Source organism: Pseudorca crassidens, chromosome 4, assembly GCF_039906515.1.
Source record: "Pseudorca crassidens isolate mPseCra1 chromosome 4, mPseCra1.hap1, whole genome shotgun sequence".
Lineage (NCBI taxonomy): Eukaryota > Metazoa > Chordata > Mammalia > Artiodactyla > Delphinidae > Pseudorca > Pseudorca crassidens.
In genome coordinates this window covers 106,410,975-106,477,086 of record NC_090299.1, presented here as the reverse complement: position 1 = coordinate 106,477,086, position 66,112 = coordinate 106,410,975, and the positions used below count along the sequence as shown (strand labels likewise).

General features: G+C 37.2%; 2 protein-coding genes across 2 annotated transcripts; both read right to left on the bottom strand.

Annotated features, from left to right (window-relative positions):
• Positions 1 to 5,520: 5,520 nt before the first annotated feature.
• Positions 5,521 to 26,690, bottom strand: AFM (afamin). Its single transcript, XM_067736251.1, has 15 exons — positions 26,584 to 26,690; positions 24,381 to 24,429; positions 23,939 to 24,071; positions 21,898 to 22,109; positions 20,964 to 21,096; positions 20,265 to 20,362; positions 19,351 to 19,480; positions 16,808 to 17,022; positions 13,609 to 13,741; positions 11,388 to 11,485; positions 10,230 to 10,362; positions 9,269 to 9,492; positions 8,326 to 8,458; positions 6,429 to 6,490; positions 5,521 to 5,735 (listed from the first exon to the last, which is right to left on the bottom strand). Exons 1-14 carry the CDS (start codon positions 26,666 to 26,668, stop codon positions 6,455 to 6,457), a joined length of 1,812 nt encoding a protein of 603 aa, XP_067592352.1. The 5' UTR covers positions 26,669 to 26,690; the 3' UTR covers positions 5,521 to 5,735; positions 6,429 to 6,454.
• A 9,042-nt stretch (positions 26,691 to 35,732) lies between these two features.
• AFP (alpha fetoprotein) lies at positions 35,733 to 55,773 on the bottom strand. Its single transcript, XM_067734709.1, has 15 exons — positions 55,689 to 55,773; positions 55,153 to 55,204; positions 54,076 to 54,208; positions 51,902 to 52,113; positions 50,677 to 50,809; positions 49,431 to 49,528; positions 46,015 to 46,144; positions 43,980 to 44,197; positions 42,261 to 42,393; positions 41,627 to 41,724; positions 40,907 to 41,045; positions 39,056 to 39,279; positions 37,796 to 37,928; positions 36,212 to 36,266; positions 35,733 to 35,838 (listed from the first exon to the last, which is right to left on the bottom strand). Exons 1-14 carry the CDS (start codon positions 55,771 to 55,773, stop codon positions 36,222 to 36,224), a joined length of 1,833 nt encoding a protein of 610 aa, XP_067590810.1. The 3' UTR covers positions 35,733 to 35,838; positions 36,212 to 36,221.
• Between the last annotated feature and the right edge of the window lie 10,339 nt (positions 55,774 to 66,112).

Genomic DNA, 66,112 nt, shown 5'->3' with positions numbered 1-66,112 from the left:
AGGAGACAAAAGATCTGTATGCAGAAAATTATGACACTGATGAAAGAAATTAAAGATGATACAAATAGATGGAGAGATATACCATGTTCTTGGATTGGAAGAATCAACATTGTGAAAATGACTCTACTACCCAAAGCAATCTACAGATTCAATGCAATCCCTATCAAACTACTACTGGCATTTTTCACAGAACTAGAAAAAAGTTTTCACAATTTGTATGGAAACACAAAGACCCCGAATAGCCAAAGCAATCTTGAGAACGAAAAACGGAGCTGGAGGAATCAGGCTTCCTGACTTCAGACTATACTGCAAAGCTACAGTAATCAAGACAGTATGGTACTGGCACAAAAACAGAAATATAGATCAATGGAACAGGATAGAAAGCCCAGAGATAAACCCACGCACATATGGCCACCTTATGTTTTATAAAGGAGGCAAGAATACACAGTGGAAAAATGACAGCCTCTTCAGTAAGTGGTGCTGGTAAAACTGGACAGCTACATGTAAAAGAATGAAATTAGAACACTCCCTAACACCATACACAAAAATAAACTCAAAATGGATTAAAGACCTAAATGGAAGGCCAGACACTATCAAACTCTTAGGGGAAAACATAGGCAGAACACTCTATGACATAAATCACAGCAAGATCCTTTTTGAGCCACCTCCTAGAGAAATGGAAATAAAAATAAACAAATGGGACCTAATGAAACTTCAAAGCTTTTGCACAGCAAAGGAAACCATAAACAAGACCAAAAGACAACCCTCAGAATGGGAGGACATATTTGCAAATGAAGCAACTGACAAAGGATTAATCTCCAAAATTTAGGAGCAGCTCATGCAGCTGAATATCAGAAAAACAAACAACCCAATCCAAAAATGGGCAGAAGACCTAAATAAACATTTCTCCAAAGAAGACATACAGATTGCCAACAAACACATGAAAGAATGCTCAACATCATTAATCATTAGAGAAAGGCAAATCAAAACTACAATGAGATATCATCTCACACCAGTCAAAATGGCCATCATCAAAAAATCTACAAACAATAAATGCTGGAGAGGGTGTGGAGAAAAGGGAACACTCTTGCACTGTTTGTGGGAATGTAAATTGATACAGCCACTATGGAGAACAATATGGAAGTTCCTTAAAAAACTAAAAATAGAACTACCATACGACCCAGCAATCCCACTACTGGGCATATACCCTAAGCAAACCATAATTCAAAAAGAGTCATGTACCAAAATGTTCATTGCAGCTCTATTTACAATAGCCAGGACATGGAAGCAGCCTAAGTGTCCATCAATAGATGAATGGATAAAGAAGATGTGGCACATATATACAATGGAATATTACTCAGCCATAAAAAGAATCGAAATTGAGATATTTGTAGTGAGGTGGATGAACCTAGAGTCTGTCCTACAGAGTGAAGTAAGTCAGAAAGAGAAAAACAAATACCGTATGCTAACACATATATATTGAATCTAAAAAAAAAAAAATGGTCATGAGGAACCTAGGGGCAAGACAGGAATAAAGACGCAGACCTACTAGAAAATGGACTTGAGGACACGGGGAGGGGGAAGGGTAAGCTGGGAAGAAGTGCGAGAGTGGCATGGACATATATACACTACCAAACGTAAAATAGATAACTAGTGGGAAGCAGCCGCATAGCACAGGGAGATCAGCTCGGTGCTTTGTGACCACCTAGAGGGGCGAGATAGGGAGGGTGGGAGGGAGGGCGACGCAAGAGGGAAGAGATATGGGGACATATGTATGTGTACAACTGATTCACTTTGTTATAAAGCAGAAACTAACACACTATTGTAAAGCAATTATACTCCAATAAAGATGTTAAAAATTAAATAAATAAATAAAATAAAACGAGTCATGTCAATCTACCTGTTTTTTCAAGATTACACCACATAGACCTTGGAATAAAGTAATCAATAAACACTTTTGGTAAATATCTCATTTCCTAGAAATGTTTGTTGACGTGTACAAAGTTCGAAAATGCCAGGAGATCAGGTAAACATGTACTCTCCCAGATTCAAATAAATGGTGAAGGCCTGAGTTCCAGTGCTGGGCACATTTTTAGGTCGCTGGAGAGAGTGGGGAGCATAGATCTTGGGAGCAAACCCAAAGGAATGTGACCTAATTTACTGAGTGCTTGCTGTGAGTCTGGCACTTTGTATGATTATATTTAGATAGCCATATTCTTATTTCTTGAACAATAAATTAAGACTCAGGGTCATATAATTTGCTCATGGACTCACAGGTGGAACTTCAGGTCTGTCTGATGTCAGAGCCCACAACACCCAAGAGCTAGTATTAACAGCTGAGGTCCCAACATCCCTCAGCTATTTTCTGTTTTGCCAATCATCCAGTTCTTGGGTCTAGGGCAGGACACAGGTGATTACTAATTAAATAAAATGTTTAAGCTAGGGACAAAGTGAGAGAGTGGCATGGACATATATACACTACCAAACATAAGGTAGATAGCTAGTGGGAAGCAGCTGCATAGCACAGGGAGATTAGCTCGGTGCTTTGTGACCACCTAGAGGGGTGGGATAGGGAGGGTGGGAGGGAGGGATAGGCAAGAGGGAAGAGATAAGGGGATATATGTATATGTATAGCTGATTTACTTTGTTATACAGCAGAAACTAACACACAATTGTAAATCAATTATACTCCAATAAATATGTTAAAAAAAAAAAGTTTAAGCTAAATGTAAAGACTAGAAGTTTTGGAAATGGAAGATCACTGGTTAATACTTTAACCATTCCTGTCCTCAGTTTCCTCATTTATAGATGGAGGGTTTGGACCGGATAATCTTTACAACTGGCAGTCCATTGCTTGATTCTTCTACCCACATATTCTCATTTCTGGTTTCCTAGGCGAAGAAATATCACAAGTGAGACAGATATATTTGCCTGCAAAACAACAACAACAAAAAATCTGTTATTTAGATTTGGGACACACTGGCTTATGGTAAAGAATATGGATGGCCCTGTGTGGTAGATTTTCGGGGTCCTCTAAACAGTCCTAATGCTCAGCATCTCTTTCTGTCTTGCATCTTTAGAGCTGTTCCCTTGAGATCTTACTCTAAGCCTCCTGGGACGATCAGAAATGGACCTATTGCTCTAGGGATAGAAAATCCTTTGGATGGGTGCTGCCAGACTGTCACCCATTGCAGACATTACTAATTGATCACTGTACTCTTTCTCTGAACCTAGACTAGCCTTAGAATCATTCATGGCACAATGCCTCATTACAGCCACTATTAATTGATTGTAACTGTCACTTAAAGAAAAAAAAAACTGTTGTACGTGTGCTAAACTAATTTCTCTTTTTAAAAATTTTGGACAAAATTAATTTCTCATGGTAATCCTTCTTTCACAGTAAGAGATTCTTGAAGAAATAAAAAAAAGTTAAGTTCTTTATTAGTAATTAGTAACAGAATTTTAGACCAGAGGAAAGACAAGCTGTGGAGATTATTTAAGCAAAGGCAAGGGAATGGGTTTTGTGAAAGAATTCAAAAGACAGCACAGAATTTGTTCTCTAAGAGAGGAAGATCTCCATGCTGACCTTTAGATCAAAAATGGAAGGTGTCCAAGTACAAGACACAATGATGATTTTTAATAAATATTATTTTTACAGGAAACCTAATTCTAGTCCAAGTCATAGAAACAGAGTTAGAAAGAGCAAGGCTGGATCCCTGGATCCCACCAAAAACCTGGGTGGTGATGGCTCACGCACGTTCAGTCTTGGCCCTCATTATAGCACCCGAGGCTGATCACATTTCCAAAAATCTCTAGTACTAGAAAAGTCTTCCTGCATCGAGTGAGTCCAGGTATGTTCTATTCATTGGTATGGATTCTGTCTGAGCAATAGAGTAAGTGTGACTTGCCCTTTTTTCCAAATCCTCTCTTCTCCAGGAAAAGCACGACTTCTGAATAAAACATTCCTCTCCTTCCTTTCTTCACATCACACTGGTTACCCGCCTTCTATCAGTGTGTTCTCTGGCACATCAGTGGAGAGAGTTGCAGGGCAATTTCCTCTGTGATAATAGAGTCTTGTGATGGCAGAGTTTCCTGAGTCTCTGGTTTCATATCTGCCGCTCTTAACATAGCACTGGGCACATAGCAGAATCCACTACTAGGTACAACATTGAATTAGCAAACTATGCTCTGTTTCACTTCTGTTTGATGAACTTATTATTATTTAAGTAAAATTTTCTTCCTTATTATCCTTGTTAATAAACAAGAGTGCTTGGAAAAATGGTAAAAGGACAAAATAGCTTCATGAATTAAACACCTATTATCTGCTGGGCATTGTATTGGATACTTTATATAGTAATTTAATACATTTCTCTAAAGCCTTTGTGACGTGGGGATTATTCTTTCACCCTACACCAAGAAATGGGAGTCTTAAATCGTAGGGTTCTTTTGTCTGAGGCCATACAGCAAGTTACTGGCAGAAGGAATATAATCCCCCCGCTCCCCGCCCACCTGCATCTTCAGCTTAGATTGAGTGCCGGTGCTATGTGCTTCCACAGCAGCGGCTGTTTCCATCCTGCACCTATGACACTGTATGCGATTGCTTACTATCCTTCTCCCGGCCCAGCAGGACTTAAGAACCATATCTAATTGCCTCATATTTGCATCCACAATGTCTGACACACCATAGGATCTAATAAATATTTGTTGATAAATGAATGAGAATCCCAAACACTATGCTCTAAATGTTAAACCAAAAGAACTCTGAATATTTTCATGTGTTATCTCTTCGATGGTCATAATCTTTCATTTCAGACACTGAAATACTAAAAACCTTAAAAGTTTAGAGAAGAGCCAGGATCATCAAGCCATGATCCCTTGACCAACCTTCATTTCCTGGCTTCCCAGTTCCTACCACTCCCTCTCCTTAGACGTCACTGCCAAGCTTACAGCTCCAGCATAATAGCAATTTTGGTGTGGAGTGGGGATGCAGGGAGAAAAGAGTCACTGTCACAGATGCCTTGGGCACTTTTCCCCTTCTCTGAATAACAGATTTTATAAGACACCCACAACACGGCCATACACAGGCAGTGTGTACAGTGGCTAAGAATATTCTGAAATTAGAGGGCTCAAATTCAAACCTTGGTTCTGGCAATACTAGTCATATGACATTGAACAGATTTGTTTACATCCCCAAGCCTCAGGTTCCCTATCTGTAAAATAGGAATAAAAAAGGTTTACGTGATAGAGTTGTTACAGTTAAATGAGATAATGCATTAGAAGTACCTCCAACAATGTTTTTGCATTGAAAACATTCAATCCCAGCTAGTAATAACAGTAGTAGTAGTAATAGTAGTAGTAGTAGTAAAGGTCATGCTGCATGCCCACAACTCCCCATTTTCTTCCCAGTAGCATCAAGAACAGAATCTGTGAGGATTCTACCCTCACAATTGCTATTTCAGAGTCCTATCTTCCATAAAGTAGTAGATTTAACCAATGAGCCAAAGATCCTGATGGAATGAATGACTCTTAATTGTTTAATTTGGTTAACAAGTTGACACATGACAATTAGTCTTTGAGAAATAACTTTATAATGTTGTTGTTTATTGCTTGCCGCAATAACATGATCTCAGATAATGATTACAGAAGAATCTTTTTACTGTGTTCTCAGAAAACGAAATTCACCACAGGACAGATAGGAAGCAGGTATGTTGGTCTTCCTCTCTTTTCTCTGAAACCTGGAAAGAAAAATAGAATCTTGTGCAGCAAAAGAATATGAAATGTTATAACTTGAGTGATGGAAATTCACGTATATAAAAAAAACTGTTCGTGGTAACTATGTTTTGCCTTTCATAGATCCAAACCCACTCCCTGTGGAGGTCCAGGTCTCTCTTCCTGGACACTGAACATCCTTGCTATATCTACTCAACATTTTGTTCCTAAAGTTTGTGAATTCGTCTTACACAAACTGCAGGGAAGAAGAGATCCTTTATACACATTTTTGAAATCCCTAACATATCACTTTTCTTTTATGTAAATACTGAAGCAAGAGACTCTTAGAACAGCTTTACTGAGGCCTGTCTGCCCATCCCAACCCCCTGCTCTCCCTGTCAACATTCATAGATTCTGTTGCCTTTCCTTCCTGGTCCAGACATCTGACTGTAGTAGCAGAAAGGCAGAAGAGTGGATACCTTTAGGTATTTAGAAAACTGCTGGGACAGTAAGAGTGTGCTAGCACAAATGCAGCTGTGCCATCCCGTAAGGAGTGAATGATACTCAGAGAAACATTACAGGACCAGTACTGGGGTCTGTTAGGTGTAAGGCATGGGGGATGAGCCAGAAATTGACATTGAAGCATGAGAAGGGAAAAGCCAAAACGACCAAATAAGTTACCAATACATTTAGCCTTTGATTGAGATACAAGTTATTACCTTTGGTGAATTTTACTTGATGTTTTTCAAGCAACCTGACTTTTGGCTGACAATTTTGGACCCTGAGAGAGAAAAAAAAGAGAAATAAAAACACATAGGAAGACTTCTGAGAAACCTCCATACTGTTTTCCACTGTGGCTGCACCAATTTACATTCCCACCAACAGTGTATGAGGGTTTCCAAAAACTGAAAATAGAACTACCATACAACCCAGTGATGCTATTCCTGGATATGTGTCCAAAAAAAGAAGCACTAATTTGAAAAGATACGTGCACCCCAATGTTCATTCATATCAGCATTATTTACAATTGCCAAGATATGGAAGCAACCTAAGTGTCCATCGACAGATGAATGGATAAAGAAGATGGGGCCCGTATATACAATACAATACTACTCAGAGATTAAAAAAAAGAATGAAATTTTGCTTGCAACAATAAGAATGGACTTGGAAGGCATTATGCTTAGTGAAATACGTCAGACAAAGACAAATACTGTATGATATACGCATATGTGAAATCTAAAAAATACAACAAACTAGTGAATATAACAAAAAAGAAGCAGACTCACAGATATAGAGAACAAACTAGTGGTTACCTATAGGGAGAGGGAAGGGGGGAGGGGAAATACAGGGGTAGGGGATTAAGAAGTACAAACTATTAAGTATAAAATAATCTATAAGGATATATTATACAACATGGGGAATATCGTCAGTATTCCACAATAACTATAAATGGAACATAACTTTTAAAAATTGTGACTCACTATATTATAGGCCTGTAACTTATATAGTATTGTGCAGCAGCTCTACTCCAATAAAAAAAAATGGAAAGAAAAATTTAAGACATTATTTGAATTTAGAGAAGCATATTGTCTTGAGTTTTGTAAAGAAAAGTTAAACCACTCCTGTGTTGTACAGGAGACAATGAACAATTTCTTCTGGTGATCTTGGAAACAGACACCCCAGCCTTTTACAAACTGCCAGGGAATTCATCTCTCCCTTTATGTGGTCTCAATACATACACTCACCTGGATAAATGCTAAATGATACTAATACCCTCTAATGAAATCAAGCATGTTTTTCAAAAAACTAGTAGTTTGTGCCAAAAAAAATTCCCAGATTAAGCACTCACTCAGAAAAACAGAGGGCTCTCAACCAGAATGAAAGCTCTGTGTGTGTGTGTGTGTGCCTGTGAGTGTGCATGAAGCATGTGAGTGTGAATGAAGTATGTGTGTGTGCATGAGTTGTGAGTGAGTCTGGAGGGGAGTGGGTGTCACTAGGAAAGAAACAGTAAGCAAGGTACTTCCAAGGAGCATCCACTGGGGCTGACACTCACAGGTGCCTGAGGCTCCTGGAACACGAACCAGCAGGGGACACATCTCCTCTCATCTTCTCTGCCACCTCCTCACTTCACACACAGGTATTCTCTAGCAAGGGATGTTGGGACAAAGGCCAGGAAGGTGACACAGCCACCCCCTGAAAGACCTTATCACTTCCTGATGTCCTTCCTGTTCCCCTCTCTTTGAGACTGATATGATCTCCTTTGCAAGTCAGATTAACTATTTATTAACCAACTGGATGGTATAATTCAAGGATAATTATTACCATCCACATTTAAAGAAGATGAACCGCAGTTCAGATTAAGTGACATGACCATGACTGCCAGCATAGAACCTATGATTTCCTGATGCCTTTTCTTACACCATGTCGTCACCAAGGAGATGGTGCCAAAACCCTGTCAGAGAGACGTCTGCATATTTAGTTGTGTAGCGATTGTGCTCTCAGGCCTCAGCCTGGGAGACATTGCAGGGAGGAAGGGGGGTCCTAAGGAGAGTTCTGGTTTCTTTTGTTTGACCAGGAATACCAGTTGGATTTCAGGGGGAAAAGAGCTGGAAGTACCTCTTCCTTGAAGCAGGCTTCAGGCCCCTGGGCCTGGCAGCACTTCTTCACCACATTTGTGAAATCCACCAGCAATGACTGCAGCTCCACCCTTGTAAGTTCAGGCTTCAGTTTCACTAAGTTGACAAGAAACCTGTGACCCAGTGAGTCAAACAGAATTAATTAACGATTTCTTTCTGCAGCCCTCTTCTCCAAAAGGCTAGTTATAGAATCATATGTCTTAGGAATCTCCATTTGGGTGAATGTAAAATGTTAAAGTATTCCACTTTTGAAAGGATGTCCTGAAACTTTCCTGTTAAACACATGGGATGGATTCCATTATAACAATCTTTGGAGAGCTACGTAATCATGGATGAAATTGTATAAAATATGGGAACATATAGTAAGTCTTCAATATGCACAATATTGTAGACTATGTGACTACATTTGATGTCTCTAGAAAATTCATGTCCAAAGCAACATCTATTCCCCCTTCCTCAATAACTGAATTCTGTTTCCACTCCACTTGATACAGACACTGCTTAATCTAAAAAAAAAGAAAAAAGATCTGATTCCTTGGCATTTATAGCATTGCCTGAGAAAACAAAAGCAAAATTCCTGTTCCTTTTGGGCCTCTCTTATCTGCAAACATTAAGAGAGATTCTCAGAGCAAACATCTATGACATGCTCTCAAGAAAATCTGATTCATTATGACCCTTCTAGGAGCATTTTTATGGCTACTGTCACCCACCTTTTCAAATCACAGTCTTATGGACCCTCCAAGGCTCTAGCAAAGGAAAAGACTAGCTAGGTTTTAACTTACAATTGGGCAGACTGGACAGTGTGACAGAAAGAACAGGATTATAACACCAAAAATCACATATCCATTACAATAAAACTTCTCATTAATACATGCTATGTCTTCCGGCTGAAGAAAAAGGTGAACAGTAGAGAATGTCTGTACCTGTCTTTCTTTCTCTGGAGCTCCTCATTATGAGCCTGACACAAGTCTGTGTGAAAGGTAAATAAACCTTGAGAGGTAGGTGGAGGCACATACGTCTTATCGGCTTCCGAGCCCTCAAAGCAGGACCTTCTGAAGGCAAAGTTTGTTTTACAACAGTGGTCCACAGCAGGGTTGATACTTCGATTTTCATTTATTCCACATAACTCTCCAAGAACTAAGTCCACCTATACCAATGAAAGTTGCAATGGAGTTTTGAAATACGGCTAGATGAATTGTTAGTTTGTGCTAGTATCACTGTCAACTTAGAAAAACTAATGCACTTGTAACATGAAACGACGTGCAAAGAAAAGTAGAGGCTGGTGTCCCAAATGACATTATAACAAAAATGCAAGCCATAGCAATTTAAATGTCTAGAGATTAATTCTTGTTAACATATATACAAATTTGTGATTTTGAGCAGAGAGCTGCAAACAGCCAACTGAAAATGGCATCAGGACACTGTGGCCCTTAGTTTTAGTCCCCTGCTGGGATGTCCCCCACGTACTATCCACCCCAGACCTAAAAAGGTGCACCCAACCCAAACTGGGCTGTAAACAGCAATTCTCTTACTGACCTGGTGGGACAAGAGAGAGAATCTATCCCATTACTTAAGATTATGAAGTTTTCTCTATCATTCTGAAATAATTCTATGATTCCAAGTGGTTTGCTCTAACAAATTGCTTCTAATATAAATAAGAAGTAATAAAGATGATTTGGAGAACCCCAAGCAAATATTTAAGACTTCTCTTTTGCTTCTCAGGATTTTGACACAGTAAGCCAAAAATAAAACTTGACCTTCCTTGCTTAACAATCTTGAAAACAATGAAGAGAGGAAGACGGATAATCACTATAAATGAATGAGTGCAAAAGTATCCTTTTTTTTTTTCTTTTAGGAATAGTCAGGCACATGGGCCAGGCTCACCAAATTATCAACGCAGGCAAACTCTTCACTCAGTGTACAGCAGGTGGTCAAAGCTGTCACCATTTCCTTGCCAAGAAAGGTCAGTTCTTCAGTGGAGAGCTGGGGGGCTAGTTTTGTGAGATTGATGAGGTAGCTGAAAGAACATTTGTCTGTTTGTTCTGAACAAAAGCAGGTACCCATTTTCCCTTGTCTAGCCCCCTGAAGCCCCAACCCTGCAAGGCTAGGGACAACCAAAGTAAGGGCAACATGAAGCTCAGCTCTCTCATAAAGTGGTAGAGAACAGTCTCTTCACTCCCTGTTTTCCTGCACCCTGCCTCCTAGATCACTGTATTTCGGTTTCCTTCTAATTTCATGATAATTCAGAAACTCTCAGATTTGCCCATCCTTCTTCACCTGTGAGTATAGGAGCTCCTTGGTAGAAAATATCTTAGCTAGTATGTAAAATCCTGCTTGAGATCCCTTGAGCAGTTAATAAATATTTCAAAGGGAAAATTTAATAGATACATGTTGGAAAAGGATAATCTGAGATGGAGGAAACAAAGATATTTAATGGGCTGAGTTTTCAGATAACAGCCCAATTGCAGAAATAGTGAAAATATATTTTTTAAACTGTGTTTTGTTGTGTCTTGAAGATGTTTGGTTTCAACACGCAATACATTAGCATGGTAATTAATTAAGAAAATCCAGAACAAACTTCATATTATTCATGAATGCTCACAAGAATACTTAAAAATGAATAGTAAAGTGTTAAGTAAATCCAGAATTATTTTTTTTGCTCAATAAGAATTATTTCCTTAAATAATTCTTCCTTGGGAAATTATAACAACCTGAAGTTTTCTCCATCCCACCCCACACCCCTGAAACGGGGTAAAATCCAGAAATTCTGGGCTGGGAGTGAGAAAGACTAGTCCAAACAAAAACTAATGCATTAGAGAATCAGTTTGTCCAGAATCCTGTATGTCTTCAATTTCTAGCCTCATTTCTGGTAAAGGCTTAATATGACAGCTCAATGTGCCTTCTTGACTTTTGTGTTTTTATTCTTTCCCAGAGTTTATGAACTTGTCATAACTAAAAGACTGAGCTAAGATTTTGACACTTTGTGACACTCTTTATGTTATCCTGGTCACCATTGTTAACCTACTTGTGCAAACAACTTACTGGTATTTCAAGTCATCCTTCCCCGAGATCTGAAAATGTTCACATTCTCGCTGAACTATCTTGAGGCTTTTCTCAGTTGTCTCATTGAATTTGTTTTCCTGAAAATACGAACAATCATGTTTATGAACATTTTATCTAAAATTTAATCATAAGCTTCAACTTGTCTAATTGCTCTTTTAATTTATATAGCATTTTCAAACTCTAATTATCATACACTAGTCATTAAATTGAGGGTAGTTTTTATACATGTAAGAATTTGAATTTTTTAAGTTATAGTTATAGATATAGTTTTTGCTAAATTTGAAAGCTCAAAATTTTTTCATTATCATTACCTTGTAGAGGTATCATTACCTTATAGAGCTTTCCAGTCTGCAAAGTGAAATTCAAATCTGATGTTGACAATTATCATATTTTTTTTTTTTAGAAAGAGGTGACAAGCTGTTTATTTTTTTTATGTATGTATGTATTTATTTCGTTATTTATTTTGGCAGCGTCACGGCATGTGGGATCTTAGTCCCCCGATCAGGGATCGAACCCGTGTTCCCTGCAGTGGAAGCCCAAGTCCTAACCACTGGACCACCAGGGAAGTCCCAGACAATGATCATATTGATTCTCACTTTGAAGTGGCCAGAGAAGTTATCTGGCGCTATGAAGTCAAGTGGCTTGCCTAGAATCACCCAGTGAGTAAGTATTGCTACATAACATTTTTAATCACGTGTATCTTTTTTATATCTTCTTTTTCATCACTTAGAACTGGAACTTAAAACCTCCAATAATTGTCCTCAAATATTTGACAACCTCTCTCTCCCGCGGCATAAAATTGGACATCTACTAAGTGACCACTAAAGAGAAAACTACACACCAGTGGATGAATGCTGTGGGACGAATTGTGTCTCCATATAATAAAGAGAATTTTCTAGCACTATGATTCATTTAAGGATCAGGAACAGACCTCCTTGTTAGGGACAGCGGTAGAGCTGGATAAAACTTAAGTCTTCTTACTTCTTGCTCAAATATGAATGGGTGTAAACTGGCATTTTTGGCAAGTGGAGGTAATTTTTTAAGTAAAGCAAAATCAACACTTATCAAATGAATGAGAAACAAATCAAACATGACAAATAATTAATTTCTATAATACACAAAAAGTGCATATGAACTGATATTAAAAAATGCTAATTTCAACAGGAAAATGGGTAAAAGACGTGAGCAAATTGTCCACAGGAAATTTATAACTACAGTAGCTAAAATCATATGGGAAAAGTTTAACTTCATTAAAAAATTAATTAAAATTTTAAAACATGCTCATTATTTAGCAAAGTTAATTTCTATGTGCAATGTTGGTGAAGGTGGAGGTAAGATGAGCATTTTCAAGCACTGTTATAAGACTATATGCTGCTAATAACTTTCTAGATAGTAACTGGCCATTTGTATCAAATATTTTTTATTTTAAAGTCTATATAATTTGACTTAATAATTTTCCTTCTGATAATCTGTCTAAAGAAAATAACCATAAATATTAATAATGATGAATGGAATGAGATACTTAGGGTCACTTATAAATAAAATTTTTAAAAAGTTAAATCAATGTCCAAAATGTCAAACGTACAGTATGAGAGCATTTAAATTAATTATTATGATGGAATACCATCATGTAAAATAAATACATTTTTTTAAAGTCTGTTTAATAACATAAAATGTTTTTTATGCCAATAAATAAAAACAGATCCAAAAATTTCTTAAGAAAGTATTATTCCAATCTTATTTTTAAACACACATATAAATGTATTCATATATGCATAGAAAAGATGAAAAAATGTTAATTATAGCTATTTCTTGGTGACAGAATCAGAAAATTTTTATTTTTTTCTCTGTAAATTTTGATACTTTCCTAATCATCTTTAATAATCATTTATTATTTTTACTATAACAAAAAATTGAATTGGCCCAAGAAACTAGAGAGTACATAAATAAAAATATAAATGTTTAATGGGAAGAATTTTTTGCATCAACACACAGGATTTGAAGTTCAAAACATTATGAGTAACCCAAACCGATGATGTTGGTCTTCCCTATGATCAACTTACACTGAATTTAAGGTAGACTCAGATTTGTCAATCACATTTTCCACCCTCTGAACCAGAGTGAAACTTTGATAGTTTTTAAATGTGTATTGTTTTATTTTGTTTATTTAATTCTCTGAGCCTTCTAGGATGGAACTTACCGCATGTCTGTAACAGTCTGGAGGGTTTTCCGTGTTGCAACACTCTCTCAGGAGATCCTCATACACTCCAGCAATTCTTAACAACTCTGGTGTGGACAGTTCTGGATGTCTCCTTGAGTATTGATAAAGAAACCTGTGATGTGTAAAATATTTTGTATATTAGAACTTCGAGAAAGAGCAAAACACCAAATCCTGCTATCTTTTACTCTAGAGAGACCTTCTAACACTGAGTCTGTCTTCATATGCTAAGTTCCTCCTCTGGTTTGGTCAGGGAATGATTTAAGAGGACATTTTGACAACAGGAGATCATTTTACAAAGGTTCTCTTCCATATTATGTTTTAAACTAACAATCCTTTTACTTGGAGGGATAGAATGATTAAAGGTATTTAGCATTCATTGTTAGAATGATTTAACCCATAAAGCATCAGAAATAGTAGATCATGCCACCAATACTTTAGAAAATACATATCGAGTATAATTCTGTTGGAAAATGCATTCAGACCTCCATCTTGAGATGGTGGGAATATGGATTTCTCCCCACTCCCGGTGCCAACTTAGGGAGAGATTGTGGAGCAGCCTTTGCTCATTCCTTCATCCTGTCACTTGTCAAATATGGGAATAATCACTCCTGCCACCCTAAGTCATTGGTGAAGATTTCCATGGCCTCGGTGAAGTATATGTGGGTGTGATTTGGGGAGAAAGTGAGAAAGGGAGAGAGAAGAGGCTAACACTTATTAAGCCCTTAGTAGGTGCGAGGCACTGGATCAAGCTTTGTGCATAGGAGACCAAGATAGGCTTCCTACCCTTTATAAAACACTTTCTCATTTAACTTCACTTAACCCTCAAGGTAAGTACTATATTATAGCTGAGGAAACTAAGTTTCAGACCAGTTAAGCACCTGGCTGTTAATGGAAGTATAAAATTTGAACCTAGGTCCCATAGGATGCCTACTTTATTCTTGTTTAAACCAAGTTGACTTTCTGCTCAAAAGAGAGGTGTTTTCTTTAACTACCTCTACTGTGCTGTTTAGAAACTTCTTCATAAAAGTATCTTCTTTATTCATTCAAATTAAGTAAAAATGGTCTGTGTTTTGAGAGAGCAATACCTCACAAGAATTCTCCAAGTCCAAGGGACGTTTTATAATCTCTTTTTGGTTTGCAACCTTTTTCTCTTGATTAATCTTGGTTTTTCTGACATCATCTCTCCTGCTTCCCCACCTGCCTTCTCAATCCCATTTGTGGGATGCATTCCCATATCCTAAAGCAGTGGTGTTTAACCTTCAGAGAATCAAGTGTTCCCCTTAATATCTCATGTAAGCCGTGGACCTTTCTCCAGGAATAAAATTACACCTAAAAACACACCACCAAAATATTGCAGAAAAAAACCCTGGGAGCCGACCCTAGCCTGGCAGATCCACTGAGGTCTTGCATCAAATGTTTGCATCCAGAAAAACTGCACCTGAAACATTTCTGGCTCAGCATGTTCATTGCTGCTCTATCATTTCTCCCCAGGCTTCAAACAAACACTATTTTAGTTTTCATAGTGATGGTGATGGAGATGATGCAGATGAGGATGAGGACGAAAATTGCTTCCATTTAGCAAGCGTATGTCGGGTACAAGTGAAACACCTTGCATCTATCATTTAGATTAATTTGACTCATGAGAAGCAATAGAGCACAGTGGTTATAAGAGCAGGAGTCTGAAGCCACACTGGTTACATTTGAATCCTGGCTCCTCCACATATTAGTTGTGTGACTTTGTAGCAAGTTACTTAACCTCTGTGCCTCAGTTTCCTTGCCTGTAAAATGAGGATAATAAAAGTGTTCTAACCTCAGAAGGTCGTTCTGAAAATTAAATTGGTTAATAGATGAGAAGCACTGAAAATTTGGTAAGTATTCAATAACCTGTATCTTCAATCCAGACCTCCTTCCAGAATTCCAGGTTTATATATTAAATTATCTCGTGACATTCCCAGTTAATTACCTCACAGGCACCTCAAAGTCAAGGTGGTCAGATTCAAACATATTCTCTTTCCCACAAAACATTCCCCCATACTTCCCATCTCATTGAGTCTGAAAACTACTTACCAACCACCTAAGCCCCAAACTGGGATTCATTCCAGATGAAGTTTCTAAAAAACAAAAGTGATTTTGTCCTTCCTTATTCTTCAGTGAAAACCCTTCAGTGGCATCTCGTTACTTAGCATGCCTGTATGATCTGACCCATCTACCTCTCACTACCCTCCTCTCTCACTGCAGAAACCCTATTCACAACCACATATACACCAAGCAGTTTTACACTTCTATCCATGCTCTACTCCTTCTGTCCAGATTACTAAAATTTCTTCCAGTACCTCCTTCCCATCAAGCCTTTCCAGGGTCCCCAGGGACTTCCTCCCCTGTCCCCACATTACCTATCATCTAGTGCTATCAGAAATTAAAGAGCATTTCTTGCACTCATTTATTTACGAGGCTATGTTTTCTCACATCACACTTCTTATTGATGAAAGCTTACTGGGGATAAGAACCCTGTCTAACCTAGTAAAGTCCCTGGATTATATTTTATAACCAAAATATTTGGAATGAACAAATATTCTTATATGAATTTTATATATGATTACCTACAATACAGAGAGGTTAACTTTTGTCCCACTGACTCAATCAGGACTCAAATCTAGTCCTTTTGGCTCCAAGTCAACTAGTCTTCCCCTGAACAGGTGGGCAGCTGTGTAGGGGGTGGGATGGCAAGGGAGGGCAGAGCATGGCAGGTAAGCCTGCAACTTCTCAGGCCCGACCTCTTAGGGTCTAATCCCTACTCTGCCATATTTTAGCTGTGAAAGTTGAACAAGTTACTTAACTTCTCTGTACCTCAGTTTGCTCATCTGAAAATTGGGAGAAATCACACTTATTTTACATGACTGTATGAGAATTAAAATAAATAATCCATATAAAGTACTTAGCCCATTGTCTGGCACATATCAAGTACTCAATAAATGTTAGCCATCACATCATAACACAGTTGCATTTTCTTAAAATCATGTAAAAAGACTATAATCGATAGCCATGACTCTTAAAATTAGGTGAGACCCAATACTTATGTGATTTAAATGATCCCTATTCCTTCCACCCAAGTTAGCCAAAATAGGTCAAATCCAAAGTTTCTGTTTTCCTGATAAACGTCAATATAGAGTTATGTTACTCAGCCATGAAGTTCTCTTGGTCAGCATCTCGTTCCTCACACACATTTTCGCTTTCAGTAAACTTTGCTTCTCTTAGGGGTAAGTTGTTTGGTCTATCATCTTTATTTGAGTAAATTATGCACTCGCCGCGCTCTGGTATTTTCTTTTCACAGCACTCTTTGATTTTGCTGGAGATGGAATCTTGTTTTGAACAAATATGGCTCATAACCTTGCTCTGTATCAAATAAGAATGGGAAATGACTTTATTTTCACAATATCGTCAGGGCTGGATTTTCCTTCCAAAATCAACGCAAAATCAACCATGTGCATAACATCTGGACTTGTTTCATCAGCTAATTTGATAGATAATTAAATTTTGTATTGATTTAATACAATGAACTTTCATATTAAGGCAAGCTTTATTTCTCAGGATTTTAGATGATATAATTATGAAAAATAGACTCATAAGTTTACATTCATTGTTAAGTATTAATCTTTTAAATACTTTACCCCTACTCCACTGGTGTATCGGCATTTTAAATTCTAAATGCTGTTTCTTTCCCATGAGAGTTTATCTGTACTTTAATGAGGGCCACCAAAGACATGTTACTGTAATATCTATGATCCTAGATTTCTTCTCTTATGGCCTGAAACCACATTGCCAGGTATATAGTAGAAACTCAAGAAATATTTGATAAGTGAATGAAAGAATGGTAAACTAATGAACCACTACAGCAACTACCAGATGAAGGCTTCTCAAACATGAGGAGATATTCTGCTCATTGTTGTCATTTTCCTATAGACATTATTAATCTGAAGCTGTTCAAATTATCAAATAATGTACAAAATAGTAAACCCTACTCTCTCCCCTCTCCCCACTCTCCCTACCCAATTCTGACCTCCATATAAAGTTACGGGAATAAGGGAGAGGGTGAAGCTCTCTTGGTTACACATTAGTTGGATAATTTTTTAAAAGCTAGTCTAGCCTCTAGTCCTCTCTCCAGACGCTCCAGAATTAGGCTGTACATTCCTCCTACTCTCTGTCCTAGCGTCTCATGAACTACATTGAGTTCTGTCAAAGCACGAGGCTATTCCAGACTCCCTGACTTTGCTCAAGCTGTTCCCCGGCCTGGAATCTTCTTCTGGGGAACACTGGGGATAAGGAATGAGATGAAGCTCTAGGCTGAGGTGAGAAATGGAAAGGAGGCTGGCACCATGTTTCCAGCAAACCGCCTAGAACCAGGGAGCCCATCTTTGCAAACATATATACATTTCCCCTAAGGCCATCATCGTTCTAGGCAACACATCTCTTATTGTCTGAGAATTAATTTCTATTTTGAATAAATTACGATTCTATTCCTCTTATTTCTACATAAAACCATCAAAGAAAAGGATATTAAGAATATAATATGATCCCTTAGTCTCAGCCTCAAACTTCAGGGAAAAATCTTCAATTATATCCTTTCAGTACATTAAATTTAATATTATAAAACCAACATCACCATAAACAAACAAACAAAAGTAAATAGCGAGTGAGATTGCTTTTCATTGAAATACAGTTAAGGACAAAATAATTCTTGGTGATATCTACTGTCCACTACTTGAAATAAAATGTACATATCTTCATATTCTAAAATTCAAGTTGTCTAATTAACATGATGTTTCCTTGTGAATTTAAAACAGTAAGACTAATTAAAAGTCACTAAGAAAAAGCCTAATTTCAACTAAGAAGTCGGGATATTTTTAATGAAATTGTGTTACCCTCATATGTATAAACAACTTCAACTAGGTCAACAATATATTTACCAGTATATGTCATTAGAGAATCACATTAAACACTAGAGTAAGAGTTATTTTAAATTAACATATTTACTTATCTGGAAAGACTCTTCCTAAATAGCCTGAAGAAACTCAGGCAAAGCAGCTCTTAAAAACATAAAGATGAATCATTTTCTGAGCTTTACTCTTAATTTCTAATATAGCTAAAGAGTATTTGCAATATTAAAGAAAACTTTAGTCTGGCCTAAATTAATGTCCACAAATTCTAAATTCCTGGAGTTTATGTCATGTGCATTTAGCCATATAAAATAGAATCTGCTGAGTAGCCTAAAAACAATCCCATGTATAAAAAGCTCCAAAGTTTTATTTGGTCTTATTTGTTAACATTTTTTATTTTATTTATTTTATGTTATTATTTAACAATTTATTTTTTGTTGAAGTATAGGTGATTTACAATGTTGTATTAGTTTCAGGTGTACAGCAAAGTGATTCAGTTATATATATAACTGAATATATATGTATATAAAAGAATATATATATATTCTTTTTTCAGATTCTTTTTCATCATAGGCTATTACAAGATATTGAATATAGTTCCCTGTGCTATACAGGAGGTCCTTGTTGTTTATCTAGTTTATATATAGTAGTGTTATCTGTTAATCCCAACCAATTTATCAACATTCTGATTTTATTGTGGTGAGTAGCCACACATTAGGGCAACTTCGAAATAAAAAATAGCCACCCCAAAAATCACTATTTTTACTTGGTTTTATAGAATACTTACCCTGCCATGGATGCACTGCACAACATCCCCTTCACAGCATCCATCATATTTGGAAGAAACATCTTCTAGGAGGGAGATAAGTTCCTTAAATTCAATCTTGGGGAATTTTTGACTAAGTACAGCAATGTTTCTGGAAATAGAATTGATAAACCACTAAAACAACTTGAACAGTAAGTAAGGCAAGAGGGAACTCTTTGCTAATACAGTACAAATAGCTGCAGTAAGCATGTGGTACCCTTGTTTTTTTCACTGATGGCTTTACCCATGTTTATACATTGCATGGCCCACATGATCATTTTGAAAATCCTAGGTTGATATTTTGTGTCCTAGATCAGGACTGGGGAAAAAAGGGCCTGAGAGATGTGCCCTCTTCCATAATTGTTATAGCAAAACACTTCTTTTAAGGGCCACCATTTCTTGTTGTAAGCCCATGGCTGGCATAGGTTATTCATCACAGAATCCTTTCCTGCTGATCTATTTGAAATCTCAGAATTTTTCACAAAACATTGCACTAGCATCACTGCTAGTTGGGTAGGGTAAGCATGTAAAATAAAATTTATCCCTAGAGTGTAGTCTCCTAGTCATTAAAGTCAAAGATGGATGGATAAGTCATGTCCAAATCACTTGAAGGTTTTAAAACTCAGGTTCAGAACTCTTGGACACACTCAGATTCCCAACTAACCAAAATCTAACTCAGAAGTAGTCCTTTTTCTCTCTGGGGTCTCCCTACCTTGCAGGTCTTCTCTCATCCAGACCTACTGTCCTGGTCTGAGTAATCCACCCAGACTGAGCCCCACCTCAAAACCCTTGAGGAACTAGGAAGAGTATAAATAAAAAGTCATCAATGATTTAACAAAAATGGGACTTAGACAAGAAAATACAAGTAGAAACAAAATACTCATTATAAAACTCACATAGATTTTAAGATTTGCGGTCCAAATTTCATAAGTGCCCCACAGACATTTTTTTGATAAGAAGATAATGCTTTTAAATATTGTATGAAAGTTTCTGCCTGAAGGATAAAGAGAAATTCTGTTGAAGCAAGAGCAAAATCCCACTATTCTCTTATTTCTTAACCACATGTCAACCAAACAATTCCAAACTTTGCTCAGAAACAGAAAATTATGGGGTTTTTATCTCAGGAAATGTACATATCAAAATATAAATTTGTGGCTTATTATAAAGGTGGGACCAGTCTTCCCAATGACTGAATTATACTTGATGGGTAGATGAGTGGTGAAGAGTGCTGTGAGCTTGTCCATCTCTACCAGGATGATTCAGTTTTATGGGTAGTCAAAAGAGGACTTGTCCAAGATAGAAGATAAAATGTCATTTTTACCCTGGTTATTTACTCACTAGCATTTCCTTCCAATTCACAAGGAAGACAAAGCCAGAAGAGAAACCCTAGAAATGGGCAATTGTCTTTCAAGGGTCTCAAGTAATAAGAAATTTAGATCAGTAGCAGGTGGCCAATGGGTTGAAAAACCAGTGAAAGTGGCAAGAAAATAGTTTTTAAATGGTAAACAACTCTTTTGCTATAATTTAATTTTAAGTAAAGATCTACAGTTTGGGATGAATCCTTGTCCTTTTAAGAAAACAAATGTAGTACCCACCTTTGTTCGAAAGCAGTTAGCTTTTTCTTGTTCTTCACAGCATGTTTTAGTCATCTCCTCAAAACGAGCAGCAGCAGTAAGAAGTGTAGGGGCAAAAACAAAGGGGTTCCTTCTGGAAACTTCGTAGATATAACTATAAAAGAAAAAAGGAAGGAAGGAGGGAAAGAAAAAAACAGGAAGGTAATGAAGAAATGGTAGACAAGGGAAGGAAAAGAGAAGATTTAAAAAGACAAGAAGAACAAGTTGTGAAAGTAAAGGTGAGACGAAGAAGGATTTCCCATTACTGAAGGCTTCAATGGAAGGCAGCGTTATCGAGTCTCCAATAAAAGTTGTATCACTGAAGTTGCCAGCTCCCAAAGAAGAATGATAATTGCCATTCTAATCATGAACACGGGGCTCTGGCTATTCTTTTTCTTCCCCTATCATGCCAGATGGTCAGCATCTCTCCTTTTCAGGTTCAAAGAACAGCTACCTATACACACTCCATCCAAGATTCAGAGATCATAATCACTTATGTTCAAACAAGCTTTGTGGTTTAAGCTTTCCAGAAAATGTCTCTGCTTCTACAACTACTACACTACTGAAAACAGATTTTTGCTAAACATCCATTGATGTAATGTTTACCCTTAGTAAAAGCTATAACTCTCCATTGAAAGACTATATTATTTCCTCCAGTAGAACTTTGGTGCCATGCACACCCTTCAGTTTTGGGGCTCATCCCATTAGAAAATACACATCACAATGAAAGGATCTTGAAATCAGGTTTCATATCTTATTCATCTCCTCAGCAATGACCACAGAATCTGACACACAAATGCATGTTGAATGATCTAAATGATCAAGAAACCCAGCTATGTTCTTTTGGAAGAGATATTGGATTTAGCCTAAGAATAATTCTTCAATTAAATCATTTTTCTACTAAAATTAAACTTACTTGTTTAGAAAAGATTCTCTGTTATTTTTATAAGTCTGGCATTTCTCTTCAGGATCCAGAGTAGGGAGAGGAGGCAAAAATCCTACATCAGCTTTCTTATTATGGAGGAAACAATGTTTTCTTTCAAAGTCAGCCTTATGGCAGCAGTGTGAAAAATTATGCTTTTGTGGAAGTCCCTCCATAGTACATATATTTTCCAGTAAAACATCATTCTGGACAACAGAAAAATAAAAGACATTTTTTTTCATTATGTCATTTTTCAACCTTCTGAGATGACACAATGGAGACAATTAGTGGTGAGTGTCACCCTTTGCAAAAGAGATTCCCAAATTTTCCCAATATTACCAGCAGAGCATCTTTACCCACACCCTTGAGAACCATCCCATACTTTGGGAAGTTTTCTCTATCCTATCCTGAGGCCCTTCAACCTCTTCCTATTTCTCTACTGCCTACATTTCTCTTACATAATGGCTTTTTTCCTTCTCTTCCAAGGTCACATGGCCAGAGTGTAATGTGTTGGTGAAGTATTTAGTGGTAATGTTTAGTAATAGTCTTCTAGAGATGCAGATGGTGACTCTATTGGGAGGAGGTCAAGAAAAGGGGGTGTGACAGTAGAGTACATATTGAGAGAGGCAGGTAAGGAAAGTACCTCTACTTTGCCAGGCTATTTCCTGTCTTCCTGCCTGTATACTTATGGTGTGGACTGCAAGCTCATAACCAAGTCCTCCTGTGCGTCATTACACAGAATTGCATCTCCTAGGAAAGTACCTTACCCTAAATACTAAAGTCAGGCAAAATAAAAATGAGGGGCCCAGGGACTTCCCTGGTGGCACAGTGGTTAAGAATCTGCCTGCCAATGCAGGGGACACAGGTTCCATCCCTGGTCTGGGAAGATCCCACATGCCACGAGCAACTAAGTCCGTGTGCCACAACTACTGAAGACCACGCGCCTAGAGCCCATGCTCTGCAACAAGAGAAGCCACAGCAATGAGAAGCCCGCGCGCCACAATGAAGAGTAGCCCCCTCTCGCTGCAACTAGAGAAAGGCCACGTGCAGCAACGAAGACCCAACACAGCCAAAATAATTAATTAATTAGTTAATTATTTTAAAAATGAGGGGCCCAGATTTCTCCTTCCTGACACCGAGAGATGATGCTTTTAGGAATCTAAGATCTGTATTACTCACCTCCCTCACCATGATTTCTGCTATGAGCAGTTCCTATATTAATTGTTTCTCTGGGTTATAGATAAAATTAAAATACATATTTTGAACAGAGACTCATTCTGCCCCAAAACCACATTTGAGTGGCGATTTAGTAGAGATGGCAGAAAATAGCACTCCTCAGGCCCCTGTATGTTTCAGCTTTTTTAGTGTCCTTCTGGAGACATAAGCTTTTGGCCACTATGTTGGTACATGGAACTAACTCTTCCTTATTCCCAAGTTGGCTTCAAGGTCCAAATTCATTCAGGTGGAGGAAGAATTCATTATTGGAATCTTGTAATGAGACTAGCCAGATACTCATTGTTGTGGGTTGAAAAATGTCCCCCCAAAAGTTATGTTCAGTTCCTAATCCCTATACCTGTGTATGGGACCTTATTTGGAAATAGGGTCTCAGCAGATGGAACCAAGTTATTGAGAGGGTCTTATCCAATGTGACTGCTGTCCTTATAAGGCGAGGAGAAGAGACTCAGAGAGAAGATGGCCATGTGATGACAGGGGCAGAGATTGGAGTGAGGTAATTATAAGTCAAATAATGCCGAGGATTGCTGGTTATCACAAGAAGTTAAGAGAAAAGCATTCAACAGATTCTTCCCTAGAGCCTCTGCAGGGAGCGCACCCTACAACACCTTGATTTTAGGCATCTGGCCTCCAGAATTGTAAGAGAATAAATTTCTGTTGTTTTTTTTAAAAAAAGTTTTTTTAATCAAAAAATAAAAGTGAGGGCTATAGAGCATCTCTCTTTTTATATTTCCAAGGCAAAAATTCTCTCAGTGTTGACAAATAAGCTTGTTTGTTTAGGAAATGCAAACAATTTACTTACAGCTAATTTTGAACACTCTGGGAGTGTCATGTCAGCCAAGCATTTATCTCTGTATTCTGTCATGGCTTTTACCAACATTTCTACTTCTTCAAAGGATGCCTCCTGAATATATTGAGCAAATGCAATGATGGTGCTGCAACAGTCCACACAGAGTACACAATGATGACCTGCAGAATTTCGATTTATGTCCAACCAAAAACTCATAGGAACACCCACTTGCAGACTAACCTCAGGAAATTATCAAAGTGTGAAGGCTATAACTTTTACAACTTCTTGACAATTCAATTGCCTCATCTAAATTTTATGATTAACACTGTATTTATTTTTTGATATGGTTTATATTTATTTACATTACTTTTGAGAAGCGTTAATATTTCTGGAAGATACCAGATAAACTTATAGTAAACACCATCGTCATCAAAATGAGTTTAGAGAAACTCACATATATCCAATATTATCCTCTATAAATTTCTGGGTGATACTGACATCATCTGAAAAGCAAAGATATTCAGGTTATTATATATCCTGGTATTCTAACATTTTCCCAATAAATAACTATATGTGATAAATTTATAAAGTACAAAATAGATAACTGATGGTAGAAAATAATTTTGGCATATTTAACATGAAGAAGAGACATCATATGAACCAAATATTAGATCTTAATCACAGTTGATTACGTGCTCAAAAAATATTCATTAAGTTGAATTGACTTGAATTAATCTCACACTGACCAAACTTTAGATTTACTATTGATGGCTCCCCAGCCACAAATGTCAGATACAAGCATCATTTCCCCACTAAGTGTCATGTATGACTAGAAAAGTAGTATGTGGGTTCATTGTTAAGTGATATCATGCTACAACTGTGCCCAACAAGAGATACCAGAGCTTGCTGGTAGTAGTAGTAGATTGTAGTGCTAGTCAGACACAGATATTTAAGTGATCTCTGAACTAGTCTAAAATCATTGCTTCCCTCCCAGTGAGCATATACTTATCAGAGCACATTTATATTTGTTCACATAGACTATTTTCATGGAGTCCTTACTTTTGCAAAGTATTGTGCTGGATACTATGAGACAATCAATGATGACTAAAACATCTCCCCCTGGACCTTGGGTTCCTAAATACTTTCATAGTGCAGGTGACTCATGAACATGACTATAATACAATGTACAATCCATATGACATTCTAAAGTAATGTGGGTAAGTATATGACAGGAATGCTTTATGATCTCTGGGTGAGGAACCAGAAAAGAAATATAGGAGGAGGTGCATATGAGTTGAGTCTGAAAAAAAAATGTACAAGATTTCAGCTAGCTGAGAAATAAGGAAACTCATATTTCTTTATGGAGAGAATGATGTGAGTAAAAGAACAAAGGTAAGAAATCCTGGGATGTCTTTGGGGAAAGTCAATTAATCCACTCTGATAAAAAAGTGGGTCATAAAGAAGAATAATGGAACCTAAGATAGAAAGAAACTGGGTCCAGATTATGTATATCTTTCATATAAAGCTGAGGAGTTTGGGCTCCAAATGGAAGCCATGAAGAGCCACTGAAAATGTTTATATAGAATAGTAATATCATCATTTCTATATGCTAAAAAATACCAGGCAGGTAATGGTATGTCTGATATGTTGGGATCTCCCACAGTGCCTGACAAATAGAAAGTGACGAGGACTATTTGTCAACTAGATGGATGGAAGAATGAATGGATGGGGTGGAAAAAAGGCAAGAAGCCCATTAGGAGACTTTTGCAATTATCCTACTGAGAAATCAGCAGGACATGAATTTTGGTAGGAGTAATGGAAGTGCAAAGGAAAACATGAATGCAAAAGATATTGGAGACAAAAATCAACAGGATTTTTTAATAAGTTGTTACAGTGGCAAAGGATAAGGAAAACTCAAGAATGACTACCCTTCTTCAAGCCTGGTGACTGGGCTTACTAGCAGACACTGTAGGGGGTACCAAATTAAGACACAATCCACGTCTTCAGGGCCATGGCAACACTTACAGCACCTTGGTGCGAGGTACAAAAATATGATCCTTTCAGGCCAGAGAGATTACAAAAAGACACCTCTGAACAGATGAAGTTCAAAATGCTCCCCCTTTGAGCAGAAGAAATATAAAAGTCACCTTTTCCTCCAGGCTGACACTGCATCAGCCAGGCTTGGGGAATGTACCAGCTTGGGGAGATTTACAAACTGTACAGTTGGAAGAAGCAAGGTCCTGCATACTCTTATGGTGTTTACCACCTAGTTGGGAGATACATTGAACAACCAAAGTTTCCAGAAAAATCTTAACTCATATCTAATGTTCCACTGTTACCATACACTATACACATCTGCAAGAAATACTAATATTTTCAAATCCAAATTATGCCTCCCAGCAACATTTCCTATACTACCATAAGGCCGGTGACCATTTGCTGGGTGTGATAACTGTCTCTGTCTATAGATAGGGTAATATGATCACCAAAATACAATATCTGGGAAGGTTAGTTCACAATATCTGATAAGTATATGTAAACGAGGGAGAAGAAGAAAAAAGCAAGCAAAAAATTAAATTGAAAGAAAACAAAGTTAAAAAAATAGAAATTATCCCAACTTAGTCATTCCTTAGGTGATATACAAGTAAATTTCTTACCTACATCTTGAGGCTTTGTGGGCAGGGTTAAGGATTCAGTCAAAAAGAAAAAGAAAAGAAAACCTGTAAGTTTTAACTGTTTCATTTTTTAAGAAATCACATTCACAAAAGAAAGTAACGTGACTGAGGAAAATCAAGTTTTTATATTATTCTTTGACACTATTAGTAAAAAAGTAACTTGTTTAACCAATTTCTCATATACCTCATATTTGATTTTAATTTGATCACTCTGCAGAATTTTTTGCTAATTATTAACTAGGAAAAAATTTTCTCAGTGTTTCACTGGAAAAATCTATTGAGTTAGAAAAAAAGTCCACAGGTTAAGTATGCACAATGCCTAGCCAAATAGACAACCAAAAGAGAAAAAAATCTTGAAATATTGCAAATGCTAAAAGAGAAAGGGCAAGAATAAATAATTCACCAAAGAGAAACATAACTAGAAAGTCGCTAAATTTTGCTGGTAATCAAAGGAAGTTAAATTTAAAATATATAATTTTTATATACTTGATAGAATTATAAAAAAGAAAAAATTAAGATCTAATTCTGGTAAACATAGAGCAAAACAAGTACCCACAAAATCAAAGCTTCTGAGAAACAAGTTTATAATAAGAATCAATACACTAAAATGTTCATGTTATTTCAACCAATCACTCAAATTCTGGGAATCTATATTAAGAACATGATTCTAAATATGGAAATTTTTTTAGTACATGATATAAAAGAAGAAATCTATTTCTTAATTATGTCTACTAAAAGGACCTGAAAGCAGTAGCAACCAAGTAACTATTTGGTGTCCTTGGAGCACATTTTGTGTCCACACCTTGGGTATTAAACACTCTTCTCTACTATAAGAATCCTGAGCTTCTTAAAGAAATGACTAATTCCAGGGCTGATCCATAAAAACTATAAAATAAGCTGAGAGCACCATGCCGGAAACTAAGGAAAATTTTCAAAAACATGTCAAAAGAAGATAGAAACCAATGGGACAATTTGACAGTGAAGTAAATAATGACAAGAATGCATTATAACTCATTAAATTTAGGGGGAAAAAGAATTCATGAATCTATACCAATACTAAATTAAAATAAAAGTCGAGGGAGGAAAAGCTCTTCTCTATAAAAGAATGCCAACTGACAAATGTCAATAATCATTTGTAACTCTCAGAGTAAAAACTGATTTAAGCCAGTATCATGAATGGATGCTAAAGTCACTGGTGAGAAATTATCAGGCTATGGCATATTTACAGTTTCAAAGTATAACTCCATAGATTACTTATTAATTACCAAGGAGAAAAGACATCTTTACAGATGGATAAGTAAACAGCGGTATAGAGAAAGAGAAGAGGTGGGGAGAGAAAGAGAGAGATACAGGTAGAGATAAAGGTGGAGAGAGGGGGAGAGAGATAGAGACTGAGATTTATGCAGCTGGTTTGGTCAGCATCTTTGGTTGCAGCCAGTGAAGGTTACTGATCTTGCTGACCTCTAATTGGCCTTTTGTCAGGGTATAAAACCTGTTTCTGGGTATATTTCAACTATTAGATCAGCTTGCTTTTAATTTTCTTCTCAGATATGTTACTTATTACTTCTGATATCCATTTCATGCCTGACAATTGTGGGAGGACAGCTCCAATTCATCCATTTCACAAATCTCATCCCATATCACTGATAAGAATGTGATTTTTTGTGATTATACGAAATAAAATAGCAGTCTGTGCCTAGTTAAAAACTTAATGTATTTAAACCAGTTTTCTTCCTGTCATTTTGAATTTGCCTGGAATTATCTAACTGCTAATCCCTCATTAATGAGTAATAAACTTTGAAACTTACTCAGATAAATATGCCTAAGAAGTTTTGCTTCAAGAATACAGACATATACATATACATAAGAACACTGGGGGAAAAAAGAGGGAGACAGCCAGCAGAACATTCAAAATCTTGAGAAAATCCTAGAAACTAACACAGATGGGATCAAGCTGACGGAGAAAATAAATAAGTGGGAAGCAGCCGCATAGCACAGGGAGATCAGCTCGGTGCTTTGTGACCACCTAGAGGGGTGGGATAGGGAGGGTGGGAGGGAGACACAAGAGGGACGGGATATGGAGATATATGTATACTTATAGCTGATTCACTTTGTGCTACAGCAGAGACTAACACACCATTGTAAAGCAATGACCCTCCAATAAAGATGTTAAAAAAAAGAAAAAGGAACTTGAGTTCAAAATATGGAAGATGAGACCAACGCTTCCCAAGGGCATTTCAGAGAAGCTCTAAGTCTAAAGATCAGATATAGGCTACAGGGCAATAATCCAGAGAACAAGCTACAAAGCAACATTCTGAACAGTTAAATTAGAAGGCACCACTTCTCCCTCCCCTTCTGTACCACCACACACACCTATATAGCATACTCAGGACTCCGTGGTTGGTATCTTTTACATCTAGGTCAAAATCTAAAAATGATTCTTTCTTAATTTGGGTTCCTCAAATGCAGAACTCCAGGCAAAGACTTTTAATTTATTTGGAAGGTGATTCGAGGAGGCACAAGTGAGGAAGTGAGACCAAGAAGAGAAAAAACTAATAAAGGAGGTGTTAATGAGAAGAGTAACAGTGTAGGCAACTGGATGTAATCCTATCTGAGAAGTGGAAGATGATTTCCTAGAATTGTCCTGCCAGAGACTGGGAAGCTGGGGCATTTATGTGCTGACTGAGGTATATGTGACCAAGAAGAATAATCATGAAAACCCTAAGGAGAAAAAAAATCTACTGGGGTGAGGGGTTGTGCAAAGCAGCACTACCAGATAATAAAACACATTCTAAAACAGTGTGGTAATGGCAATCAAGAGAAAGACACATACAACTAAAAATCTAAAATTAGATTCAAATGCCTATCCGTGCACAAGGAAAATTCCAAATAGATCAGAGGGCCCAATGTAAGAAGGGGGAAAAAACGGTAAATGTACTGGATGAAACCCAAGTGAAGTGGGGAACTTTTTCCTATGATGCAAAATTCAGAGGTAGTAATAAATTCAACTACACACAAAGAAATTTTAAGGCTCTACATCGAAAAATACTGTAAGCAAAGGAAAAAATGCAGAGGAAAAATGAGAAAAGATAGCTGGAATCTATACCAGAATATACAAAGAGCTCCTGGAAATCTGAAGAGGAAAAAAGACCAACAGGGCTTCCCTGGTGGCGCTGTGGTTGGGAGTCCGCCTGCCAATGCCGGGGACACAGGCTTGTGTCCCGGTCTGGGAGGATCCCATGTGCCGCGGAGCGGCTGGGCCCGTGAGCCATGGCCACTGAGCCTGCGCGTCCGGAGCCTGTGCTCCGCAACGGGAGAGGCCGCAACAGTGAGAGGCCCGCGTACCGAAAAAAAAAAAAAAAAAAAAACCAACAATCTGATAGAAAAATAGTAAAATGATATAAACAGATATTACACAAAAAGAAAAAACATAAAAAAGGGCCTTAAACCTAAAAAAGATGCTCATAACAGGAGAAACAAACATCTATAAAACACCACAGCACCATTCCTCACCTATCTGACTGGCAAAACTCTAAGTTTGACAAAATACTTTGAGGATAAAACTGTGGGAAATACGTCCTCTCATCCACTGCTGGTGGGAATGCAAAATGGTGTTGTAATACCTACTGAGGAGAATTTGGCAATATCTAAAAAAATTATGTATTTGTCTTTCGAGCCAACAAATTTCTAATAGGTACCTATGCTAAAAATACACTACCAATATTACTAAATGATTAAAGCACTAGGTTATTCATTGTGGCATTATTTGCAATAGCAAAGGATTAGAAATGATCCAAATGTCAATAAAAGGTCAATTAATAAGCTATAACATAATCACACAAAGAAATTCTGTGAAGCTGTTAAAAAAATTGAGGAAAAAACTTGTGCATAATATGGACTAATCACCAAGATTGAATTTTTAAGTGTAAAAAGGTATAGAACAATATATGTAAGTATGTAACCCCTTGTGTAATATAGGTAGAATGGTGCAATAGAAATATATATATATATATTTGCTTAGCTGTTAAAAATAAAGGGGAGAATGGGTAACCAAGAATTGAGATAAGCTGTTATCTATAGAAGAAAGGGAGAACAGAACAGAAGGAATAGTGTCTAAGTCAGTTCAGGCTGTTATAACAAAATGCCATTAAGTGGGGAGCTTATCAACAACAGAAATTCATTGCTCACAGTTCTGGGAGCCAAGGGTCTGAGATCAGGGTGCCAGCCTGGTCAGGTTCTGGTGAGAGCCCTCCTCTGGGTTGCAGACTGCCAATTTCTGGTCGTGTCCTCACATGGCAGAAAGAGGGTATCAGGGTAATGCTGGCCTCACAGAATGAACTGGACAATATTCCCTTCTCTTCAATTTTTTGGAAGAATTTGTGTAGAGTTAGTATAATTTCTTCCTTAAATGTTTATTTTGTAGAATTCACCAGTTTTCTGGAGTTTTCTTTATGGTAATGATCTTAACTAAATGTTCCATTTCTTTAATGGATATAGAAATCATCATATTATCTATTTTTTTCTTGATGAGCTTTGGTAGTTTGTGTCTTTCAAGGCATTTGCCCATTTCATCTAAGTTGTCAAATTTATTGGCAAAATATTTTTCAAAATATTCCCTTATCATTTTGATATCTGAGGTGATGTCACCTCTCTCATTCCTGATACTAATAATTTGTTTTTTTCTTTTTTTTTTCCCTAAAATCCAGCTAGAGGTTTATCAATAGTATTGATCTTCTCAAAGAACCAGGATTTGGTTTCATTGACTTTTATCTATGTTTCTTCTCTTTTCTATTTTATTAATTTCTATTAGTTCCTTTCTTTAGCTTGCTTTGTTTTAATTTGCTCTTTTCCCCTTAAGGTGAAAGCTGAGTTCATTGTTTTGAGAACTTCCTTCTTTTCTAATCTATGTTAAGTGAAGATAACAGAGTGTTATAAATTATAAAACAGAGTGACTTTGGTGCTATAAATTTTCTTTAAGTACTGTTTTAATGGTACCCCACAAATTCTGATATGCTGTGTTTTCATTTTAATTCAATTTAAAATATTTTTTAAGTGTCCTTTTAATTTCTCCTTTGATTCATGAGTTCTTTAGAAGTGTGTTATTTAGTTCATGAACATTTGGGGATTTCCAGATATCTTACTATTATGTATTACCAATTTAATATTATACCATCAAGCAATTCTCTGGACTCTCCCTTAACTCTTCGAAAGTAGCATCATTGGGAGGAGACAAATTCTTTCTATGGTAATCTACCAGTCTGGGGGCAGTAGGGCATGGCAAGGGAGAGGTTGGAAGAGTAATTTTCAAGAGTGGCTGGACTATATTCACCTGCTTTCAACAGTTTGTTACCACAGCAGGAGTTTAGTCCTGTCCTAATACTATCCTGTAGACACCAGGCTTTTTGGGTTTTGCAGATGTAATTAAGGATCTTGAGATGAGGATTATCCAGGCGGGCCCTTAATCCAATGATAAATGGATTTAAGAGAAGGGCAGATTTGAGACAGAGAAGAGGGAGGAGAAGATGCAGACACACAGAGAGAAGATGATGTGAATATGGAAGCAGAGACCAGAGTAAAGCAGCTCCAGGCCCAGGAATGCTGGGACAGCCACCAGAAACTGGAAGAGGCAGGGAATGGACTCTGCTAGAGCCCCAAGGGGAGCGATACCCTGGTAGATTTCAGACAGCTGGCCTCCAGAACTGTGAAAGAGAGAGAAAACTGTTGTTTTAAGCAACCAAGTTTGCAGTAGTTCGTTACAGAAGCCACAAGACCACAAGACACCAACACATACTCATTACACACACACATACACACACACACACACACACACACACACCAAACCTGAAGTCTTGAACTTCCTCAGTGGTTTCTTACGTTTTTGATGTTAATTTCTCAGACCCATGCTTCTTCTCCCCAGTGTGGCTTTTAGAAGATGAAGCTAACAACCCCTCTAGATCACCAGCTTATAATAAAACACAGCCTGTGGCATGTGTATTCATTTACTTATCCGTCAAATATTCATACAATGCCTATTATGTTCCAGACACTGTTCTTATGTTGAGGATAACAGAAGTGAACAAAACAGAAAAAAAAATCCCTCTCCTCATGGGTTTTACAGTAGTGGAGGTAGACAGAAAATAAACAAAATCTACTATATAAGAGATGGTGATAACTGGTGGGGGGATAAGGATAGGTGTATGATTTAAAATAGGACAGTCGGGGCTTCCCTGGTGGCGCAGTGGTTGAAAGTCTGCCTGCCGGTGCAGGGGACGCGGGTTCGAGCCCTGGTCTGGGAGGATCCCACATGCCGCGGAGCAACTGGGCCCGTGAGCCACAACTACTGAGCCTGCGCGTCTGGAGCCTGTCCTCCGCAACAAGAGAGGCCGCGACAGTGAGAGGCCCGCGCACCGCGATGAAGAGTGGCCCCTGCTCGCCGCAACTAGAGAAAGCCCTCGCACAGAAACAAAGACCCAACACAGCCATAAATAAATAAATAAATTTAAAAAATAAAATAAAATAAGACAGTCAAGGAAGACTTTTCATTTAGCAAGTGATAACAAGTAGAAGCCTGAGGAGGTGATGGAGTGAGCCCCACACATATCTGAGGGCACAATTTCCAAGCAAGAAGAATTGCAAAGGCAAAACTCTGAGCAGGAAATTAATTGGTAACTTGAAGAACATCAAGGAGGCCACTGCGCCTAAGCAAAGAGACCCAGTGGAAAAGAAGAAAGAGAAAAGGGCGGAAAGCTATCATCATGTAGAGTCAGTGTAGAGACTTTACTCTGAGTGAGATGTGGAAAAAGTAGTATAATGTACTTAGATGTAAAGGAGTGTCTCAATTACTGTGTTGAGCCTAGAGCAGGGGGTGAGGCAAGGGTACCTGTAAGGAGACCAGTTATGCTATTGCAATAATCCCTATGTTGTATGATTGTGGCTTGTACTAGTGGTATTGGGAAAGAGTCAAATTCTGGATGTACACTGAAGGTAGAGCCAACAGGTTTTGCTCATAGATTGAATGTAGGGGTGATATGGAAGAGAGGAACCATAGATGACTCTAAGGTTTCTGGCTTGAGTAAGCAGAAGGAAGAACAAGACAGAGGGAGACACAAATTTGGGATGGGGTGGAGTTCAGTTTAAAAGGTGCTAAGTTTGGATTGTCTCTGCATTATCAACATGGAGACGTCAGGGAGGAAGCTGACCCGAGAGCCTGGAAATTAAAGGGAAAAAAATCCAGACTGGAGATATAAATACGTGTTTTCAACATCTAGATGGTATTACTGCATCAAGTCTATATGAGATCACCTAGAGGTAAGTTTAGATTCAGGAAGAGCAGCTCTGGGACACTGCAACATTTAGTGGTCAAAGAATTGCAGAAAATGCAGTGAAGAAGATTGAGGAGATTCAGCCAATAAGGTTGGAGGAAAATCCAGAAGCCAAGTAGAAAAATACTTCAAGGAAAAGGGAGTGATCAATTGTGTCAAGTTCTCCCGAGAGAAATCAGGTAAATTAAACATTGAGAATTGACTACTGGATTTTGCAGCATAGAAGCCACTGGTAACTTTGACTAGAGAAGTTTCTACCTTGAGTTTTTATTTATTGTTTGCTTAACTTATTTTTTCTGAGAAGTAGAAATGTTCTACAATCTCCAATTTACTATTGTAGTTGTGTCAATTTGTCCTAGTGTTTCCAATCATTTTTTCTTTATATATGTCAATGAAATATCATTTGGCTCATAAATTTTCCAAACAGTTTTATCTTACTTGAACTCTCCTCTTAACAGTAAAAGATTATTTTTCCTGTTAAATGCTTTATGTTGAATTCTACTTTATCTTACTGTGATCTCTAAGTTAATACTTCTTAGAATTACACCACAATCAGGCAAAGTCCACAGATGTTCCATCAAAATTGAAAGAAAAATATAAAGGACAAAGTAACTGAGTTAGAACTGAAAGCCCATTTTATTGCTCTGAGCAAATGTTTTCTCCTGCAGCAGACACCAAAGCATGAATGTGATTTTTAGATTTCTGTTCAAAGCTAATACAATAAACAGCCTCCCTACTGGTGGACTGATCTTTTTGTCACCACTTACTGACCTTGCCCCTCTCTACTCTTTCCCCTGCCCCTACTTCCCATCCTCCATATCTCATGAGTTATCTCCTTAAAAGCTAATCACTCTGCTTAGATATTACTCTGGTCCCCTGTTACCTATAAGACATCATCCAAACCCTTTGGAATAAAACCCATGAGAATCCACTCAATCCTATATAGCTTGAATGTCTTGCTTGATCTTCCATGTCTATAGCCTTCTTTCCCACCCTATACTCCCCTAAAATCATTCATCATCATTTGTCATAGGCCATGTTTTCCTCTTTCATGTGTTTGCCTTCTCCTTTACTTGAACGGATGAATGCCCACTCATCTTCTAAGATGCTTCTTAAATGTTTGTCTCTGCCAATGTGACTTTCCCCAGTCACAATTGGTCTCACCCACCCTTTGATTCTCTCAACATGTTGTTGCCTCTATAATGGCCATAATCTTGTTGCATTGCTCTTAGTTTCTTCCTTCTTTACTGGAGCAACTAGAGGACAGTGACTGCACCCAGAACAGGACCTGGGACACAGTGAATGCTCAATAAATACTTGTAGAACAAAAAATAATAATAATTGATGAAAATGTTAATTATATTCAATCAACTACAGTACAGTTAACATTTATGTTTTAAAAGGTTTATGAACAAGACTAAGAAAAAAGTAGATGTTAAATTTTGAGTAATATCATTCTTGATGGATCCTATAAAAACAATAATTTCTTTTCTCATCTCCAACTTATGTGTTAGAATACTTAAATGATCATTTAATGAACAATGTGCCCTAGAAGCACCAAAAAGTGCTTCACCTGGGAACATGTTTTTAGTTCACCACGTAATATAGCCTTCAAGGTCGTAAATCCATCCTTGAGGGGCTTTAATCTCCTACAATGACCAATATTCAGTACTTTGTGACCAGAATCTGCTTCAGACAATGGTATACAAAACTCTTTGAAGAAATTATTTATAAGTGTTCATAAATAAGCAGGCTAGGAAAAAAGAAACATTTGGAGATACTTTATTTTTGTGATAAGGAAATTTCACATAAAAGTCTTCATCGTTTCTTTAATTCACAAAAAGCACAAATCAGTTAGAATTAAAGGGAAAAGTTCACACCAAACAATAAAGACTTTTGGTCTTTTCTCTTCCCCCTGTAACAAGAACAAAAATATAAGTACTAATTAAATTAATAGATGCAGGATGTAACTGGTTTTATTATTTTATATTATATATATACATATATTGGATCTATATCAGATAAACTGATAGGACGCCCTTCTAATGACATTCTCTGAAGCCTCTGAAATAACCTTAAAGAATTTTGAGTTAGTTGAATCACTAATTTAACATTGTGGGCATTATTTTGTTCCAGGGTTTTTAAAGAAGTTTTTTTTTTTTTTTTTACTGAATTGCATTTATTTTTAAGAAAAGTATTTAATGTTAGCTCTTAGGATGTATTTAACTATGGATCAATATTTGGGGAGAATCAACATTATAGTTAGCCTTATCTGAATTTTTTGTTACCTGAAGTAATTTAAACTCCCAAAGCAGCACGAGTTTTTGAAATCAGTGCTGGACCCTGCAAATTAAAAAGAATCATCAACAAACTAGTGAATATATAAAAGAAAAAAGAAGCAGACTCACAGATATAGAGAACAAACTAGTGGCTACCAGTGGGGAGAGGGAAGGGGGGAGGGGTAATATAGAGGTAAGGGAGCAAGAGGTACAAACTATTAGGTATAAAATAAGCTACAAGGATATATTGTACAACAGAGAATGCAGGCCATATTTTATAACAACTATAAATGGAGTATAATCTTTAAAAATTTGTGAATCACTATATTATAGAGCTGTAACATATAATATTGTACACCCACTCTACTTCAATTAAAAAAAGAAATAAATAAAAATAAAATAAATCAGTCAATAAGAATCATCAGATAAAAAAGTAGACCACTGTGCCAGTTGTACAGTTAACTCTCCACTACCTATGGGTGAATTCATTGGTTTATAGATTAACCAAGTTAAAAATAAAGATATACAACTCTGATGTCAACAAGCTAGGACAATAGAAGGCAGAAGGAAAACAACTCCACTCTTATCAACAGGAGGTATTGTTTTTCCTATACCAATCTCCCAACTTTTACAAAGCCTCATCCCATCTCTCCCCTTTCTCTACAAATGAGTCACAGAAATTAAAAGGTTTGCAGAGAAAATACTGCTATGCTACTATTTGTTAATGTTCTCTGCATGTAAATGAACGTGTTCTCAAAACAGAGGACATTAATCTTTTTGTATCATATTTATCAGAAATGGTTTACATAAAGTCTATTTTATCAGTTTTGTTTTATCTTATTTTATTATCTGTGTCCCACCCCCTCCTACCAAAAACAGACACATACTAATAAGTACACACACTCAAACCCATGTAATTACATTATCTATTGAAAAACTCAACATTTCTAAATATTATCAAATAACAAAATATCTAAACTTCTACATCATGAGCTAGTCAAATAAAATTGGCAAAAAGGCTGAATTATAGAATATCTTTTTAAAATATAGTGATGCTGTATTCAAATATATTTAGTAATACAAGCTAGAGGCTTACAAAATGTAGTCAATTTACAAATCCAGCTAAAATTGCTAAATAATTATATTAAGATAATACCTAATTACTACTCTGTTAATATTCAAAGGCTTGCTCCTGAGTTGAATATATTTCCTATAAATATTCCCCCAATATCCTATGTGCACAATTAATTTGCTATTAAATCCTTTTAATCCATTTAGCTCAATTGATAAATTTTAAGCCAGAAGCTGTCTAAATTATCAGCAGTTAATTATATATTCACTTTACAGTTTTCTCCACTAGAAAATAAATCAAAATTAATAATTCTCATAATACACTCTAAAATTACACTTCTCCTAATATTTAGTGAGAAAACTGTGATTATTTTTAAATATTATAAAGTCCTTCAATCTATTTCTAAATTAAATATCTCTGGCATTATTTTAAAATTATAAATTAGTGGGATACTCTTTTCATTATTCGTTACAAAAAATTCCATACCAAGTATTCTGAGTGTAAACATGAGCTGCACATACCTCTTCCTCAAAGCAGACTTCCTGCCCTTGGCCTTGGCAGCACTTTTCCAGGAGGCCAGAGAAATCTGCAATGACGGCCTCAAGTTGTTCCTCTGTGATTTGTGGCTTTTGCTTCACAAGGTTAATGAGAAACCTATGATTTAAAACAAAACAATATAAAAGAGAAGTCTGCTATGCAATGGTCTTTTTCTAAAGCCTTCCTAGGAGAGAACTTTCAGAGCTCTGGCAACCCTTACCCTAAACCCTCATTCCATTAACCCATCACCAGACTCACCACATATATCTTGGCTAATACTTTATTAGAAAGACTGAGGCGAGAAACATGCTAAATGTTCCATTGGTCTGGACTTGTGCAGGTTATAGATGAAACACTATTTCACAGTTCCACCTTACTTATATGTAGTGAAGTAGTCTTTTTCTTATTTGCCTAAAAAATTCTTTCCAGTTCTCTCTTCTAAAATATGTCTTATCCATACTCAAAGGCTCCAACTTCCAAACCCTTGTCATTCACATTGTCACACCCCTAACCTGAGCACTGTCTGTCCTAATTGCCTGTAATACTCATTTGGTAATACATTCAGGCTGGAATTAATGTTGACCCAGGGAATAGGGGAGGCTTGCCAGGCGGCATTCTTACTGTACCTAGAAACATGCCTCAGATTGTGACAGAGAAAAAAGGGATGAACAAGTTTTCCAAAATGAAGGAAGACCTTTTACAAAGTATGGGGGTATGAAAATGCATGGGAATTTGGAGAACATGAGTTACATTGACTTGCATTACTATAATCATTACAGAATGCCTCCCACAATGAACTGAAATGTGTATTCCACTTCATAACACCCATATTGCATGGTTGAATCAAATGTTATGATTATTCTCTTCAAAGAGTAAATAGTATGGAAAAAAATTCAGAAGTGTTTATTCAGTGCTTGGAATGGAAGTACCCAAGACTTACTGCAAAGATATATCCTAATTACCCGAAATAGATTGCCCCTTTTCCCTCGATCCCAAGATGCATCACAACAATAGTTTAAAAGGAGACTATTGTTACAAACAGGAAATTATCTGCCCCAGTGAATTTTTCCAGACTAGAGGCTATGAAGACTCTGAGACAAGACTATTCTGAAAGTCACTTTAAGTGCTTTGGCGTAATAATTTTCTCCTGGTGAGCCCAAGGGTGTTGGGTGTGTGAAGTAGAAGTCTCCACCACTATTTAGTGTTGTCAGTCTTCTCCATGCTAGCAAATACCCATTTCTTACTGTTGCTTCATTGTTTGCAGTGCTACACCCTGAGCTTGGCACAGATCCTTATGGAAGATGAACTTGTCATCAGAGAATGGCGGAGAAACGTATGTCTCATCCACCACCAAGCTGCTGAAACATGGCCTCCTGTTGGCGTATGAAGAGGTGCAGCACTGGCCAACCCCAGGGTTTACAGGAGTCTCTTCATGTCTGATACATAAAAGTCCAATGATAAGGTCAGCCTAATTAGGAGAATGAGAAAGAAAAAAGCAAGGAGAGGGAGCATCAGCCATAGAATTGATTCAGGAAAATTGTTGCAATAGTATTTAATGTCCAGTAACTTATAATTAATTTACAGGAAAATTTGCTGTCTGTGTAGGGATCATGTGCTGCCATATTGTAGATTCTTATTTATCCATTTGTGTGGGATAAACTTCAGCATTTAGTGACCAATGTTCCACAAGTGATGTTGAAGAGAGCCACTTCAGCTATTTGTGTCAGCGATTTAAAACACATTTTCAGTTACATACAGACTTCTGAAGGGGAAAAGTCTCTGAAATCAATACATGGCCTACATTGTCCATGTATATTTAGTTGAGCTTTCCATTTTATTTTTGGGATTCAGAGAATCACTTTCTGAAGTAAGAATAGCACAAACCTAACCCTTTCACATATGTACATACATACATACATACAGCTAATATGTAGTTCTAATTGTAAAGAAATAAGATGTGTGTGTGTGTGTGTGTGTGTGTGTGAGTCTGTGTGTCCTTACGGCTTTCCTAATGTACAATTGGCCTACCTTCCACACTTCAGAGATATTTCTTAAACACCTAATAATAACTTGTAACAAGGGCCAACATATTTTGTGGGCATACTATGTATCAGGCTAGTACTGAGTGAGTCACACGGATTACCTCGTTTGAGACAGCCATCCTAACTCTATTTTCAAATGTCAGATGAAAATTCTCAAGCTTAGTGAGATAACTAGCTTTCCCAGAGCGACAAGACTCACAGTGGTGACAGTGGGATGGGAATGTAGGCAGGAGGCCGCCAGAACCTATGCTCCTGAACCATTACACCATCCTGTGCCCCTGCATCCTCCCAACATGTGGGATTCAATAAATGACAAAGATGATGCTTAATCACAGGGAAGTTTCTTTTCACTTCTAACCTTTGACAAAAAATTCCAGGACATGAAGACTGACTAGCAAATGACTCCTCATCATCAAAAAGAGGAAAAGTGAAAAAAAAAAAAGATACACAATTTTATTCACAATTGTGACTTCAAGGGAAAAAATAATAAAAAAAAATTCAACCTGGAATCCTATGTATGACATTAAGAAGTAAAGATTATTGGCATTACCAACTGGAAAGTCATTTTACTATTCAGAACGTGGGACCTACCTGTTCTGTACGCTGCACCCTGTCAAGGGGAATAAATTGTCCCCAATATCATCATAAAAAATTAAACTATAAAAGATAAAAACATAGGTATGGCTAAAAACAAAATAGCATATTTTAATCTGTCAAAGTTGAAGCTTTTTCTGTTTTAACATTAAAGTAGGTATTTGGTGAAATCATGAACTGAGTGACGTGTCAGTCTTTCTGTCTCCCCTGTACATAAAGCTTGCTTGTTTGTTGAATAGGCTCACTGCACTTCTACCAGCCATTCTAGAAGGACAGGAAGCTTGCCCACATGCCAACCATTCAGAGCCGGGTTCTTACACCCCTTCAACTGCAACTAATCCAACGAGTCCGGGAAAGCCGTCTCCACATTGGTTTTTCCCATTTCCCCTAAATGAGAATTATAAGGCTATTTCAAGCCCAACAGGGCAGAAACAGGATGGGACTAAACAAAACACTCACCGCTCCCTCACCACAGGCCAATTGTTTGTCCTCACTGAGATGGCAACAAGTGGCTCCCGTGGTCGCCATTTTCCTGGTCAAGGTCATCAGCTCAGCTGGGGTCAGCTGAGGGGCCTTCTTGGTGTAAGCAACAAGAAACCTGAAAGAAGTATTTTTCACCAAATCTTGCTGAGTCCTTCAGGAGTCTCTGGACTCTCATTCCTTCTCAAAGACCCTCTTTTGGCATCAGGGGACATGAAATTAGCTCATTTGTTTCACCCACATGGTACCTGGACCGACGCTGGAGGTGCATTTACTCTGATAAGCATTCCCTACCCTCTTCTTACACCAACAGATCACAACGGGAAAATAAACGCTGGGCAGCAGGCTGACTCCTATTCCCAACCTCAGAAGTTTCCTCGATATGCACTTTGATCTTTTGGCGCTTTAACTACAACAGGCTATGATACAATGGGTATCTTTACTGCAAAACTCTGCACGGTTTGGGGAACCCAAAGCCAGTACCACAGATCAGGCTTCACAGGCCATCTGTTGCTCCTAAAGAGAGAGAACTGGGGAAGGCCACCTTCTGGAACTGGAAACTGGGTGACCAGATTACAAGACCTCCAGTCCAACATAGGGGCTGGAATTAGGGTAGCCATGGGTGATTAATTTAGATGGGTCTTTCCCTCACTAGTTAATGATCTTAAATCACTCAAAATACTGTTTAAAAAAGCATACGCATTTTGTAAGTAATATTCTCCTAATTTCTGGAAGAGGCCGCAGCTTCGCTTTGCCAGCGCTTGGCTCTCCTGGATATATTTCTCTAACTCTTCTTCCTGAAAATACAAGCGTTATTACACACATTTTTTTCTCTTTCTTCACACATAACTTTGTATGTAAAAATTGGCCAGTAATAGTTTATTCTATTTTGATACCAATCTTAGAGAAACCACTTTTAGAGGGTTTTTTAATATTAAAGATGAATTGTGAGAATTAAGGCAAATGAACTTTAGGGAGAATAAGTTTAAAACTTTGTGAATCACCAAGTTATTTGATGGCAGAACTCAAACTTTGGGTAAAAAGTTACAATTCTTTCTGTACAAGATTCTTGCCTTTCTGGAGTGGAGCTATTCAAAAATGAATATTATTTTTATTCTGTGCATCAAAGAACTTTTGGTTAAAACATTCTTATTTCTAAAATAAGCCAATAGCTGTTGACTACTAGTTAATCACTACTTAACAGCTAGATAGCTAGTTAGTAGATATAACTAACTGCTCATTAGTAATTAGATGCTTTCAAACAAACAGCACTTTTAATGCATGATATCCATCTAGTTTTCCAGATTTTCCTTAAAAAGCTAGAGCATTTTACCCCTTTATCCTGGCATTCAGGAGGGTTTCCAGACTGTGAACATTTCTCCAATAACTCCTGATATCCTCTAGCAACTCTTAGAATTATTGGGACAGCAAGCTTAGTATGTCTTCTTGAATATTCATAAGTAAATCTGAAATATGGGTGAAAAAAATCATGTTATGGGAATTAAGAGACAAATTATTCCTGTGTTATATGGCATGCAGAAGTTAAAATGCAAATAAATAAACCTAGAAATCAAATATTATTTCAACTATACGCATGGCAAAGCTATTAATAAAAATTATAATCCCTCAAATTGTTCTAAAACGGTATTTTGTTTTCTTTTGCACTATTCACTTTCAATAATGGACGTGAAATCTATCCATACAACAAATATTTTTCCACTGCCAAGTCTGTGCAAACAATTTCTTTAAGCAGTATGGATTCAATAATGTATAAGATAAAATGTCTGACCTCTCAAAAGCAGGCATTATAGGGAGACAGAAACCAATAAGAAATAAGTCATCCAATCTTAGGTAGTGATAAATCAATGAAGAGAAATAAACCAAGGTAGACAAGAAGGAAAGGGGTGACAATTTAGAGTGTGTGGTCAAGAAAAGTCTCTTTGAGTAGCTCTTTCAGGAGAAAAACCTGGGTGAAGGAAGCCACACAAAGTGTCTGGGGGAAGATCGTTCTCGGCTGAGAAAATTTCTACTGCAAAGAACCTTTCCAATTGAAGAACTGCTTCTATTAAATAAACAATTAGCTTCAGAATGTATGAATGGGTAAATTTAAAGAGAATTCTTGACTTTATTAATTGTATTCCCAGGTTGTAGAAATAGGTCATATTAGTTCTTCCTCCAATAATGTCAGTACGGGTTTCTGAAATCTGGACTTTGTTCTTGTTTGCATAATTTAATTTAGCGGTGCAAACAATGTGTGCATGTCTAATTTTAATCAACAATAGAGTAATATCCTCCAGGAATATTAAAAAGAAAATTGCACCATTCTTTTCATTACTACATTAAAAGCAGACTCAGATTTAGAAGGACCTTTGGAAATCATTAAGTATAGTGTCCTAAGAGCTGCACAAATCCCTCCTCTAATAGTGTCCACTGATACACACTGTACAATAAAGGAAAATGTGTGAACTGCTTGCTCCCCTTAAAGGCAAATAGAATGAGAACATGTCTTGTCAGTTATAACTACCATACTGCAAATGTCTCTAAATGTGTTTTCACTTCCTTAAAAAAATAAAACATGTATTCAATAAATAGCAAATAAACTGCTACAATGAAAGCCCTTCTATCTACCATTATCTATTAAGTTATATTTGGGGGAAAAAGTTTTTAAAATATGTACAGTGAAAAAGCACATTCTTAATTATGAGCCCTTCTTATTACAAAAATATCCATATCCTATTCGGAAGTCCAATGGTGGTCTTTACATGAGTAATCCATACAGGGATGACAATGCTTCTGATGCCAGAGAAACTGATACAAAACAAAATGCATCCTCATAAGCAAGCCAGTTAATAACAGCAGTGGTGAAAGTCTCATCAGTATAAGATACACCCTATTCCTTATTTCCTAGTTATTTCCTCCTAACTATATTTTGGCTTAGAACATTCTAACATTATCCTCATATACTGAGTTCAGAAACCATTTCAACAACACAAAGCTGTCAGTCACATCATAATTTTTACTTGTGTGAACAGACATGTACAGAGTGTGTTACCTTGCCATGTAGAGATCTTTTTCCCTTGAAGAAAGTTGGTTGAAATCTGTCTCTCCTAAAAACCTATTTAGAGTTGGAGATAAGCCTTCAGGTTTGTCATCATTTTCTGCATGAATTATGCAATGACCAAGTTCAAGTGCGGTGGGTAATTTGCAGCATTCTGCTATTTTGCTTGACAGGATATCTTGCTGAGAACATATGTAGGACATAATTTTTTCCTGTAATAGAAAAATAAAGTCTAAGTTTTAAACATTTGTTCTTTAATTCAGGACCTCGTGGCCAGTCCTAGGAAGGAAAGAAGGAAGGAAGAAGACATTTACCTTGCCTCCCATTTTAGTGCTTTCTCCCTTCTCTACCTTTCCTCACTCCTTTCCACCTAGGCTTGTTTGTTCAACTCTTCTTTTCATAGTTGTCAGCTAAAATCTACTATTTTATTCTAATAGCAAGCTTTTAAAAACAAAAGACAAAGGTACTCCTCAAACGAAATGACATGCACGTTGATGCATATCTTTCTATTAGTACTGAAATTTGGTAGTAAACATTTGCTGTTTATACAACCCTGCAGTAACCGATTATGACCTCCAGAGGGCAGTCTATAGATAATGAAACGCATGTAAGTGGCCAGAAAGAAGCCGAGCTTACACGTAACTGTCAAAGGACTGAAAATTCTGTGCATTCTCACCAGGAACAATTAGAACCCATTATTCAGCCATTAAAAATCCAACTTATATACCATACTTTTAAATTATTTTTTTCACTTTAATGGAAAAGGGTGGTTTGAAGTCCAAAAATTGAAAAAACTAAACTTTAAAAAATGAGTATACAAATTAGTAAAATAGTCAACTGAAACTGATACAACTCACATCAAAGAAAAATAAAATCATTCTTATTACCATTTCTAATATGACGGTAAATGCTTCTAAAAGGAAAAATAAATGATATAGGAAAATTTGTCTTAGAGGCAGCCCCAACTACTGACAACAGGATTCTCTGCCTGGGCCCAAAGACTCACCCTCAGGTCTCCCCTACAGCCTTGGCTTCTTGCTGGTTTTCAAGTGTATCTCAGCCAAATTGCCGTGGACTGGCTGAAAGCAGCATTCTATCCTCACTTTCAACCTTCTGGAAACCATATTCCAGCCCTGGTTTCAAGCCACCGAAATATCTAGGAGCAATGATTCTAAGCCTCCTTGAAGAAGAAGGTGTATCACAGGGGACCAGAGAGGGAATAATTTGGGGATAGACAGGCCTCCAACATCTAGGAAGCCTAGGGTGGCCCGAAATAGACCAATGCCACACTGCTTAAATCGCAACTGACTATGGCATGCTTGAGGATTCTGTTTTGGGGGTATTTGTTTTTGGTTTTTAATTCCCCTAGAGCCCTTATTCACACCTCTCCACGATGGCTAGCTTTTTACCGTATAGAACAATATCTTGTGTTATTCTTTATGTTTCTTTTATTATTTTGTTGTATTCATGTAATAGCTCTATGTATATGATATAGAGTGCCTTCCACGTGCCGGGCATGGCGCTGATGGCCTATGGAAATAACGGTAAACCAAAGACAGTCTCTAACCCCATTGAGGTCACATGTCTTATCTCTCTTATCAAACTATACATTTCTTAAAACCAGCTTGTGCCTTCCTAACAGGTATGCCCCACAGTGGCTAGCACATAGAAAGTATTCAATATATATTTATCAAATGAAAGCACAAATGGGTGAAAAAACAAATATATTAAAAATAGAGTTTTCCCCAAAAAATTCTGTGTGGAGACCTCCAGAGAGGTTACCATCTCCTTTAGAAGTAAGAATGAATGAGCACTGGTCTAGGAAGAGGGGCGCATCCCTTAAGTGAAAAGCAGAGTCAACAAAAGAGATTCAAGTTTTACTGTTAAGAAGTCTGTAACTTCACTCAGTCAGCTAGTTTCCACATTCTATGACCAACTCATGGCAGACACCCTTCTCCCATTTAGAATGAGAGCAAAAGAAAGAAAAGGGAGTGGGAATATCTCTTTTATAGGAGGCAAGACTCTTCACCCCATCCTGCAGACACTCCAGCACATTTCCTCTGCAGCATTCCTCGTGTACGTGGGCCACATCCACGACCAGTCTCTGAATTTCAGTAAAATTAGCTTTGGGAAACTTTTGACTCAGTTTAGTAACAGTTCTAAGGGGAAAAAAAGAATTAGAATCAATCTTGGTTATCTATCAAAATTAAATAACGACAGGAATAAAGACGCAGACACAGGGAATGGACTTGTGGACGTGGGAGGGGGAAGGGTAAGCTGGGACGAAGTGAGAGAGTGGCATGGACATATATACACTACCAAATGTAAAATAGATAGCTAGTGGGAAGCAGCCGCATAGCACAGGGAGATCAGTTCTGTGCTTTGTGACCACCTAGAGGGGTGGGATAGGGAGAGTGGGAGGGAAACGCAAGAGGGAGGAAATATGGGGATATATGTATATGTATAGCTGATTCATTTTGTTATACAGCAGAAGCTAACACAACACTGTAAAGCAATTATACTCCACAATAAAGATGTTAAAAAAACTTAAATAACATTTATAGAGTATTAGTATAGTTACAGCTCCAAGGATAAAAGACCAATATGTTCTCGTTTAAAAAGAAAAGGAAAAGTGTTATGTCTTGTTAATTCTAGCCCAGTCTTTCAAGGCAGTGGCTCTATAAACTGTGATCTGGCCCTACAAAAGGTTTAGAAGTGATTTGTCTTTTCCTAAAACCTTTCCTGTGAATTTTAATGATATCTATCTTTTTGCTGTTCAACCATGATGCTGAGTATTGGGGATCATTGCTGTGAGAGGGTGGGAAAAAATTAAAAAGGATAAACAATTAAGAAATGGAAAATTCTATGAGAATGATAATCATTCTTTTATTTGGGAGAAAAAATTACTTCTTAGAATATAGGGAAGGATGCATATGTGCATATCAACGGGACAGGAAAGTGGAGCAGACTAAGCACTCAAATGTGTCATCATGCCAAGACATGTAGTGTGACCCAAAAAGGAGGTAAGAAACAAAAATTCTTATTTCTTCTCCATAGTTCATATAAATTTTAAGAGATGTCTTGGTGAGACCACTGTGGCCTAGAGCAACTGGTATTTTTGCTGCTACTGATAAAGATGGATTTTCTTTTTAAATTGAGAACATTTAAATTTAACTACTTATGGATAGCAAATGATAAATAATGTCATTATAATAAAATCTTAACTTACATTGTATTACTAAGGTAAATTTAACTAAAGCAAATCAAGAATCAATCTTTAAGTTTCTAATAGAGTTGGAGGGTGATTAAAGCATAATCTGACCTCTTCCAAGAAGAATCAGTCAGTCTTGGAACTAAATCCACGACTAAAAACTTTAATCTGTCTTCACTATGTACAATATTTTTAAACGTGTCATTTAACAAGCAAACAAATAAATAAACTTTAAATGCATGCACTTAATATTCTTCAATTAGCAGGTCAGATGTTTTTCTAGGCTAGAAATGTCTCAGCATAAAAGTTGAAGAGTACTTTAATTACAGTTATGTAATTTAAAATTTCCTAGTAACCATATTAAAATGTAAAAAGGAACAGGTTAAATTTACTTTAATAATATGTTTTTTAACCCAATATATCAAAAATAATATCATTTCAATATGTAATCAACATTAAAACTTTTTTTAACCATTTTTTATTGAAGTATAGTTAATTTACAGTGTTGTGTTAGTTTCAGGTGTGCAGCAAAGTGATTCAGTTATATATATATATATATATATATATCTGAATATATATATTCTTTTTCAGATTCTTTTCCATTATAGGTTATTACAAGGTACTGAATATAGTTTCCTGTGTTATACAGCAGGTCCTTGTTTATAACATTCAAACCTATTAATGAGATATTGTACATTTTCTTTTTCATACTAAGTCTTTGAAATCAGGTTTTACACTTAGAACACAGTTCCTCATTTGCACTAGCCACATTTCAAATGCTCAGGAGCTTCGTGTGGCTAGTGGCTGCCATACTGGCTAGTGGGGCTCTAAACCACTGGTAATTCTGATTCCTATACTTGACCTCAAATTCTCAGTTGTCAGGACACAGACAATTAGAGATCACTGACATAGCAGACAAGTAGGTGTAATGGAAATAAATGATGACAAGGATCACCAGCTGTATAAAAATAAATAAATAAAATAAAATGAAAAAAAAAAAAGAAAGAAAAATCATGAAAAGGATCTAGAAAAACTTTGTTCTGATGACCAGTAGTGTGGTCTTGGGTAAACTGTTTTAATCTGTCTGGACCTCGGGTTACTCATGTGTAAAAATGAAGAGGTTGAACTACCTGATTCAATTGTTTGGGCTTTTTTTTTAATATTCCTCTCATCCTAACAACAAAGATAGATAGATGAGATAGGGATAAATTAGATAGATGAAAGATAGAAAGATGATAGATTAGATAGATAAATAGATAGATAGAATCAAGGGAAAAGAGAAAAGGCAAATATGCTAAGTGTAAGAGTTAATGCAGTCAGCTGAAAAACTCCAAATTTGCCTCTGAGCGTTTTAGCAGCTGGGACAAGAAAACAGACTTCAGTGAGTTACATGCTTTCATCAGTTAGGAAAATACATGCCAGTTCTTCAGAAATGACTATTTTGTTTTCCCCTGGACAATGGATTCTAATATTATTGCCTCAAGTGAATATTTTCATAAAAAGCAACAATTGACACAATGGACTTTTATAGGAAGATTAGGAAGCAGAGTTAATGTAAAGAATTTCTTGTTAAGCCAGAAATTTTAAATGATACTTAGAGAAGGCTAATCTACCTTGTAGAGAATCTAGGAAAATGTGGTATATCTGTTTAAGATCATTCCATCAACTTAAAAAAAAAAACAGTTTAATAACATCTGGAGATCATAGATCAAAACCATTGTGTCGGGTACTGGGAAGAAAGCAAACCTGTTACCACAAGAACCTTAAAATCTCTTACAGATATAAAGCATACAAACAAGCACAAATGAAAAGAGAAACAACTGGAATTTTTGAGCACTTCTTTTAGACTATAACACACATCAAAAAGCATATATCTCAATGAACTAATGCATAAAAAATAATAAACGGTAATACTTCTCTAAAAAAAAAAAAGTGTAGTATAATTATGAGGTGTAAATTGATTGCAGTCCAGAACTTGAGTATCTAGAAGAATAGGTAAAAAGCATAAATCTCCAAAGTCTTCTCAAGTGTTATCTCATGTAGACTTTAATAAGTGTTAAACAGCAGACTGATCTGTTCCTCCCAATCCTAGGATTTCATGATTCTAATCACATTAGCTGTCATCAAAGGAGACTTCATTCTCTACAACAGTAACAATGTGAAAAATGGACTCAAACTGCAAAATGGGAGTTTTGCAGATCTCACCTTCTTCCCTAGATAGAGCTTAAACTTACATGGCTCGGAAGGTTCGGGGTCCAAACTTTCTCATTACTGCACAGATATGTTGATTTAACAAGCTGCTTTCTCTTAATTCTTTTGTAATTGATGCTGCCTAGATAGAAAAATGAGGTGTCAAGAAAGGATGTATTTTCCCTTATAGGCTCTAATAATTAGAAAAACAACAGATACAACTAAAACATGAAACTCTAAAAATTTTTGCTAAAACTTATAAATGCAATATATCTTTGCAGAACTTTATTCATTCTTTCTTTTAGATGGGTTTATATACATCTATGCCAGGTAGAATTATTAAAAATATCTTGAGGGCTTCCCTGGTGGCGCAGTGGTTGAGAGTCCACCTGCCGATGCAGGGGACATGGGTTCGTGCCCCGGTTTGGAAAGATCCCACATGCCGCGGAGCGGCTAGGCCCGTGAGCCATGGCCGCTGAGCTTGCGCGTCCGGAGCCTGTGCTCCGCAACGGGAGAGGCCACAACAGTGAGAGGCCCGCGTACCGCAAAAAAAAAAAAAAAAAAAAAAAAAAAAAAATCTTGAAACAGAAACACTTGTAACTTTCATACTTGAGATAATGAATAAACAACTGTAATTTTGAACAAATCGAAGCCTGATAATTTCTTAAATGTCTTCTCAGTAACAAAACGTAAGATTGCATCACAGCCTGACATTCTGGGAATAGTCACAGTTCTTAGGAATTTTGTTATAGGACTTCAGGCAGCAAGTAATTCATCGTGGATGTTGTCCTAGCTCTCCAAAACCTAAGAAAACTATTTGCATCTCTAAACCTAAGTTTCCTTGTTTGTTAAATGACAATAACACTTACACCTCAAATTTGTTCTAAGGTTTAAAAGAAATAATAAATATAAAGCACTTATCATACTTCTCGTTCACCTTTTTTCTCTTCTGCTCTTTTTCCTTCTGCCCCATCTTCTTTCACTTGCTTCCTTCACCTCTTACTCTGTTCTCTTTCATTTATGTTATCACCTCTACCTCTGTCTTTATCGCACCAAATTCATTTCCTTAATAATAAAATGATTGTTGGCTGAATGAATGGATAAAGGAATGAATAAAAAAAGAGCAAACCCAGGGTTTTTACCCAAAGAATAACAGAGTGCTGAAATATGCTCTATTCTGAAAATGATACTCTGCCCACAAAGCATATTTCCATTTTTAACTTTGTTTGGTTTTAGTAAGTCATAGCCAGATTGAAGTTATTAGTTCAGATAGCCACACAAATACAACACCTTTGTTTGGAAGCATTCAACTGCATTTTCGGCTTTGCAGCAAGGTGGAATTACTTTGTCATATTGAGCAGCCAAAGAAAGAATTGTAGGTGCATATAGGAAGGGGTGCCTTCTTGCTATCTCATAGACGTATCTGTGAAATGAAAAGGATCAGTAAGATTTACAAACACATTAAAATAGGACTGCTACTGCTTGGAACTGGACTCTGGAATTGTTTAAAGATTCAGAAAATAGTCATATTTTTTTCCACTTGCTGTCAAAATTTTCCTCACTAAAGATCCTCCAAGAAAAGGAAAAATCTATTATGAGATTATAAGAGCAAACTAGGCAAAAACACTGACTATGATTCTTATGAAAGTATCCTTTTCAATAAGCCTACACAGATATGTTTCGGGGGTCAACAAGGCCAGACCTCCACTAAGTAAAAGAGAAAGGTGGAGTCTTTTTTCTCATCAGTGCAGAACGAGATTATCCACCCTGGCAGTCAACATAGCAGAGATGTTCTAAGGGCAGCTTCCATATTTCTCTGGATTAGGCAGCAACGTGGAAGGTAGAAGTGATTAAGAGTTAAACACAGGCTTCCCCAACAGAGAACCTGGGTTCAAATCCCAGCTTGGGAATGTACTAGTGGTCTGCCCTCATCCAATTGTCTTAACCATCTAAGCTTCAATTTCTTCATCTGCAAAGTAGGAAGAAGAAAGGGAATGAAGAGAAAGACGACAAGGAGATGATAGGCTGTTTGTGAGCATTAATATGCTCATACGTGCCAGGCACACATGTTCCTAAAACATCCTAAATGCTCAATAAATGTTAGACATGCTTATGTACCTTAAACATTCCTGGATCGCTAACATTTTCTATTTTCAGGCAATTTGGTGAACACAAAACACCAAATATTTGGCTCTAGAAGGAGTCATTTTGTGCCGCACTAATATATTCTTGGGCAAGCTAAAATTAGAGAGAAAAAACAAGGTGTATCTAAGAGACTAAAGGAAAAACTGGTGGGTCTCCTGTGTGGTCTATACCCATCTATCTACGTGCTGTGGAGACAAAGTTACACTTAATGTTTCTCACCTAATCTCGTAGGTCAGGAGCTCAGCAGATGCCACACCAAACATTACTTCTCCATGTTTTAGAATACAGCCACAAATTGCAGAATTTGTAGATTCTGCTCGGTACTGCACTCTTTCTGGGGTCTTATCTACCTTTAAAATCGGATCCTTACCGGTTCATAAATAGCTCCCTGTCTTCTTCATATGCTTTACAACTCGTGACAGGTTCTGGAACTTGGAAAGGTGGGATGGATGCTGGAACGGCCTTTTTGTGTGCTAGGAAACAGTCATGTCTTTCCTCTCCACTTTGGCTGCAGCAGTCTGAAAGCCCATACTTTCCAGGAATTTCCTTTTCATGGCAAATTTCTTCCAGAAAGGCAGATACCTATAAGATTTATTTTTAATGAAAGACAACTAACTTTACCTAAAAATGCTGTAAAACACATGAAAAGTTTTCTAATATTTGAAGTCAGAACGGTAGATTAGGAAAATAATTCCCCCTACAAATTCCAATATATTTAGTTTCAGCCTGATGGGATAGCTTTCTTTTATGTGTTTGGAAAACGGAATTTAGTTTTCAACCTTAAATAATACACATGCCTATTAGACAAAATTATTTTATCTTAAAAGGAGGACATAGATACTCCATCTGGCATTCTTATTATGAGACACTAATATAAAATTGGATATTATTTTCACATAAAAATCAAAATATTTTGAAACTGAATAAAAATAGCTTCCAATACTTTTAATGGGTCTAATTATAGATTTAGCTAAAATGTTTTAGGGAATTCCCTGGCGGTCCAGTGGTTAGGACTTGGAGCTTTCACTGCTGTGGCCTGGGTTCAATCCCTGGTTGGGGAACTAAGATCAAAAAAAAAAAAGAGAGAGTTTTAAAATGTACATTGTAAATGCTTAAAATCTTTCTTGTTTGCCTTAGCTTTACCAAAATCAGGTGATGACACCACTAGTCTGATGAATGCCTCTGAGGAATACGTGTGTTTCATTCATCTCAGGAAACTTTTAATTTAGCTTTTATAACTGCTAATATTTAGAGAATCCTGGAAATCTTAACTAAGACTTCCAGTTCCCAATCCACCTAAAACATCATGCCTTTAAGTTTACAATGGTAAATCACTAATCTGTAACATCACCTTGGATGTCTCATTGGATGTAAAGTTGCAATATAAAATATATTTTGCTTATTTCACATGTCAAGCTAAAAATAGAGATGCCTATAAGGGATTTTTATTTAAGTCATCGATTTCAGAGTTGTAAAGTACTTTATATCTTTAAAAGGGCGTCTCCTTTGCAATATTGCAGATAGATCATTTTTTGGCTACTTCACGAGCTCCATCATGACAGAGGATTCTCTGGGCATTTTGTCCCAGAACTGGTAGCTCTAATCATTTTAAAGTTCTTAATTCTTTTCTATATTGAGATAATAATAAACACTAATAACTGTTATTTATTAATCTGTTACATTAGGATATCCTATAATAAAAAAAGTAGTCACTGTTTATCTGAAATTCAAATTTAAGAGGGCTTCATATTTTGTTGTCGTTTGTTTGTTAAATCCGTCAACCCTAATCTATGCTATGCACCTCACATTCACTATAGTGTATAGTATAATGAAGTCACTAAGGGTGTTAGTTCTGGAGCCAGATGACATAATTTAAATTCTGGTTCTGGACTCCCTTAAGAAAGTTGTTTAACCTCTCTGTGTCTCATCTTCTCCAACTGGAATATTAGCATCTATCTCCTAGGATTATGATAAAGATTTAATAAATTAATATTTGCAAGCAAAGCTGATATTCTACCAATGAGCCCCAGCCAGGGTCTCTTGGCTCACTGGACATTGATTCTGATTCATCAATGCTATGCTCCATGTCACAAAGTATTTTGATTATCAATGGATATGTAACACTCCTGAGAATAATGCCTGTCACATTGTGTGCTTAATAAAAATTAACCCCTGCTACCATTATCATATCAATCTCCATGACAACCCAGAAATGGAAGCTATTATTATTCCTCACTTTATATATAAGGAAACTAAATCTCAATGAAGTTAAGTAATACGCCCATGGTCACCCAGATACTCTGATTTCAGAACCTTAGCTCTTAGTCACCATGCTTATATTGTCTCTTTACAATAGACACCCACTGTTTTCTCCTCTGCTCTCTCCAGCAAATCAGAATTAACCTAAACCTCCTTTCATAAAACAGGTCTTGAGATATTTAAATGTATTTATTTCTTATGCAGTCCCTGCATCTTCTCTTCTGCATGCTGAGTTTTGGTCAAATATCACAGTGCTTTTTAAAAAAATTATTATTATTCACTCACCTGGTTTTCTAAACACCCTGCAGGCTGCTCACTGCCAGTGGATTTCTCTATTACAGTCAATACATCTTTCACCATTTGACTTACTTCCTTGTAAGTGGCCTCTTGAACAAACTGGGCAAAAAATATGGTAGCTCTGAAACAAAAATACATATGAATGCTTAAGGAACAGACATATCAATCTTTTTCTCAAGGTTAGTTTTTGTTTGTTTTTATTGTCTGTTATGTTGTGACCTGTTTAGGGGATGACTTTTGCTAAAAAAGTATGTGAAATTTTAGCCGTCCAGGAAGAAATGTCTGTCTTCTTTTCCCCTTCCCCCATAAATATACATATATCTGTTAACAATGAAAATAAGTGGATTTCCCCTAAGAGTGGTTCCTCCTTTTGTGGTCATCCACCCACTGCAATGTCTCCATAATTGAAGGTATTTATATCCTTTGTAGTTTTTTGTTTTTTGTTTTTTTTAAGCAAAGAATTGGTCATTAGACCTCTACCTGTGTCTACTACCAGCATAATCAAGGTCTGATCATGGATTGACCCAAAGCAATGCTTCTGCAGGTTTCTGTGTGCAACCAGTATCTGTAACACACGACTTTAAATTCCTTATTAGAAACTTCAGAAGTGTGGGACAGAAAGATATCATTCAAGAGAACAACATACCTTCTACAAATAACCAAAAATAGAACATTTTACCTCCAACTATTTGCTACTAGAATTAAATAGTATTCAGAATAGAGAATATGGTAATGTCATCCTATTGGTATTGATGAGAAAAATTCCTGAATTCATACATAGTTGCCATCAATCAGACATTATTCTTCAGTTTCTAAAATCTGATTTTGTTTGTCCCATCTCTTTACAAGGAATCTAGAGTTTGGGGTTAACATCTAAGGCATGGAGTAACAGTCCAACTTCTTCAATATCAATTTGATATTCAACATAAATAACTTTTCTTAGCATTGTCTAGTTTGCTTTCACACTTTTAAAAACTCATAGGGCTATGCAACTTTATTCAATTACTTAACTAAAATTTTCATTGTTTTGCATATTTAAAGTGCATTTATACAAGCAAAACTTACAGGTCAACTAAATTCATCTCTGCAGAGCATGGGGAAGAATCCAATATGGAAGCTGGAAAGCAAGATAAACTTCATGAGAAATGATATTTTCAACTGCAATCAGGAAAGTAATCGTTGTTAGATGTAAATGTTTGTGTCTAAGTTAAAACTATACAATTTTAGAACTGAGAGGACATTAGGAATCATGTATCCAAGCATCTTAATTTTGTACTTGAGAAAACTAAGAAACTAAGGAATAAAGTTAATGAGAATAATTTATAGTAGACTTAACACTAAAATTCAGATTTTATATCTTCCAATTTCTTGGAACCATTGAACCATTCACAGGTAACGTTAAGCACTGCCATGATTTTGTAAAACTCTTGTACTCTTATAAATATACAAGTTTATCATTCATTTAATGATATTCACCAATTAAATACTTTTCCTCTGTGTCGAACAGTAAGTATGATAAATAAATCAAGGCAAATGAATAAAAGCAAATTTAAGAATTTCCATATAGGAAAAAGACAAGAGAAAAGCACAAAATATCTTACCTATTCCATATGCATTTTTTTGCATTGTTCTGGATTCAGTAAAATTTAGTAGAAAAATTAAAAAAATTGATACCTCCCACTTCATGGTTGCTAGCTATTTTGTTGTTGGTGATGATGATGGGGGCAGAATATTGAAAATCATGCTGAAATTCTTTTATAGTCTTCTCTAGCAATGCCTGTTAACTAGTAATCTTCTGTTGGTATATCTGTTACTTTATTTCCTTATGTTCCAAATGGGATGACTTGCTAATAATTAACAGCACAGGGATTATTTGTGTTTTATGTTCAAGGACACAGACCTCTTTTGGGTGGAAAAAGGGGGAAAAACTTGCAAATTCATTCCATTTTGCAAATATAACAAATATTCTTCTCAAACTACAGAGTATTCAAGGAGGTGACTTTTCCCTAAATTGCACAACAGAAGTTAACAGGGCCATAGACAAAAGACGTCAGACTTTGTATGAAATTCAACTAAATGCACTAACTCATTACTGCCATATTATCAGTAGGGCAGTACAGTGTCATGGTGCAACATGAGGGCTTGGGGACCAGGGTTGAATTTTTGCCCTACCACTTATTAGCTACATAACTTTGGATGAGTTGTTTAATTTTTCTGAACTTTATTTTCATCATCTATAAAATAATGAGAGTGAAAGAATTCTTTCATGATTAAATAAATTAATGAGTTGAAATGGTTAAGAATAGGGCCTTTTGCAGAATGGCACTTAATAGATGGGAGTTTTATTTATTCACTCAACAAAAAGAGGAAGTCTGCATACCAGGCACTGTTCTTTGATGGAAATAATCAGCAACAAGAAACAGGCACCACCCCTGTTCTCACTGAGTTTACGATATAACAGGAGAGACAGACAGTTATTATCAGCAATCACAACACGGTGTGATAGATGCAGTGATAAGTAGAGTAAGAAGAGGAACACCTGACATTTTTGGAGGGAGTCAGGGTAGGCTTCCTGGAGGAAGCAACCTCTTAGTGGGGACCAGTAGAAAAACTGAAGGTGGGCCAAACAAAGAGGGAGGGAAGTGTCCAAAGCAAATTTAGAAAGCCGTGGAAAGGCCCACTAGTGAGGGCCAGCACAGTGTATTTAAGGAACTGGAAGAAATGCAACTGCAATCAGATACAAAGTTTAAAGATGAGGAAACTTACTCTATAAAGGGAATTTCTGGCAAAGTGAGCAGGGCCACATCTCAAAGACCTTTTAAATCAAGTTTACACTTCATCCTAAAATAACAGAGACTACAAAAGGGTGCTAATAAAAATCACATTTGTGCTTTGAAACCATCTCTTTGTTATAAAAGGAGACAAGATTGTGATAAGGAGAACTGTTAGGAAGTTTTTAGAATAATATGGTCCAGTAAGTGCCCTGGATGAGGGTAGTGCTAACAGGAATGAGAGTTGTGGATGAATGTAAGTGATATGAATGAGTTAAAACCAAAAGGACGTACTTACTGAATGTGTGTTTAGTTTTGCATATATCGAAGCTTAAGGCAGAGTGACCAGTCCACTCTGGTTTATGCCTGTTAACTTAGTGTAATTATTAAGCAGAACACCCTGGTTTGCAAGTTTGAAGTAAGACCTCCACTAGAGAAGCTGATGGGCCGTTGAATAGTACTTCTTAACCTCTGCAACAAGATCAAAGCTGGAGATGGAGATTCAGGAATCATCAGCTTTTAGATAGTTATTATAGCCATGTGATGGGATGAGAAAGAGAGATGGTAGTGAAAAGAGGTACCCTGAGGAACACCCAGTTTTAAAAGACAAGCAATAAAGAGGAGCTGTGAACCAGAGTTTGTCTACTAACTGCAAACAACCCATGATGTATATGTGTCATTGCTCAAAGTGTTGTCCAAAGTGCACAGTTTACATCAAATGTGTTTCCATTGCTCTAATTCTGATGGTTTACTTTTTAATAAATCTATGAAACTGCTCAGAAACAGCTTAGCATGGTAAACTGGACTTTTGTATCAGGCAGATGCTAATCCTGGCTGTAACAATTATTAGCCATATGACTTTGGGCAAATAATTTAATCTCTTTGATTCTTAATTTTCTCACGTATATAATGAAAATGATAATATTCACCTGAAGTTTTTTGTGTATAGATGGAGTAATGTATTTAAAACGTTTGATACCTAACATTTTTAAAAGATAATAATTTTTATTATCATGTTAGCATTGCTATTAGTGTTAAATATTAGAGGTACTTTTCTTCAAAGCAATTAAGCTATACATGTGGTTGCTAGAAAATGCCTTCTCTTCAGACGATACTGGACTACTTATTCCTTCTGGGCTCTATTTTGTTCTCTGTTGGATTGAGTGGTTGGTTGTTTGAAAGCTTGGCAGGGAGGGGGACTGTGGTTAATCCCTCTTCTCCTTTCTCAACAATGCTTGTAAAAATTTTATCCATCCTTTAAGGTCTATATCAAATAATTTTCCATGGCTGTATCTCTGATTACTCCCTAATTAGAGAAGAATGCTCTCACTTTTGGCGACCTATAACACCTTTTAGATTTTTTTCTCTTGGTACTTTTCATTTGACCTTACATCACAGTCATTTGCAAGCTTAGGCAGTTCTTCCTGAATAGTTGACTTCTTAGATTCAAGGACTCACCTTCACGACTCCTGCAGTGCCTAGCACAATGTCTGGCACAAGGCAGAACCTTTATAAGTAGAAATTGAGGGGCACTGAATCAGATTTTTGCAGTCAGGATTTATGCACTCACCGTCCTCACTCACTCATTTGACGTATATGAATGACACATCTCTCATACCCTTCTATCCAGAGATCACTGCTGAGATGTTTACATTCATATTTTCTCTGATAGTCAGGGTCTAGAGGCCCTGAGATAGATATGAGAAGAGGACAGTACCTAGGATCATGGTTAGGTGAAGATCCTCATGGAAGATGACGAGTCTGTTTGCAAGCCATAACGCTTAAAAACACACTCCATAGAGCGAGCACATATAAGCCAAATTCTAGCAGGAAGAATGTTTTCAAAGTCCTCCAGTCCAACAGAGTCTTCTTGTCACCTAAGATTTAATTACATGTAGCCCAATACTGATGCCGCCTACAGAAAGCCACTAGAATTACCACCACCACCCTCTCCAGATTTCTAAGAATTAAGGAGTAGGGAAGGACTACTTGCATTTATCCTGGGCACCTCTAGCTCTTATTTTCTTGTCCTGCTGGGTTCTCTTTACCTGTGCTTTATCTTCTCTCCTACATATGCTATCTCTTGTCCTGAACCTTATGTTGGATACCACTCTGTCGCTTTTGTAAAGAACCCCCCAACACAAGTGTGTATCAAGATATTTGAAATCAAACATGAAAAGTCCTTTTCAGGTTGTCGCAATACCACCTGACATCTCATGTAGAGTGCTGACCAACCCCTTCCTTTCCTGGTTTCTCTTCCCTCTTCCTTTCTTATCTTTTCTCAGCTGGCCTCAGCCCCTCCCCTCCTCTTCCTATTACTGTTTTCAGGCAGAGAAAACCATCTCTCCCTTTGTTTAACGTGAGCCTATCTAAATCATACTCCAGGGCAGAAGTCACTTTTCACATTTGCTGGCCTCCAAAAGTTATCGACGTATTTTGCAAAGGAAGGAAGGAAGTAAAGAAGAAAGGAAGGGAGGGAGGGAGGGAGGAAGGAAGAGGGAACAGTTTTCCTTCATCAAAGGGATTTTGCCTCTTTGGGCAGGGGGAGGCATTTTTTCCTCTCATCCACACCAGGAACAGAATGAGAGGGATCAGAGTCAGAGAAGACAACAACCTGCCTGCCAAACTTGAAAAGACAGAGTGCCTCAAAGTCAACAAGGTGAAGTAAAACATCAATGTAAGTCAAGCAGAGATACAGCAAAGTAAGTCAGGGGCCAATCGTAAATTAATGTCACAAAAATCTATGTTCTGTTTACATCATCTCTCCTTATATGGGTGGACTGCTCCTGCTAGCTTAAGCAAGGGTCCTTAAAACAGCAGAACTGGTCCACATACCCAAATAGATTATAAACTATTTCAGGGAAACATACTTTGAGAGCATCTCCCAAAAGTCCTAGAACAATAAATTACACAGAAAAAAAAGCACTTTCTAAATACTTTGTTGTAATGACATATACTTTCGCTGATGAGGAAATACTTACACGACTCCCCTCTTCCCAGGTGCTATAGTCAAGGCAGAATATGAGAAATAACAAAGGGGTTCTCTGGCCTTATGCCATCATCAGCATAACTGCTGGACACTCCCTTTCCTTAGCAAGGTCAAGAGATGGCTGATCCTCATAGGAGATTCAGAAAAATCCCCTACATGGTCCAGAGGTTTCACACACTCTTATGGACTGAATGTTTGTGTCCATATGTTGAAGGCCTAACCCCCAGTGTGATGGTATTTGGAGACTGGGCCTTTGGCAAGTAATTAGGCATAGATGAGGTCATGAGCAAGGGGCCCCAGGATGGAATTAGTGTCCTTATAAGAAGAGACACCAGAGAGCACTCTTGCGTTTGTGTTCTCTCTCTCTCTCTCTCTCTCTCATCTGTGAGGACACAGTGAGAAGGTGGCCATCTGCAAGCCACCTAGTGAACACTCGCCTGAAACTGAACCCTACTAGATACTTATCTTGGACTTTCCAGCATCCAGAACTAAGAGAAAAATAAATTTCTGTTGTTTAAGCCACCGAGTCTACAGTATTTTGTTATGGCAGCCCAAGCTCACTAAAGCACACACACACACTCGCACACCTGTAAACATGCATTATTTTCATGAGAAATATATAGAATAAAAAATAGAATTATTATCTATTGTTCTTAATAGATAATTATGTTCTGCACCCCAGAACATAAACTACCTCATTCTAAACAGGTTCTGTTTATTTAGAGAAATGTGGCTTGCTTTTGATGTTCCTGAAAAAGAATGTGAACATATGTGCTCTCCAGTATTCTGTGGGAGGAAAGAAATTTGTGAGTGGATTGTGCTGTGGCCTCACAATTTCTGTCATGAGAAAGGTAATAAAATGGGTCAGAGCACATCTCCATTCCCATCCTCAATACCTCATAATCGTTCTTGCACTGAATCAGTTTTACCTCAAGCAATGCGTCTGTCGTTCACCCCATCACAAAGTTAGGGAGGCCAGCTCTCTTGTCCAAGATGGTTCTGAACATCGTTCTGAACGTAGAAGAGCCGATCCTTCAGCACTGGGAAGAAGCAGTGGAGTGAATATCTGAATATGGCTGCGGAGTTCTACATTTTTTTCCTTGTTGCAATTTACAATAAAAAAGAAATCAAGGGAGCATCTTTCCCACAGTGCAGAGGCATTCTTAGTTTGGGCACACATTCTTCTTACCAGCTGCTGGAGCTAACTCTGCACTCTGCTCCCTTACAACTTCTGCTTCAGTGCCCTAGAGCTGAGCCCAATGACATGGGCTAAACTTATCTGAAATTTTAGGGTGTTCATCTGCCTTGTTGATGCCCCTTCCATCACTGGAAGATGTTTGTGACTCCTGATACTCAACTGTGTGGCTTCTCAAATCATCAACCGAATTATTCCATCTGAGGTGGGTGAGGATCCAGCCCACCCAAAGAGGATGGACTTCCTCTGTCTGTCACTTACAACACCCTCAGTGGTCCTACTCTTTATTCTCCATTCATAGTGCTCCTTAATTCAATTCTTCTCTTGAGATTCTTTTTTTTTTTTTGCGGTACGCGGGCCTCTCACTCTTGTGGCCTCTCCCGTTGTGGAGCACAGGCTCCGGACGCTCAGGCTCAGTGGCCATGGCTCACGGGCCCAGCCGTTCCGTGGCATGTGGGATCCTCCCAGACCAGGGCACGAACCCGTGTCCCCTGCATCGGCAGGCGGACTCTCAACCATTGCGCCACCAGGGAAGCCCTTCTCTTGAGATTCTTAAGTTCAGCTTTTTTAAGAAACCAGTTCCTAGAGTCCAGGTATCAACTGAATGAATGAAGAAATTTGCAACAAACTGAACTGAGTGAGACCTGGGAGGAGATAAAGAATAAATATTCTAAAAGTGATCTGTTCATTTGATGCAGCATTTTTCAGAAATTGTCCAAGTAATTGCTTATAGTCTAGTGCTGAAGAAATTACACAAGTTTCACACGAATTAAATAAAATGGAAAAAAATGGTTATTAATCCACATATATATCAACCATCATATGTAACATTTTATGGATATAAAATTTTTCATTAGTCAGAAAAAGATCTTACCCTTCCCAAAAGATAGATCTCAAAGTGCTAAAGCACTTTGTTTGGTGTCATGCAAATATTCATGTATTTATTCAACAGTTACTCACATAAGAGAGATAATTAGGATACTTTTGGATTAGTTGGACTGATGCAAAAGTGACACCATCATATGGAACATTACCAGGTCTATCAGTTTTAAATATGCAGTTCTTGATTATTTTAATTTGAGGGAATTTTCATTATTTAACATTTTACAAATAAAATGTATCACTATTATTATATTAAAACATAAACTTTCATGATTCAAATTAACATAAAGTTCAATTTACTATATCTACTATTTTGGAAGCCCAGGAAATTGCTGTAAGTCAGGATTCTGTGATTTGTAGCTTAGAATATTTACACCCCATAGCATGTCAATTTATTCATGTAATTTTTATTGAATATCCATTATATATCAGGTTATGTTTAGTGCATGGACTTCTAATTCATGGTCCCCTCTGGTGAGAAACAATATCTAGTTGAAGAGAGAGACATATAAATGAATTGATACTATTAAATGGGCCTGCTCCCCGGAGTCAGAACCATGTGTGTTTAAATTCCAGCTCTAGGACTCAGATTTCACATATTTAAAATGGATATAAAATCTACTGTGATTATAATAAAATATAAATCCTGTAATAAGTCAAGTTCAAAGAATGAATGGGGCATCAGAGAAGGAAATAACTAACTCTATGCAGGGAAATTTCCTCAAAGAAGGTGACCTTTGAGTTGAATTAAGTGGATAAACAAGAGAGGGAAAGACATACCAGGTAAAAGGGAAAAGCATGCATGAAAAAGCATGGTGTGTTCATGAATACTATGAAGTGGAAACTGATTAGAGTATCAAAGGAAAGGTGAAAAAAATATTGAAACGATAGTGAGTCACTTAATAAAGTGACTAAGAGGAACAAGAAGAGTTGTTAGATGAGACGATAAGGTAGAAATGATGTGATTCATGTGTAATTCCCATATATCCAACACATCAGTTATAAAACAGCAGTCTTATCACACTCTCAGCTGCCCCTTCATAAACCAAATCTCTAAAATGTTAACAATAGTAATAAAAATAACTGAGCTCATGTTGTTCAACTCTGGAAGGCTCCCTTCACATTTTATTCTATGGTAATGATGTCCTCTGGACTTATGCAGTACCAGCATGTGTCTATGTGAAGTATACTAATTTATTAATTAAGATTTAGAATAATGAGTAGAGAAGTGATACTTACATACTTCCTCATTGTCTGCTCAGTGAACATGAAGATTCTTCCTAATGTCCTGGCACCATATCTTCCTGTTCAGGTCCAGGTACCACCTCTGTTTTTGTACTATCTTCTGTATCGTCAAAGGCATCTTCTTCCTGGCTAATTTTACATCTACCATCTCAACAAAAAAGGTAAAAATGTTGTTATTTCTCATGATGTGATGGCTCCTTGGAGCTTATTTGCATTGAAACAAATAAATCCTCTTGCCACTATAGTTCTCGATTCATTTCTTTAATTTAATCTGGTTACATCGTTATTCATGATGATTTAGCATCCAGCATATCACCATGAATTCTGGCTTCCAATGACTCTCTTAAATGTTATTATTGTGCTTCACTGCCGATAACCACAAAGGCAAGTCTCTGGTTATCTTAAACTCACCATTACAACTTTCTTAGCGTACATATAGATCAACACATCTTCCAACCATGTTTTTTCCTGAACTCTTAGATCATAATCACTGCATTTTTAGAATGTGATCTCTTTCAATGTTAACTGCACTCCTGGCTTCCACACACAACTGTCAACTGGGAGGATGGGTGAGAGACCTGGCGTGAAGCAAGGAGAGTGATCCTATCCTTGCAAGGGGTGTTTGGCAGGGCTCAAGACCAACCCAGGGGAGCACAATGTAACCACGGTGATGAAGGCAAGAGAGGATGTTGACTGGCAGGGTCCAGGGGCATTATGGAGGAATGATCTCCAAAGCCCTTGGAAGAGATAAATATATCCAGCCCTAAAGACTATAGGAGGCTTTATGTGGAGATTGTGGAGGAATTGGAGTGACCACCCTGGGTGCCAGCATCAGGGAGCACATTGAATAAAGGACACCTGCCAGACCCCTGCCACCTTTGTGTACTGTAAACAGAGGCTGCCCTATGGGGACACAAACAACAAAGAGCTGCTGGATGGGACCACACATGCAGCTCAAGCCTAAGGGTCAGTTAACAGCCCAGACCCCAAACTCCTCTTGTGGCCAATGTGAGTCACACAAAACTCATCAGTCATAACCTTACTTAAGTGGGTAGAGGGGGAATGGAGTTGACCTAAGTAACGCTGGCAAATGATATTTTGACTGGAAATTGCGTTTGCCCGGCCAACCTCTCAGAACCAGAGAGGGCCTTGGGCTCCTGGATCACTCTTAGACTCAAGTGTCTGAATTCCCCTCAGGAATCTGATTGACCCTGTGTGCAGCGGGGAAGCAAGGCTCTTGGAGTTCTGCATTCTGGAGAGTCTTTCTCCAAAATTTTCAAGTCCGCTTTCAGTGCCTGGGCTGCAATGCCATCCAGACAGGGCATGTAGATCCTGGTCCCATGTGGATCCAGTTCTGTGGAAATGTCTTAATCAAAATTTTCAAGGTCTGACTCCAGGATTTTCCAGGAGCCCACCATCTCCATTTCTCCCCTTAAAGGCTCTCTTTGAGCTTTTTGATGATAGCAACAGATGTGGAAAAACATTTGATACAATCAACATCAGGTCAAAACAGGGGTTGAGGGCCAATAGGGAGGGAGTGTGGAGCCTTTTTTAACTTGGTACAAAAATCTTTGTAAGCATCATACTTAAAACTGTAAAGCATTATTATTAGGGACAAAATAAGCAAGTTGTGAATAATGTACAGTATGAAACCAACTTTATAAAAATTTTAAAAATACACAAACCAATAAGGTTATAAATGATTTTTAAGTATGTAATTGATAGACAATGATCTAATATCAGTGGCAACCTCTAGGAACAGGGAAAACAGGCTCAGTGTTGAGTATAACATCTTAATTTTTTATATGAAAATTTCACCTTCTAACTGTTGCACTTCCTCAGTTCAAGATATCTTAATTATCCATTAGTGTACCTTTGTCCAGACTTCTTAATCCTCTCTTCCAATAATGCTTCTCCAAACTTCTTAAACTTCTTATATTCTTCTTGTATTGTCATCCTAAACTGTCTTAAATTTCTTCTAGGATCATTTTTTTTCCTAATTCAGTTAACTACCCTAGTCCTCCTTATCCATGGCTTCACTTTCTGCCATTTCAGTTTCTCAGGTCAACACGGTCCAAAAACATTTAATAGAAAATTCCAGAAATAAATTATTCATAAGTTTTAAATTGCACACTGTTCCAAATAGCATGATGGGATCTCATGCTGTCTGCCCTGGACATGAATTATCTCTGTGTCCAGCATATCCCACCTGTTAGTCACTTAGTAACCCTCTCAGTTATCAGGTCAACTGTCATGGGATCACAGTGCTTGTGTTCAAGTCGCCCTTATTTTACTTAATAATCGCCCCAAAGTACAAGGGTAATGATGCTGGCAATTCACGTCTGCCAAAGAGAAGCCATAAAGTGCTCCTTTTAAGTGAAAAGGTGAAAATTCTCAACTTAATATGGAAAGAAAAAGAATTGTATACCGAGCGTGTTAAGATCTATGTTAAGGACATATCTTTTATCTGTGAAATTGTGAAGAAGGAAAAAGATATTCATACTAGTCTTGCTCTCACACTGCAAATTGCAAAAGTTATGGCCACAGTGCATGATAAGTGCTTAGTTAAGATGGAAAAGGCATTAAAATTGTACGATAAGGTATTTTGAGAGAGTGACGACACCACATTCACATAACTTTTATTACAGTATATTGTAATCATTGTTCTATCTTATTATTAGTTGTTGTTAATCTCTTATTGTGCCTAATTTATAAATTAAGCTTTATCATAGGTAGGTATGTACAGGAAAAAAACATAGTATATATAAGATTTGGTACTCTCTGCAGTTTCAGGCATCCACTGGGAGTCTTGGGACTTATACCCTGCAGATAAGGGAGGACTACTATATCCTTACAATCCTCTCTATCTTTTTGGTCCCCCACCTTTATAGTTGAGTCTTAGTAGTAAGAAGAAGCCATGTTTTGTATGCCTTACCTATACCA

What these genes read in the sequence shown, in the direction of transcription:
- AFP (XM_067734709.1), bottom strand. Translation starts at nt 55,773, where the DNA reads ATGAAGTGGGAGGTATCAATTTTTTTAATTTTTCTACTAAATTTTACT. An exon ending in AAAAAATGCATATGGAATAG is followed by an intron (nt 55,205 to 55,688) that starts GTAAGATATTTT and finishes CTTGCTTTCCAG; the next exon opens with CTTCCATATTGGATTCTTCC. An exon ending in CTGCAAACAATGAAGCAACA is followed by an intron (nt 37,929 to 39,055) that starts GTAAGAAATGGG and finishes TTTAAATCATAG; the next exon opens with GTTTCTCATTAACCTTGTGA.
- AFM (XM_067736251.1), bottom strand. Translation starts at nt 26,668, where the DNA reads ATGAAACAGTTAAAACTTACAGGTTTTCTTTTCTTTTTCTTTTTGACT. An exon ending in CAGAGTGTTCAAAATTAGCT is followed by an intron (nt 22,110 to 23,938) that starts GTAAGTAAATTG and finishes TCTGTTGTCCAG; the next exon opens with AATGATGTTTTACTGGAAAA. An exon ending in AGAGAATCTTTTCTAAACAA is followed by an intron (nt 21,097 to 21,897) that starts GTAAGTTTAATT and finishes TTTCTTTTATAG; the next exon opens with TTATATCTACGAAGTTTCCA.